This window comes from Macadamia integrifolia, chromosome 4 (genome assembly GCF_013358625.1).
Source record: "Macadamia integrifolia cultivar HAES 741 chromosome 4, SCU_Mint_v3, whole genome shotgun sequence".
NCBI classification, from domain to species: domain Eukaryota; kingdom Viridiplantae; phylum Streptophyta; class Magnoliopsida; order Proteales; family Proteaceae; genus Macadamia; species Macadamia integrifolia.
Genome location: NC_056560.1, coordinates 21274836 through 21346924, shown reverse-complemented (window position 1 = coordinate 21346924; position 72089 = coordinate 21274836). Strand labels below are relative to the sequence as shown.

General features: G+C 38.8%; 1 protein-coding gene and 1 pseudogene across 1 annotated transcript; one reads left to right on the top strand and one right to left on the bottom strand.

The window, feature by feature from the left end:
* The first annotated feature begins 7298 nt into the window (after positions 1-7298).
* On the top strand, positions 7299-9133 carry LOC122076320 (annotated as a pseudogene).
* A 26429-nt stretch (positions 9134-35562) lies between these two features.
* LOC122076319 (protein RGF1 INDUCIBLE TRANSCRIPTION FACTOR 1-like) lies at positions 35563-49063 on the bottom strand. Its single transcript, XM_042641633.1, has 5 exons — positions 48787-49063; positions 37068-37288; positions 36777-36974; positions 36450-36665; positions 35563-36342 (listed from the first exon to the last, which is right to left on the bottom strand). The coding sequence occupies exons 1-5, from the start codon at positions 49061-49063 to the stop codon at positions 36115-36117; spliced, it is 1140 nt and encodes a 379-aa protein (XP_042497567.1). The 3' UTR covers positions 35563-36114.
* Between the last annotated feature and the right edge of the window lie 23026 nt (positions 49064-72089).

The following is a 72089-nucleotide window of genomic DNA, read 5'->3' as shown; positions in this document are numbered from 1 at the left end:
AGGAAACATCTAAACTCTAAAGCGTGCAAGAGAAGGCCTTTTGATTTAGATGGACAGCTGGATGCTGCTGACACAAGTTTTCGATCTCTGAAGAGATTAGCAAGATCTTAGAGGGGTCATGCTTCATTAGACCTGCTGATGGCCTGATGTTATTATTTCAATTCTGATAGTATAATTTCAAATGAAGACTTCCAAAAGGTTAAAAAACTGTTGGTATGCTACTTCTACTTATCTCTATTAATTCAGTCAGTTCGTTAATAAAAAGTAGGTAGGTTTTCAATTGATGTTTATTATATGATTAATCTTGAAAATAAAATATGCTAGGTCAGAAAAATCATTAGGTCTTAAATGCATCTGGAAGAAGCTCAAGGAAGTTCAAAAAAAGCCCGTCTTAAATGGGTTAAAAAAAAAAAAAAATTTTGAGTAAGCCCTGCTGCAATGGAAAGCACTCTATGTGAAGGTTTTTTGCTACTTTTTATTTTCATGATTTCCATTAACCGTCTCTTATTCACTTTTTTTAGGCAAAAGAATAAGTGAAGATTATTTCAGTGATACATGGGCTGAAGAGAAAGGGTTCCAATGCAAAATCAGCAAGTCATATATTCATTGGAATGACCAATTAAGTATCAAACTAATGGATCCCTCTACATTTGAGGTGAGTATTCTCCCACCCAAACCTGTCTCTCTCTCCCCCTCTCTCTCTTAGATAGGAACATGCATAATAAGTAGCAGATGCAAGTCAGTCTATGTGACAGAGGATTTCATACCCATTTCATGGTTTAGTTTCAGCCCAAATAAATATACATTGTAGCTCATAGTTAGTTCAAAAGTATGAAAGGACTAGAGATGTACCCCAAATGGTAGTGGATGCTTATGTAATTTAGTCACTTAAACTTTGGACACACTGCATGACTTTCTCATCTTGGGATGAAATTTACCCATTGAAATTTTGGGCTGCTTGGTGAATTTGACCAAGTTGACCAGCCCTTATGATCCAGATCATTTTGGATAGCTGATCCGAGGAGCAAACCCATATTCAGTGGATTGGCCAATTCTATTGTGTATATTAGTTTGGGTTGACCCATGCTGATGTTGATCCAGATTCTATCACGTGATCCAATTCCAGTCCCAAAAACAAAACCCCTAAAGCCCTTGGGGGGATAGATTTGATGGGTTATTTGAAGAATCATGTTCCTTCAAAGTGGGAAATCTAAAGTCCCATGTAATAATTCAATTTTTTTTTTGTTCAACTTAGGTCTGAGTAGGGTGAGTGGCCCTCTCAAAGCCAATAAGTTGATAAAGTCCAATATGATATCAATTATCAACTGGCTAGATCTGGTAGAATCTGCCAACTTGAAGTAATACCGTATCAGGTTTGAGTCTACCTTTTAGGGCAACATGTATTAATTCACAATTTTTGGTAACGTTGGTCTCTACATGGGGCAAGTAGAAAAGCATATCAGAACTACTTAATAAAATTTGAGGTTCAGAATATCTTATTTGCAATGCCATAGGTTGGTAAGTTCTCATGGTAAGTTCCAGGAAGAGTTGGAAATTAGACAATTGGCATGGGTAGACCTAATTTCCAACTCTTCCTGGTAATGACCATCTCTATCGGCAGATTGATGAGAAGAACAACGGCTTAGTTGACTTCAGGTTTAGTTGAGTTGAGTTGTCTTCTTTTTCTCTTTATAGTTATTGGTTTCATTGATTATAGTTATTGTAGTGATTTTCATTTACCCTATAGTTTGTTATATATGACACGATGGGTTCCTTGCTCTACTAGTACTGGTAGTGTTGTAAATAACAGCTATAGGAATTTGCTTCTCCCCTTTTATGTCCTCTAATATCTATATGGATTTTGTAGAAATGTGGGTATGTGCATGCATGATGAGGCTACACCATAGTATATTGACATTATTAATCAGACGACTTTGGTGCATCAATTTATCAAACAGGATTTTGGTCAGACTGCAAGAATTGAATGGCAGATTGATCCTTTTGGGCATTCTGCAGTGCAGGTTTACCTGTTCAGCTTGTGTTCACCTGTTCATTTCACCTATTTTGTTGTTTCAGGTGAAGATGATGACATTGAAAGTAATTATTCGTATTGTTGGTTTCACTGTTTGATTTTGTTAAATTTCTATCCCTTTCTTCAAAAATACATTCAGGTATAATACTTTTTTTTTTCTTATGTTTTGAGATATTTATTCTTATACATACTCAAGTATTAGCTGTGTTTTTACTGATTTCAGCCTCATCAATGTGATGCCACAGAGTTACTTACGGAAGCAACTGACGCCTTCAATGATATGGTTGTACTTTCTGTTGCTTTTCCGCCATGCTTAAAATTTATAGGTTTCATCCTTTTTATTTACCTCATCAGATCAATTTTCATGAACTTGGGGGTTTTTTTTTCTTTTAGTAGGTGCCTCCTGATGTAGTTAAACTGTTATTCCGATTTCTTTCAAGTTCCAAGAATAAACCCACAGATTTTTAGACCAGGCTTATCTTATTTAATTTATGGCAGGAGAGAAAGGGGAGTGGAGAGAGAGAGAGAAAGAGAGAGAGAGAGAGAGAGAGGAAATCAACAGGGCTTGAAAGTCCGTTTCCTGCGTGGAGGAAGCGCCAACTATGAACAACATATTTGGACCTCAAAATTGGGCAAGTGTTCTGCTCCACCATCTCCCTTTGTTTTCATGAAAAATCTCAAATCCGAAACTCTCTTTTTTGTATTTTACTTCCCCTACTCTTCATATGCAGTCACAAGTTCCAGAGCAGGCTTCATCCCACCGTGGGAGTGATGGCTGTCACAGAATTCAACTGAACCAGAGACACCCTTATATATGGATGTTCCAACTTTCAAAATCAGGGAATTGCTTTGAAATCTTTGTTTGCCTAATGTCTGCCCTAATGCATTTCTGCCTTTTGAATTGTAATTTTACGGTGTACCATAAGATAAGCCACCTTATATCTATCAATAGGTGTTGAATCTGGATCCATTTGATAGACATATAACTGTGTATATACCTTCATTTGACGATGCTATGGGGTCTGGCTTAGTGCAGCAATTGTCGCAAAATTCTGGAGCTTCTTTGCCTCGATGATAGAGAAGATCGGTATCTACTGTTAAGGATGAGAACAGAGTTTCTGATATTATATAGCATTCTTATGGTTGTGGCATATCCTTTTACCCAAAGCCAAAGCTTGTTGGGTACTACATCCACTATATGAATAATGTTATTAACCAGACTGGTTTGGTAAGTTACTACGTGATTTTTTGTTGGATGGGCATGTGTTTTACAGTAATAGTTACGAATAGTCATTGATTCCAAGAAAGGGCAGACGAGAGGTGCAAGGTGACAATGCTTTTTTTTTTTTATCACAATTTCAGTTAGTACTCCTAGAAGTTAATCAAGAGAGAGAACGATGCCTGTTTGTTTTTGTAGCTGGTGTTGTTGGAACTATAGGAACAGGTGAGTAGGAGGGAATGGGAGAAAGTTGTAATTTGAGAAAGGGCCGGATAAGGAAGGAAAAGGGTGGGGAGGGACAGAAAATGTATACTTTGTATCACTTCTTGACTCTTCCCTCTTGTTCTTCCATTAGCATTGGAGATAGAAATAGACTGTGAAGGTAAGCTAGCAATCGGGAAGAAGGTACAAATAAAAGTTTTTTTTTTTCCTGGTTTTGCAATTAGGAAGAAGGTACAAATTAGGTGTCGTTTTCCTCTTAATGTGTACATGTGGCCAAGGTTTTGTTCTTTCTTCTGTAATTGTTTTCTCTCTTTTGTAGGTATCTCATAGGGGGTAGTGTGTTATATTATCCTCAGCTATCATCAATAATTTCCTATCAATTGTTTGTGGAGGTTGGCATGCCTAATTACTGTTTTTCATGTAGGTAAACCAATTCAACTCAACTCACTTAAGCATTTCCCATCTAAATGGGGTGGCTAGACAAATCTTGTTTGGCCGTTTAAGTCTACTTAAATATTTATTTTATTGGTTTCATGTTTCAATTATGATCTGGTTTTATTGAGTTGGTTCCGCAGGTAGTATGTGAAGAGATGGAATGGCTTCCTTTCTCTCCAAGCAATGTAGATGTGAAGCAATCATATGACCATAAAAGTAAAAGAGAAGAGCCACCCAATGAGGAAGCCATTCCCAAGGTATTGAATGTGTGCTCTCATTGGATGCTAGACGTTATTAAGTATATTAACTGGCTTGAGAACCCTTCTAACAGTAAGGCAACAAGATTCCTTTCCAGATGGTAACTAAACCATACTTCATATTGATGAAAGTCCTATAAAAAATAAAAATTATTTAGTTTTTTTAATTTTTTCGAAATGCAGTTTTATGTTGAATAGATGTTTTCTGTCATGTATAATTTAGGTGCAACAAGTTAAAGGAATGCATGGAAGAGTTGGGGGTACTAAAGTAAGTTGATTCAGGTCAATGTCTCTTTCTTTGTGTTGTGTGTTTTAGTTACAATAAAAGGAGCCAAAATTGCTCATGTTTTTCATACAGATCCATTGGTTGTGTGTTCCCCCATTATGAAAGAATATCTATAATTAGAAACTCGTGTTACCCTTTTTCTGATGCATGTCGAACGAAAGTAACCATTTTAATATGCTTTTGTGTTGTTTATACAATTATTCTTCATATAAATTGAAAACTTCCTTTTTGTTTTTGTTTTAACTTTACATTATTTTGTGTCCAATAATATGTAACCAAAGAGAATCCCAATTCTTCAAGAAGTTTTTGCTTGATGCTTACTGCTTATTAGGATTGATTATTATATAGTTTATAATTTTTAGCCTTTGATGCCTGAAATTATATTACCTTCCACTTCAATATTGCTTTGTAGGTTGAGGAGTTTGTTGCATCTTCACTTGCTTGCTTGGCTGGGTCAAGATCAAAGCCTGGATGTGGGAGTATAGTGACCAAATTTCAATAGGAAAAGTATTATAAGCCTTTGTGTTTCTACTCTGTTTGTACTTATGGTTTGAACATCCTTTTCACTTCAGGTTTAACTTAACTAATATCATTATTTCATTTTTAGAAAATAGTTGCATTCTAAATCCGGAGACAGTTGCCTTCGAAAGCTTTGCAATTCCCTTAAAACCAAACACTTAATACCCCATCCACATTTTGTGAGGCCTGTCAAGTTTTTATGCATGCACTATTTGATTTGGAACCTTTAAGAAAAAATAAAAGAAATTTAGAAAGATGTTTAGTGCAAGTTTTGTGTGATTCTGATTTGTGAAAGAGAAGGAAAGACAAGCCATGGATGGTTCTCAATGATAAAAACTACTAAATCATTTTGGAGAACTCAATATGAGAAAACATAAAAAAGTAATAGAATTACATGTTGAGTTGTATTATGTGGAAAATTTAAAGTTAAGGCTCCCATTACAATATGAATACCAAGCCAAAGGCTCCCATTACAATATGAAACTGAAAGTATTACAATTACAATTATTGCTACTCAAATCAGACCCTTCAAGAGTAAGAAAACATTGAATACCATTTAGGCCACACTATTCCCCCCTTGCTTACTCATAGGATTGGCAAGGTCGCTTGTAGAATTTTTTCCATTAGAATGAGCAGTTCAGTTCACACTCGGTTGGGAGCTCAGGCCAAGGCCAAGCAGACCTGACCAAAAGGTCTTCCCTCGGTTGGGAGCTCAGGCCAAGGCCGAGCAGACTTGGTCAAAGGGTCCTCCCTCGGTTGGGAGTTTAGGCCAAGGCCGACCAGACCTGGCGGAAGGGTCCTCCCATGGTTGGGAGCTCAGGCCAAGGTCGAGCAGGCCTGACCGAAGGGTCTTCCCTTTGTTGGGGGCTCAGGCCAAGGCCGAGCAGACCTGATCAAAGGATCCTCCCTCGACCGGGGGCTCAGGTCAAGGCCAGACAGACCTGATTGAAGGGTCATCCCTTAATTGGGGTCTCAGGCTAAGGACCTGACTGAAGGGTCCTCCCTCGGTAGGGGGCTTGTAGAAATGCAACCCTAAAATGATGCAAAAGATGATGGAAAAATAAGAATAAGCAATGCACATCGATTTACGAGGTTAGACAAGATTGCCTATGTCCCAAGTGAAATGAAATCTTGCTTCACTATCAATGGAGAATAGGGTTACAAAGCTCATCCCTCACACCTCTCAGTATTGCTTACATTACAGAGAAAGAAACCCTCGCTACAAAAATATAGCGAAAAACCCTAATTCGGAAAGTACACAATTGCCCTCAAATAAAAAATTCGAGCCAGACCACCATCTTACTTGTCGAGGTGCTGCACCGGTACTCCCTGGATTAAACTGTGATGGAATACAAGACATCGTACACCAACAATGGGGCTTAGGCCAAGGCCAAGCAGACCTGATCGAAGGGTCCTCCCTTGGTTGGGAGCTTAGGCTAAGGCCCAGCAAACCTAACCAAGGGTCCTCCCTTAGTTGGGGGCTCAGGACAAGGTCAAGCAAACCTGATCGAAAGGTCCTCCCTCAGTTGGGGGCTCAGGCCAAGGCTGGGCAGACCTGACCAAAGGGTCCTCCCTCGGTTGGGAGCTCAGACTAAGGCCGCGGACCTGACCAAAGGGTCCTCCCTCAATTGGGGGCTCAAGCTGAGGCCAAGAGACCTAACCGAAGGGTCCTCCGTCGGTCAGGAGCTCAGGCCAAGGCATACCTGACCGAAGGGCCCTCCCTAGGTCGGGAGATCAGGCCAAGGTCGAGCAGACCTGACCGAAGGGCTCTCCCTCGGTTGGGGGCTCAGGCCAAAGGCCGAGTGGTCCTGACCGAAGGGTCCTTCCTTGGTTGAGAGCTCAGGATAAGGCCGAGCAGACCTGATCAAAGGGTCCTCCCTCAGTTGGGAGCTAAGGCCAAGGCTGCGCATACCTGATCAAAGGGTCCTCCCTCGGTTGGGAGCAGACCAAGGCTGAGCAGACCTGATCGAAGGTCCCTCCCTCGGTTGGGCGCTCAGGACAAGGCCGAGTGGACCTGAATGAATGGTCCTCCCTCAGTTGGGAGCTCAAGCCAAGGCCAAACACCTTTGACCGAAGGGTCCTCCCTCGGCCAGGTGTCTAGGCGAAGGCCGAACACCCTTGACCAAAGGGTCCTCCCTCTGTTGGATGTCCAAACCGAAACCGAATAAATAGGACCAAAAGGACTAGGCCAAAGCTAAAAAAAGGGGACTAAAGGAGAAGTCCCGAGCCACCTCAAGGACACTGTTACTCCCTCTGGAAGGATTTCTCAGAGGAAGTAAGGGGGCTTCTGATACACCCAAGATTAATCGCCCATCGTGATATTAACACATGGCATCCAACCGCAAGTCCAAATATGAGGGAAGGTCCACTATGGAAAGCCAGCGACCTCGAATACCAAACTCGTGAGGAGACTTAGACCCTCCTTCCATAGTAGAGTCACAGCAGGACTCTACCCACTTGAAGGAGAGAGGCAAGATAATCCCTAAGAAAAGGGAATATTCCCCAAAGAAAGAGGAGACTTACGAGAGAAGGTCCTCCAAAACCGCCCCAGTCTAACCAAGAAGAAGGTCGTCTCCTAGTAGGACTCTACAGGATTCAATTCTATAAAAGAGAAGTAAGAAACCCGTCAAAGGTAAGTTCACTAACTCGCTCACCATTGCTCTCTGAATACTGTTGGATGGGTTTCTAACTTGGGCGTCGGAGGACTAATCCCGGAGCCATATCCCGGCCTCTGCCTTTTGTGCTATTGCAGGACAGACGTTCAACCTTCTACATATTCTTGGCAGCAACAATAATTGTGATGTTTGGTGGTGGTTGACTAATGGAAGTTGTGCGGCTTCGTTCTTGTGCATTGCCATTGTTGGTGCGGGTGGGGGTTTCCTTCCATCCCTATTCAGGTGCTGGAGATCCGCCCAAGTATGGTGACTATGAGGCGCAGAGGCATTGGATGGAGATCACCCTTAACGCTGCTACCAGGGAATGGTACCACAACAGCACAACCAATGATCTCCTCTACTGGGGCCTTGACTACCCTCCCCTTACTGCCTACCAGAGCTATGTGCATGCTCTCTTCCTTAACTACTTCCATCCTGATTTTGTTGCCCTTTTCACCTCCAGGGGTCATGAGTCCCCTCTTGGGTGAGTTCCAATCACTTGCTAAATTCTTTTGTGCATAATTACGTCCAATATTTTTGGTAAGCTTTTAAAGTTATTACTTATTGCAGAAAACTTCTTATGAGGTGGACAGTGTTGTCAGCTGATGCCCTCATCTTTTTCCCTGCAGTTTTATGCTTGATCTGGGGATATTACACTGGTCGCTGCAGTGGCCACGGAGAAGGAATTTCATGTCATCTTGCTATGATTTTAGTTAGCCCCTATCTTATTCTAATTGATCATGGCCATTTTCAGGTATGAAACGATTGTGCATCAAAATTCCAGTTTTTACTTCTCTCTTTTTTCAACTTTATATACTATGCATCAAGAGAAGAGAGTATACTTATATTATATCGGTCCCTTGCCAGTACAACTGCATTAGTTTGGGCTTTACAGTTGGAGATGTTGCTGCCATCTTCTCTGAAAACGATTTGGTAGCTTGTTTCTTGTTCAGTCTTGCACTCAACCATAAACAAGTTTGTTTCTTTATCTAGTGTTGCGGTTACCACTTTCCTGGATTTTATTTGTTTCTCTCCCCTTTAATAATTCTCTAGTTCAGGGTATATTTGAGTTCACAAGGTTTATGAAACTAGTTTGTTGAAATGTTTTGTTTGGTTTTGAATTTTAAGTTCAAGTGCTTGAAACACTTGCTTACTTGCCTTGAGTCAATCATTAACTAGGTCAAAGGTCCCTTTGTTGGATCTATCTGACAACAGTATGATTTATGTACATCAAATTCTCAATTTCATGGAATTATGACCTTATATGCCTTGTGTAAATAGGCAAGTAATTATTTTCTGCAGGGATTTATATTTGGCTGCATTGTTTTTTGGTTTCCTGCAGATGAGTTTATGTTTTGCGCCTGCATTTTTCAGCCATCTCTTAGGAAATGCTTCAAGCGTCGGCATCCACTTCTTGATGTTTCGAAACTGGGCTTGACAGTTATGGGAACATCTATTCTTATCTGATGGCCTTTTATCATTATTCAACAAAAGCATTTATGGAGGTAAGCACCAGAATGGAATCCAACCCCTCTTGTTTGTACTCTCTTTCTCTAGTTTATCTATCATCTTTGGTTGCTGATCCTTCTATGTTCTTCCTGTGATATATTATCTGTGGTGATATACAGTACTAATCTGATGGATGACATAGGTTATCTTCCACTTGGCTTCTTCCAAGAGAGGGCTATCCCTCTTGTATGGAAAATTTTTTTTTTTGGGCAAATTGTATTGAAAGTTCAATTGGCAGGAAAAAAGATCAAAATGCCATTTCACAGGGAAAATGGTTTTTGTGGGGGAGTGTACAACCTACACCCAGACACATGAGAGGCGAAATGACCAGCCCCCTCCCCCCATGAAAAAGAAAATGACTCTTCTATGAATGCTTTCTCGTGCGCTCCCATTGGCCCTAGTGCACACACATGAACCACACTTACCCACAAGAAATACTTCCCCTTAATCTATATATATGGGACCTGAAATAATGTGGAGTCGACACATGTATACCTTGTTGCTTTTTCTCTCATTTTATATGTGGCAACCCATGAAATGCACATCGTCGTAGTGATCTAAATTTGAACATATTTTTTTGGATTGAGTTTTCCTTCAACCATGGTGATGCACATCATGGTGGGTTTAGACACACACGGGGGTATCAGAAGACTATTTTGAGGAACATTGAGCCCTAGGATGGAGTGGTGAATGTTCCAATCTTGTGGAGAAAAACTTTCTCCTATTTTTTTTCTTTTAGTCATCGTGGTGGGTCTGACCATTGGGAGTGTAATGTCTATGAATGCATAAAAATACACGAAGATGTAATTATTATCACTCCCCTAATTCAAACTTTTTTCCCTCCCTAAAAGTACACTTCCACATCTCTTACTCTAATTTTTTAAAATATCCAAATTACCCCTCAATTTCACCTGGTAACCTATTACTCTTTTTCAAATTGACTAGCTCAATCGTTTAAATATAATGGTTTGAAACAAGCCAATTGCTTTGACTGAATTAGAAAGTCGCTCAAAGCCAATTGCTTTGACTAATAATATTTTTTTTATTAGTCAATTCATGCAACAAATGTTGATAGTTCTGTTGCTAGTGCAAAGGTTCACCTTATAATTGCTCATTTGTTAGTTTTTTTGGGACTCAAACTTGAGGCATAAGTAGGTGTAGGTATATTAAGCCTTGTTTTCCTCTCCCACCTGTGAAATTTTGATCTGAAAAGGAGTGTCTTCTACCAAATGAAATGTAATGTTGAAAATGGTGAGGAGGTACGATATGAACTAAAAGTTGAATACTAGGCAAGCCATTTCGGTTGGAGGTACACCATTGAATTTGACATGTGACTAACTTTGAGAGCCTCCTAATCATCCAATGGTTGAAATTTGCCTTAATGCTGTAATTGGTCACATCAAAATTTTTTTTTGTATGTTTCCCTTCTTTGGTAAGCTTGATCGTCCAATGATCCAATCCATGAAGTAGTGGAACCTTTTAGAGAGAATCTTTTTCTGAAAAAAAAAAATCCACTCCAAATAGAGCCAAATCTTCGCCGAAGGAATCATCCACCTAAGTTTATGGATTGTTGAATGATGTTAGGCTATGTTTAGTAGTCAACAAAAGAAAAAATTCAAAAAATGTTGAATTTGAGGAGAGATTTAGATACATAAAAAATCATTATGTAATCATATTTTTTTGTCATATTATGTTTTTTTTTTACTATTTTATTTTCTTAGTTACCAAACATAGCCTTAGTTATGGGTTAAGTTTTCTTTTACCCATGGAGAAAAGAAATCTCTTCTTCAGTGATGATGTGATCATGTTGAACTCTTTAAGTCATCATTCCATTCACGCTTCTTAAAGATTTTGAAACTATCCCTTTCTAAGGAAATCCGAGGCATTGCTGAAGTGACTGTGGAGATTCCCTCTATACCGATGGTACAAAAAAATTTGATCCGTTAAATATTAACAGTAAGGACCAAGGAGGTTTTGTTCATTGCTCCCCTGATCTTTTTTGAATTCGTATGCATGGATAATGAAACCAGTGTTTGTTTCTACAAAAGCATCATATCATGACAAAGAAGGCAGGCTTGGAGGCAGGTTCTATAATTGAACCTTTGGCATCCAGGGGAGCTGTTTCACATATAATTGGCACAATGATGTGTAAGCCGGCCATGCTCCATGCCTTTGGCCTACCCTTATTGGCAGTTTGGCATTCAGGCCTGTCCGATGAATGAGGGCCCACCGTTGTCTTTCCTGACTCTTGCCCAACAAACATTTCAAATGATTTAGACGGTATGAGATTGGTCTCCATCATTTCTAATTCAATTATGAATTAAAACGATACAAAATGAAAGAAAATCAGTTGGAATTAACTGAAGATTGGTCTTCATCCATTTCAATTTAATTCTGATTTGAATTGTCACGAAATCGGAAAAAAATCAGTTGGAATTGACTGTTTCAGTCTTGTACATAAAAAGGATTAGGGCGGAAAATGTTCTGTCTAAACCTTTTAAAACATAGAGAAGAATGTGTCTCTACCAGTAACTGTTGGTATTTAAGATCCGTTTTTCTTTCTCTTACTTGACTAATAGTTGGCAATACCCACTCCTAAGGGATTAGGCTTCTCTCCAAGCATCCCAACACTTGTGACATAACGTGTTTATGGCGGAAAATGTTGTCAGAACCTTTTAAAACATAGAGAAGAATGTGTCTCCACCAGCAACTGCTGGTATTTAAGATCGGTTTTTCTTTCTCTTACTTGACTAATAGTTGGCAATACCTTCTCCTAAAGGATTAGGCTTCTCTCCGAGTATCCCAATATTTATGGCATAACGTGCATATATCTGGTTGGAGACATCATTTATTGGAGAGGATCCGAGTCCTTTACTAATGGCAGCTTAACTTTACTCTGACTTGGCTTAACTGGGTTTGACTCAAAGCAATTCGGAATCAGAATTAATGCCTGGATCGAATTAAATCAGACACCTTTTTCTACCTTTCTTGGGAGACCGTAGAAACAAACATTCATTTTATTTATTTTTTTAATTCCCTCCAATAATTTGATAGGACATAAGAAAATCAGAGGCGCAACTTATGCATGACATTCTGACCATGAGAGTTCACTGATATGTGTTCTCTAATGTTTTTAAGAGGGTCATTATCAAAAAAAAAAAAAAATGTTTTAAGAGTGGGGTGGGGGGAGAGGATTGGGAACAGATAATGACAATAAAAATTTTTGGTAGCCACATAAACTAGTTGGGGTGTTTAATCATTAGGTTTGTCCAAAAAAAAAAAAGAATAGGTTAAATTTTTTGTTTATCCTCCATTAACCCAATACCCTTATAGTTAAAAGCTGTTGGACTACATCTACTCTTATATTTTTGATAAAATATAATTAAATAATATATTTATTCCTCAAAAATAATTTTCTTGTAAATTGGATATTAAAATATTTTATACATGTTAAATATAGGTTTATATAATCTTTTCTACTTTGGAATCGGACGTGAGAGTTTCTTCTCATCCAATTCCTTGCGAGTGAATTTTTTTTTTTCCTTTAATCAACTAGATTATTTCCTATATAGTGTTTGCGCATTTATTCTTCAAGAGTGTGGTGTTCAGGAATTTGATAAAAAAAGTATCTACTCTCGGTACTAGCCATTCAATTCCTTAATTATCTTTATAATCAAGTGTCAATTGCGTGTCAAGTACAAGATTGACGTGAAGTTGTTTCAATTTTTTTTTTTTTTTTTCTCAAAAATTTTGACCCTACAATACATTAAGTCATGTACGAGCTGAGATCAAATTTTGATGTATCATTTATTTATGGCTACCAACTGTTTTATCCACAAACGAAATTATATTAGGACATTGATTTGAAAGCTAATGAGGTAGAGATGTTAGAACTATATAAAGAATCTAATTAAAAGCTTGTGTAACAATTTGATTCGGTTGAGAAGGTAATATAACCACCTTTGATGTGACAAGAGGTTCAATAATTTAATACACAGAATGAATCTTATGCGATTGATTGATAAGACCCAGCATTGTCTTACCTCCCTAGTCCCCACTCTTCATCTATCAAACATAGCCAATGGTTTCTTCAGAACTAAACTAAGGGTAGAAAATTATTATTATTATTTATCTCTGTTGATGATTTGGTAGGACTTAAAAAATAGAGGATTGTATTTATTTCATAGGAGAGGGATCACAACGATGCTAGAGTGTGGTTTCCCACCAATGAGAGAAAATGTGCATGAAGCATCCATTAGGAAAAGGGTTTAATGAGGAGAGAATGTGTGTGAATTTCATCTGTGAGATGTGAGAAAATGTGCTTAAGAATATGCACACTGATGTCGTGATAATCGTTTTCCGTTAATGTATTTGCCGATGATGCTTCACTGTATTTCCTCACTGTTAGGGGCTGATAACACTAATGGAAACAAAGTTGGTAGCCCATAGAAACTAGTTGGAGTTTGTGATCATCTAGTTTAAGATTGGTTTTAAAAAATGATGGTTGGATTTGGCATTTAAATGACCTAGTTCTTGAATAAAAAAATGGGGAAAAGGTTCAATATTCTGTTTTTAACCATCATTGGCCAAGAAAAAAGTGAAACCTTTTAATTGAGTCCAATCCCTCCATCTTTTTACAAGTTAAAAGAGGAAAGGGAAGGAAAATTATTTCAGTAATTTTTTTTATAATCATAAATGTGAAATGTACTTAGAATTATTACATTATTTGATCATAGAGAATGTTTTTGCTACAAATGGTGTGAAGAGAGAATCTCTTCTTCATCTAAGTTGATGTGTCTCTATGATTGGACTTCTGGACTATGAGTTTCATCATTAAATTCTTGACCTATTGTATGAATTTTAAAATATCCTTTCTCAATTCAATCATAAGGGTCAAATGTGATGGCTTAAGAGGTTGGTTGTCGGTGAAGGGAAATGATATGAATAATATGTTATTCGGACGTACTCTTTAGGAGAAAAATTAGACTCCTACTGTCACACCCCGTTCACACTGAACCGGAGCGGTGACCGAGTTAACACCGGTTAACCCAAACCTGCCAGGATCATCAGATACTGTATTCCACCACAGCATACACACTCTAACATCAATTCATCAGATCAGCGGAAGACTAAAATTTACCTGTAAATAATTCCCTTATACTTGATACCCAAATGATGATACCATAATTATATACATTTGGGCCCGAAGGCATGATATATACACAAAAAGAATCAAGTTTGAATATCAAATATATACAGGAAATCATCAAAAACATTAGAGTACACAGCCCGGCATCGGTATCAAGGCTGGAGCTCAGCTCGGCCTCAGAACCGCTGCCCCGCAACACAGCTCTCATACGCGCAGTCTACGCCGTGCTCAAACTCCTCAAGGGTCCACCAGTCCTCCTCAGGAAACTCGACTGTGGGACCCACCCCCTGCTCCTCAGATGCATGATCTGCAAAATCATCTAAAAAGGGGTGTACACGTGGAATGAGCTCACTAGCTCAGTAAGTAGAGAGGTGGACCACACACAACAGTCCACACAATCACAACACATCATATGCTCTACATGCCATGCAAGTCATTTTAAATCACATACACCTAATCAACATTACTAAATCTTTGGTTTTAGTGCTACTACAACCACAGTGCGCGTATACTCCGGGTACGAGCCGCGAACTCCCTCCCGCGATACGCCCATAGGGCTGTTGGAGAAGGCCCACCGTGAGTACTCGGGAAAAATAAAGACAATGCCGTCCACCGGCTCTCAACAGAAATGTAAATAAATTAAATGACAGTGCTGACTCCAGCAATTTAAAAGCAGTACGATTGGCCCTCTTGAAATACCACCGGGGTTGCCGACTGTCCTACATGACTCACCGGGCGTAATGCCTAACCGCCACAGTGTCCGACAACCGCGACCCCTGCTTCCCCCCAAATGGCAACCCAACACCTTAACCCCTGTTGGGAAGGGTCGTAGCACGGGATGGTGAGAATCCTAATACCGCATGCTCCTATATGCAGTACGACTGCATAGTGCCACCGTGTCCCATACCACGGGCCACCAATGCATTCGTTTCCAAGCCGACCACGGCATCTAGTCTATCAATGCATTATGCAACATGATGTACACATTCAACATATAACATCTCATTCAATTTGCATTTGAAAAGTAAACATAGCATATATGCACATCAATGAGTGGAATGACTAATCTATATAGCACATTCATGATGACATGACTAGATTATATATGGTTAAATGAATGCCAAACAAATGCCTTGAAATAGGCCAAACGTCCTCTCTCCACTTACTTGTAGCGTACAAGGAGTCCCGCTCGGTACGGGTGAGATCCGGAGCGAATCGGGAAGGCTTTGGTGAACCTAACAAAATTGAGCGGGGTTAGTACTTCACCATTTTAGAATCAAAATTAATGAAATCCGACGTCAAAATCGTGTTTAGAACGTCGAAAGAAGGTCCCACGTCCGATTTGGGCTCGATCGGACCTAAAAATCACATTCTGGCCACTCAGGTGGGTTGTCTACCCACCGGTCCTACCCGCCGGTTTGGCCAGAATCCCCCTGGTTCTCTCAGGTGGGTGACTCAGGCGGGTAGGGACCCGCCGGTTGCACCCGCCGGTTTTGGCGGAAAAACCCCAGTTTCTTCTCAACTTCCTCCATTCCTTGGGGACCCAAATAGGGCTTTTCTCAACCCATTCTTCACACCTTTAAAGTCCTATAGGATGGTTCTAGCTTAGATCTAAGTTAGATTCAAGTGAGGGGAACCATCTTACCTTCTTTGCCCAAGAATGACTTCAAACCCTCCAAATCACTTCCAACTCACAATGCTCCTTCTACCTTGTCAATATCTCTTCAAATCCTTCAAGATCAACACATAAATCATCTATTAAACCTTAGATTCATCATTTCAAAGGGTGTCTACAAGATCTTAAGAAACCATACCCGAATCAAGGGTTTAAAGCGTGGGTATGGTGAATGTTCATAAAACCCAACTTTTCTTACCTCCAACTGTAGATCTCGAGTTGAAGATTACTCTTCCGGCACCGGAATGGCAAGATCGAGCTTCGGCGCCGCTGAAATCCTTCCTTTCTTCCTCTTCCTTTCTTCTTCCCTTTCTTTTTCTCTCTCCTCTTTACTTTTCTCACCAAACGTACGGGGGTAATAAATGGAAAGAAAAGAAGTCATAAAGCTTTATATACTATTCCTAATTAAGTGAATAGTGTTGGGTGGGTCACTCAGGTGGGTGGGTGTACCCACCCGACATACCCATCCGAGAGTCAAAACTTGGGATTTTGACCGGGCTCTGACCTCGGCTCGGACCCTACCCCAAGCATACAATGTAGCATACGTATATAACCTTAAAATACGGATATAATACCTGTTCTATCCGTACATAGCCTTATGGTAGGTGCACGTACACGGTTTGGGCACTCCCGTCTCTTCTGGCACTGGCTCGGACTTGTCGGGCCAGCCGGTGTTTAAGGTCACCCGTGCCATCATAGCCCATAAGGAACCCGCTCTAACATCCTCTGGCTCGGTTCCTGCATGGTTAAACCGGTTCAACCACGAAATCAGACCGGGTTTAAGAAGCGGGATATTACATTACCCCCCCCTTCTGAAAAATTTCGTCCTCGAAATTGCGTACCTGGTTGATCAAAAAGATGAGGGTACTTGGCTCGCATTTCTTCTTCTACCTCCCAAGATGCTTCTTCAAGTGAATGATCAGCCCATCGCACCTTTACATAGGAAATGGAGCGGTTACGAAGGGTTTTCACCTTACGGTCCAAAATTTCAGCTGGCTGCTCTGTATAGGTCATATCAGCTTCTAGGTACCCTGGTTCCACGGGTAGTACATGAGATGGATCATGCACGTACTTCTTCAGCATGGATATATGGAATACATTGTGAACATTTCCAAGCGAAGGTGGCAGAGCAAGCATGTAGGCTACTGAGCCAACCCGGGACAAGATCTCAAATGGTCCCATGTATCTTGGGCTCAACTTCCCCTTTCTGTGAAACCTTTGCAAACCTTTAGTAGGAGAGATCTTGAGAAATACCTTTTCTCCTGGCTGAAATTCAATCTCCTTCCTGCGGGTGTCCGCATAGCTCTTTTGACGGGACTGAGCTGCTTTAATCCGTTCTCTAATAACGTCGACTTTGTCACAAGTCATCTGGATCATCTCAGGTCCTAACATTCGACGTTCACCTACCTCATCCCAATACAAAGGAGTTCTGCACTTTCTGCCATATAACGCCTCATATGGAGCCATCCCAATTGTAGCTTGGTAACTATTATTATATGCAAACTCCATAAGAGGTATATATTCTTCCCAGCTGCCACTCATCTCCATTGCACACGCCCTGAGCATGTCTTCTAATATCTGTATGGTTCGCTCCGACTGACCGTCCGTCTGTGGGTGAAAAGCTGTACTCAAGTTCAGTTGCGATCCCAAGGCACGCTGTAAGCTTTTCCAAAATCTGGAAGTGAACCTTGGGTCCCTATCTGAAACAATGCTCACTGGCACTCCATGTAAACGCACTATGTTGTCCATGTAAAGTTGTGCTAGTTTGGCCATGGAGAACTTGGTCTTGATAGGAATGAAATGAGCAGTCTTGGTAAGCCGATCCACAATCACCCATATCGCATCCATTCCCTTAGGTGTACCTGGTAGTCCGGTGACGAAGTCCATTGTAATCCTTTCCCACTTCCATTCTGGTACTGGGAGTGGCTGAAGGGTACCATAAGGTCGATGCCTCTCAGCTTTCACCTTCTGACAGGTAAGACAAGTCGCCACATACAAAGCTATGGTGACTTTCATGCTTGGCCACCAGTAACTCTGTTTGAGGTCTTTGTACATTTTGGTACTTCCTGGATGAAGTGAGTACTCGGAGCTGTGTGCTTCTCTCACGATTTTATCCTGTATATCCAAATCATCGGGTACACACAATCTGTCTCGAAACATCAATGCCCCATCACTGGCTAAAGTAAAATCTGGGTCGTTCATTGTTTGGTCTTGAACCTTAACTCTGATCCGCTGTAATTCAGGATCCAAAGGTTGCTTCACAATCACCTCTTGCCTAATTGCCGGATGCACCTGTAGAGCCGATAAGGATGCCGTCAACCATTTAAGGTTTTCTGGTTGAGGTTCAAGCTCTAGGGTTGCCCCTTCATACAAGAGGGTCTCTTCCATTAGCATCGCCTCTTGCACAAGTGGTGAGCTTACTGCTAAGCATGAAAGCGACACAGTCTGTGTCTTCCGACTCAATGCATCTGCCACTACATTAGCCTTGCCGGGATGATACTGAATATCGCAGTCATAATCCTTCATGAGTTCAAGCCATCTTCTCTGTCTCATATTCAAATCTTTCTGGGTGAAGAAGTATTTCAGACTCTTGTGGTCACTGTATATCTCACACTTCTCCCCATACAAATAATGTCGCCAGATCTTAAGGGCAAAAATGACTGCGGCTAGTTCCAAGTCATGAGTGGGGTAATTCTTCTCATATTCCTTTAGTTGTCGGGATGCATATGCTATTACCTTTCCGCGTTGCATGAGAACACAACCCAAACCAACTTTGGAAGCATCGGTATAAACTGTCATTCCACCTGTGCCTTCAGGAATAGTCAGCACAGGGGCAGTCACCAACTTCTCTTTCAATTCTTGGAAGCTCTTCTCACATTCCTCTGCCCAGTCGAATTTCACACCCTTTTTCGTCAACTTGGTCATTGGTGCTGAGATCCGAGCAAAATTCTCGATGAAACGCCGGTAATATCCAGCCAAACCCAAGAAGCTTCTAATTTCAGTAACATTCTTGGGGCTTTCCCATTCCACTACTGCTTTTACCTTAGCAGGATCTACTTCGATTCCGGCTTTAGACACTACGTGCCCCAGGAATCCAACTTGTTCAAGCCAGAATTCACACTTGCTGTACTTGGCAAACAACTGTTGATCTCTCAACCTCTGTAACACCATTCTCAAGTGTTGAGTGTGCTCCTCCTCGGTCTTGGAGTAGATCAAGATATCGTCAATAAAAACAATTACCCATTTGTCGAGCACATCCTGAAATACTCGATTCATTAGATCCATAAATGCTGCCGGCGCATTGGTTAACCCGAAGGACAACACTAGGAACTCATAATGGCCGTATCGAGTCCTAAATGCTGTTTTGGGTATATCACTACTCTTTATCTTGAGCTGATAATAGCCGGACCGAAGGTCTATCTTCGAAAATACTCTGGCTCCCTGCAACTGATCAAATAAATCATCAATGCGTGGCAATGGATACCGGTTCTTAATGGTTAGCTTATTCAACTCCCGGTAATCTATGCACATACGCAGACTACCATCCTTCTTCTTGACAAACAACACCGGGGCACCCCAAGGTGAAACACTTGGGCGAATAAACCCCTTTTCCAATAGTTCCTGTAACTGCATCTGCAACTCCTTCAATTCAGCTGGTGCCATCCTATATGGAGCCTTTGATACTGGAGCTGCTCCAGGAATCAAGTCTATGGCAAACTCCAACTCTCTGTCAGGTGGTAAATGCATCAGATCATCTGGGAAAACATCGGGAAACTCTTTAACCACCTTTACTTCTTCTAGAGGTGTAACTCTTGCATCAACATCGAGTACCGAGGCTATGTAACCCTGACATCCACTTTCTAGTAACTTTACCGCTTGGAGAGCGGAGACCAGAACCTTCCTCACCCTTTTCATGGTATCTGCTCGGTACACCCACTCTTTCCCTTCGTCATCTGTTACCTTAATCAGCCTTTCCGCACAGATCACATTAGCTCGATGAGCCGACAACCAATCCATACCCAATATAGCATCAAAATTCTGCATATTGAATTTAATAAGTTGTGCATCAAAGTTCTTCCCACTAATCTCCACTGGGCACGGTCCATACACTTCCTTCAACTGTGCAATTTTACCAGTAGGCATACTAACAATCATCCCCTGGTCTAGGATCCTGGGTGACATCCCAAGCTTCTCTGCAAATCTCTTAGATGCGAATGAATGAGTAGCTCCTGAATCGAATAAAACATAGGCTGGTATGCCCGATATGGGTAGGATACCTAATATAACAATGTATATAATTTCAGCAGGTCATCAATATTAATCATAATGAACTTCTTAATTTAAAATGTACCTGCTACAACTTCTGTACTAGCCTCAGCTTCCTCGGCTGATAGGGCATACATCCTTCCCTGCGGTTGACTGCCTCGAGGTAAGGGAGGTCGGTAAGCAGAGGGCTGACTGGAGGGCAAGGCTGGTCGGGACCGACAGTCTTTCGCATAATGCCCATAGGAATGGCAGTTGAAGCAACGAATCTGAGACGTCGGAACTGGAGCGGGGCCCCTCTGCACTTGACCCGATGCAGATGAAGGTCGAGGTGGCCTTGGAGCTGTAGGAGCCACACTAGTGTTCGGGCGAACAGAGGTTGAACCCGAACCACCGACTGGCCTAGGAGGATAGCCAGATGGCCTATAGGGCTGCCTATACATAGGCCCAGAACTGTATGATCCACGGTATGCCTTGGAGGAATTTCCCACATCTGGGAATGGATTTGATCTCTTCCACAGTCCAGGAGTGAGGGACTGTTCACCCTTTTGCTTATCTTCCATCGTTTTGGCCTTCTGTACAATCTGGCCATATTCGGTTAAATCCAAGACTTCCAGCACAGACCCAATAGACGCTTTTAGGCCCTTTAGGAACCTTGCTGCCTTCTCTTCAGCTGTTCGCATATGCCTTGGGGCAAAATGGAATAAACTTTCGAACTGTTGCTGATACTTAAGGACAGTCTTACCTCCTTGAGTTAAGGCCATGAACTCAGTCTCTTTTCGGTCCCTGAAACTGCGCGGATAATGGTTATCCAAGAACAATTCCTTAAACTGCTCCCAAGTGGGTTCTGGATGAGCAGCCATCAATATAGGCTTGGAAGCTTGCCACCACGAATTTGCCTCTTTCTTGAGTTGTAACCCAGCACAAATGAGCTTCTGGGCATCCGTGCACTCAAGCACCTCAAATATCTTCTCCAATTCTTGGATCCATTGATCCGGTTCTAGAGGATCACTCCCCACCTTAGAGAATACCGGTGGTAAGTTCCTCTTGAACGACTCCACTACCCTTGACGTATTACTCGTCGCCGGGAAGTTAGGAGCATAGGCAGGATAGTAGGAGTACGGATGGGGCATCCCATGCTGAGGAATACCGAATGGTGGGATTGGAGGTGTACCCACTTGTGGTCCCGTTCCCGACCCTACAGGTGGGTCCCGTGGGGTGAGTACCCGGGGAGGTTGACCCTGTTGAGAAAAATCCAACTGTTGCTGGATGGCAGTCATAAATGCTTGCTGTTGCTGAAGCATTTGTTGCTGGAAAGCTTGTTGGGACTGCTGAATTATTGTAGCAACATCTCCCGGTGTAATGACCGGTGGAGGGTCCGGGAGTGCAGTCATAGGTGGGTCCCCATGTGCCCCACCCTGACCATGGGTCTCTGCAGGTAGCGGAGGTGAGGTATGCCCCACAGAACGGGCCCCTCTGGGATTTTGTGGTCGACCGACCCGACGAGGACCCCGCGAGGTACCTCGGGCATTACTACCGGATCTAGTACGTACCATCGTATCCTTGTACCTGGAACATATCACACACCATATTGGTTAAACACCATAGACTGATTTAGGCACACAACCATATGCCATTATGTGAGGTGTTGTAGTGTATGATAGCCTGTAATTAATCATAGCTCAATTCCAAGATACAGGCAAAGTTTACAACATACATGCTAATGGTCCCACTTGACCGTAGCATATTGACCATAGGATTAATATTCACCATAAAACCAATGCATTCATAATAGGAGAAAAGAAGGGAAAAGACAAAGAAGGAAAATTTTTAAAATTTTAAAATTTTTTCCTTCTGTCCAAACCGGTGGGATGAACCGGCGGGTAGGGACCCGCCGGTCTGACCCGCCGGTCCCAGCACCCCAAACCGGCGGGTGTCACCGGCGGGTAGGGACCCGCCGGTCTGACCCGCCGGTCATGCCCGAGATAAAACACGAACAGGGCCAAAATGGCCCTGTTTTGTCTGTCACTCTCCTTCTCTCCCTTCTTTTACTTCCTTTTTCCTCTTGGACGATTTTGGGAGTTTACTCGGCGCTTCCACTCATGAGTCTACTCACCCAATCGACGCTTTAGAGAAGATTCAACTCACCTTCATTCAAGTAAGTTCTTCTTCTTCCTCTTTCTCAGAATTTCTATTTGGGTGAAATGCATGTATAGAGTTTACTGTCTAAGCTTCTTTTCCATAATTTCCACCATAGAATAGTATTACTAAGTGTTTGTGATGATTCCACTGTGCTCATTTGTAGTTTATAGGAATTTCTCACTTCATTTGGAGAAAAAACCCAAATTGATGCCCTAGGTTCCCAAATTTGGGGTTTCTTCAATCCTTACTGTTTTGCTCAAATTGACGACTCCTTTGCAATACATTTCGCTTGTTTTACGCTAGATATGAGTTAGATTTCATTGAATCATCCATTATGTTTGAAATCCCCATGTAGTTCCATAGAAATCCCTCTTTTTGTCATTGATTTCCTTGATTTTCATTCATACTTGTATTTATAGAACTCTATAGTCTATTTGGGGCAGGTTCTTGCATTTCCATCATCCCACTGCTACGTCATCTCATCTTAGTCCTATGGTCTCCGGTTGTTCTCCATTTTATTCGAATTTGCACCATGGACTTGAATTTTCCTCATTTTAATTATACTCTTTGCTTTTGCTGTCCTTTGCTGTTTTGACACATTTCCATGCGTCGTCATTTACCATGTTTCATGTTATAAGTTTGCTATCATTTCTATATCGTTGCCATTCCCGTCTTTGCATGAATTGGATTTTGGCTTTCCTTCTTTAATGCTGCTGTCTTTTCTTGCTGTACTAACCCATCTTTCTTTCCTTATTGCCAGAATGTCTTCTCGCACCGGCAAAGGGCCATCTTCCTCTGGCGTTCGACGCAAGACCACCGCCTCTAAGCGGAAAAGTGCGGAGACCAGCACTTCAGCTCATCGCACAGGGAGACCTGCACCTGTTCAGTCTGACCCTTCAGACTATGATGAGGAGCACTTCACCAGTGCAGAGGCCGCAGCCAACTGGCCTAATTTCCTGAAGGGGCCAGTGTTGATGGAAAAGACCGTGGTAGTCGAGGACTTCCACAAGGCCCAGCTTCAGGAGAGGTTCTTAGCATTGGGCTGGGACACTATTCTTCAGGTGGACCGACCGTGCTACGAGCAGCTTGTCCGTCGGTTTTATTGCAACCTCGCGGTGTCGTATCAGTACGGGGAATTCACTATCAGCAGCCTGGTGAAGGGAGTGGATATCCAGCTGACGGTAGGCACCTTGGCCAGCATATTGGGTATATCGGCGGCGGGACACCGATACTACAGTCCCCCCAGGAGTAGGCCTCAGGGACCGTTCATGAGCATGGAGACACCGGACTTCATATACGAGACCATATGCGGCAGCAGCAGTCGCCCGGAGTCCGAGACATCTTTCTTCCCTGAGGTCCGTCTCTTCGCCCGGTTGATCCAGTTCAACCTGCTCCCCAGAGGAGGTCATCGGAACCAGGTAGGTTTCATGACAGCTTTTATAGCATTCTGTATTTTTACGGCCGCAGAGGGAGGCGGGGAGCACTTGTGCCTTCCCTATATCATCCTCAGAGCGATGGAGCACCATGCTTCCCACCCAGAGGACGGAGGATTCCCTTACGGCAGGATCCTCACTAGGATCTTCGAGTTCTTCGGGGTGGACCTGAGCGGAGAGGAGGGGAAAACTCCGGCTGATAGGTTCGATCGGAGCAACCTCTTGAAGATGGGTCTCCACACCCTCATGGATTCACCTCCTAGAGCGGGAGCCCGGAGAGGTAGGGGTAGGAGGGCTGCCCCTGTAGAGGATGTCCTCATGGAGGAGGAGTCCAGTGAGGAGGACGAGGACTACGTTCCTCAGGACGAGGAGGCAGATCTGATGGGCGGCAGCATCCCTGAGGAGGTGCCTCAGGAGTCGAGAGGTCCGGGTCCTAGTTCTTCCGGAGCTGCAGCCCCACCATATGGAGCCCCACCACCTGGGAGTGGTGACTACGACTATGAGGACAGGACAGCCTCCATGCGGGCATTGCAGGATGGCCAGGTCCAGATACTGAGGCGGCTGGACGAGATTGCCTCCAGGCAGATCACTTTAGAGGATTCTTTCCGTAGGCTGGGTCAGGACTTGGACACTAGGGCCAATGCTATTTCGGCAGACTATGGCCGGCTTCGGAGGGAGGTACAGGTGGTGAACGCGAGGTTCGATTATTACGATCACCGCCTCAACGTCAACTCCAGGCCTCCGGCGAACGTGGTGATCATCGACGACGATGACGACGACCAGTGAGGGGTTGGCTTGCCCACACTAGCTGTTTATCCATTTTCTCTCTTTTTGTAGACATTGTGTATTTATTTATCTCATTCCTTGTAATTGCAATGTAACTTGATTTTTATTTATGGAATAAAATATCTTTGGATAATGGACTGTTATGGTGATTTCCTATGTGGAGTGCTTATGTGATTTTGTGGTGATGTAATTTTTTTTTCTATTTGTGCTCTTTGTTATATTATTATCTGTTGTTTATCAGGTTTTGTGTAAAATTTTTGGAAATTCCACTTTACGCCGTTATGCTGCCGAAATTTCGTCGAAATAGTACTTTATAGGTTATAGCACCAACCTAATTACCTTTTATCTACACTCACGCATGCCATGAATGCAACTTATAATATAACTCCATTTTTATACTTCCTTTCTTTGACTTTTAATCTTTAAAGCTTTTATATTTGCCCAACCCCATTTTCCTATTATAGAATCTACGGGATTCTAATGGTATGCTGTGAGTGGAGCAGAGCATCACGCTCTGATACCACCGTTTGTCACACCCCGTTCACACTGAACCGGAGCGGTGACCGAGTTAACACCGGTTAACCCAAACCTGCCAGGATCATCAGATACTGTATTCCACCACAGCATACACACTCTAACATCAATTCATCAGATCAGCGGAAGACTAAAATTTACCTGTAAATAATTCCCATATACTTGATACCCAAATGATGATACCATAATTATATACATTTGGGCCCGAAGGCATGATATATATACACAAAAAGAATAAAGTTCAAATATCAAGTATATACAGGAATTTATCAAAATCATCAGAGTACACAGCTCGGCTCGGTAGTGGGGCTCAACACGGCCTCAAAACTGCTGTCCCGCAGCACAGCTCTCACACGCGCAGTCTACGCCGTGCTCAAACTCCTCAGGGGTCCACCAGTCCTCCTCTGAAAACTCGACTGTGGGACCCACCCCATGCTCCTCAGATGCATGACCTGCAAAAGCATCTAAAAAGGGGTGCACACGTGGAATGAGCTCACTAGCTCAGTAAGTAGAGAGGTGGACCACACACCACAGTCCACACAACACAACACATCATATGCACTACATGTCATGCAATTCATTTTAAATTCACATACACCTAATCAACATTACTAAGTCTTTGGTTTTAGTGCTACTACAACCACAGTGCGCGTATACTCCGGGTACGAGCCGTGAACTCCCTCCCGCGATACGCCCATAGGGCTGTTGGAGAAGGCCCACCGTGAGTACTCGGAAAAATAAAGACAATGCCGTCCACCGGCTCTCAACTGAAATGTAAATAAATTAAATGACAGTGCTGACTCCAGCAATTTAAAAGCAGTACGATTGGCCCTCTTGAAATACCACCGGGGTTGCCGACTGTCCTACATGACTCGCCGGGCGTAATGCCTAACCGCCACAGTGTCTGACAACCGTGACCCCTGCTTCCCCCCAAATGGCAACCCAACACCTTAACCCCTGTTGGGAAGGGTCGTAGCACGGGATTGTGAGAATCCTAATACCGCATGCTCCTATATGCAGTACGACTGCATAGTGCCACCGTGTCCCATACCACGGGCCACCAATGCATTCGTTTCCAAGCCGACCACGGCATCTAATCTATCAATGCATTATGCAACATGATGTCCACATTCAATATATAACATCTCATTCAATTGGCATTTAGAAAGTAAACATAGCACATATGCATAACAATGTGAGGAATGACTAATCTACATAGCATATTCATGATGGCATGACTAGACTAGATATGGTTATATGAATTCCAAACAAATGCCTTGAAACAAGGCCAAACGTCCTCTCTCCACTTACTTGTAGCGTACAAGGAGTCCCGCTCGGTACGGGGAGATCCGGAGCGAATCGGGAAGGCTTTGGTGAACCTAACAAAATTGAGCGGGGTTAGTACTTCACCATTTTAGAATCAAAATTAATGAAATCCGACGTCAAAATCGTGTTTAGAACGTCGAAAGAAGGTCCCACGTCCGATTTGGGCTCGATCGGACCCAAAAATCACATTCTGGCCACTCAGGTGGGTCACTCAGGTGGGTTGTCTACCCACCGGTCCTACCCGCCGGTTTTGGCGGAAAAACCCCAGTTTCTTCTCAACTTCCTCCATTCCTTGGGGACCCAAATAGGGCTTTTCTCAACCCATTCCTCACACCTTTAAAGTCCTATAGGATGGTTCTAGCTTAGATCTAAGTTAGATTCGAGTGAGGGGAACCATCTTACCTTCTTTGCTCAAGAATGACTTCAAACCCTCCAAATCACTTCCAACTCACAATGCTCCTTCTACCTTGTCAATATCTCTTCAAATCCTTCAAGATCAACACATAAATCATCTATTAAACCTTAGATCCATCATTTCAAGAGGTGTTTACAAGATCTTAAGAAATCATACTCGAATCAAGGGTTTAAAGCGTGGGTTTGGCGAATGTTTATAAAACCCAGCTTTTCTTACCTCCAACTGTAGATCTCGAGTTGAAGATTACTCTCCCGGCACCGGAATGGCAAGATCGAGCTTCGGCGCCGCTGAAATCCTTCCTTTCTTCTTCTTCCTTTCTTCTTCCCTTTCTTTTTCTCTCTCCTCTTTACTTTTCTCACCAAACGTACGAGGGTAATAAATGGAAAGAAAAGAAGTCATAAAGCTTTATATACTATTCCTACTTAAGTGAATAGTGATGGATGGGTCACTCAGGTGGGTGGGTGTACCCACCTGACATACCCATCCGAGAGTAAAAACTTGGGATTTTGACCGGGCTCGGACCTCGGCTCGGACCCTACCCCAAGCATACAATGTAGCATACGTATATAACCTTAAAATACGGATATAATACCTGTTCTATCCGTACATAGCCTTATGGTAGGTGCACGTACACGGTTTGGGCACTCCCGTCTCTTCTGGCACTGGCTCGGACTTGTCGGGCCAGCCGGTGTTTAAGGTCACCCGTGCCATCATAGCCCATAAGGAACTCGCTCTAACATCCTCTGGCTCGGTTCCTGCATGGTTAAACCGGTTCAACCACGAAATCAGACCGGGTTTAAGAAGCGGGATATTACAAGCTAACTGCTCTAACATTTGATCAATGAAAGGCAAAGGAAAGTGATCTTTCCGAGTTGTCGCATTTAACTTCCTATAGTCAATGCACACACGTCATCTTGTTTGGACATGGGTAGGGATCAACTCATTTTCAGTATTTTGGACTACTGTAACCCCTGACTTCTTTGGCACCACGTGCACTAGACTTATCCACTAGCTATCAGAAATAGGGTAGATGATACCATGATCCAAGTACTTTAGGATCTCTTTCTTGATAGCTTTTTACATCATAGGATTAGCCCTTCTTTGTGGTTCCCTAGAAGGTTTTGAATCCTCCATGAGGTGAATATGATGTTGAACGATTAAGGGGCAAATTCCTATAATGTCTGCCATGGTCCAACCTAAGGCTTCCTTGTTTTCTTTTAAAACTTTGATCACCTCTTCCTCTTGACTTGAAGTTAAATCTTAAGCGATAATAACTGGTAGAGTTTGATCTTCTCCTAAGAAGGCATACCTTAAGTTAGAGGGCAACTCTTTCAAATCAAGCTTAGGGGGCTCAACAATTGAGGGTAGCTTTAAAATCTCCTAATCCAAATTGTTGATAAACATGATAAGGTAGAAGGTTCACACTTGCACCAAGGTCAAGTAAGGCATGATCAATACGAGTATTGCCAATGACATTAGAGATGGTGGGACACCCGGGATCCTTATACTTAGCTGTTATAGGTTGTGTGATCATTGAACTGACATTAACTGCCAAGAACACCTTTTTGGGAACACTTGTGGTACACTTGTGAGTGCATAAGTCTTTGAGGACTTTGGCATAGGCTGAGATTTGAGTTATGACATCCAAAAGAGGAATGTTTACCTCTACCTTCTTGAAGACTTCTAAATTTTTTTTCATTGAAGTTGTCTTCTTCTTATTCATCAAATGGTTAGGATAGGGGATAGGAGGAACATAAATACTGTCAGAAGTTCTCTCATTAATAGAATCATTTTTTATGGCTTCTACCGAATCATCCTTAATCTCTTCAGGTCCATTTGGCGAACCTGGAATGGGAGGCACAGTAGTAGCCTCGATAGTTGGAGGGTCAACAGAAAGGTCAGATGGTGAAGAATGAGTGGTATCATTCCGTAGATACTCTCGACCATTCCGTAGGGCATATACCGCATTACACTGGTTGGAGGGCCCTTGGTATTGTTGACTCTGTACTATATTTAGCTGAGGAACAAGTAGCCCTTGTGGAGTCAGCACCTGATGTCTAGGATTCAGCTCTGGCTGAATAGGCAATTTTCTTTTCTCCTTCTCATGCATGATTGTGACAAGTTGGGTGAGTTGCATCTCCACATTATTGTGGCTTGTCATGAGAAGGGTCATGCTTTTCTCGCTCACTAATTATTGCCGCCTCTCCAGTGGATGTAAACCCCAGGGGTTATTGATAAGGTGTTTGGAGAGGGGGCTTAGAAAAATTTGACTGAAAACCTAGAATAGGTTGAGGGAAACAATTAGGTAGTGGTGCAAAATTAGGCCTCTAGGGACTAGGCTACCCTTAGTTGTGAAAGTTGGATGGACCTCCTTGATTCCCTTGGCTCCATAAAAAATTAGGGTGATTTCTCCACCCTGGATTGTAAGTGTTGCTAAACGGGTTGTTCGGATAAAGAGCATTAACTCTTTCATTATTCCCAGAACTATTGGGGCATTCTTCCATTACATGTCCAGGGGAGTGACACCAATTGTTCATAGAGACCTGATTTTTGACTTGGTGGACTGAGGCATGTGCTTTAGGGACAAGGGCTTCTATTCTCTTAATGAGGCTATCTAAATGGGCCTCCTTGGCTACTATCCCATCGACATAGTACCCTTTACCTCCTATAGTTCTCTCACTTTCCTGAGTAGACTCCCATTCTCTTGTCTTTTCAGCTAGGTCAACCAAAACCTGCCAAGCTTCGTTTTCGTTCGCATAAGCTGTGAAGCCTGTAGGACACATAGGCTCTAACATTTGCTTGGTATGGTAGTCTATCCCTTCATAAATTATTTGGCAAAGATGCCATTTGTCAATCCCATGATGGGGACACTTGGAGAAGGTCTTGGAACCTTTCCATGAGTCTAGAAAATGACTTTTGAGGTTTTTGTCAGAACTGCATGATCTCGCTCTTAAGTTTGTTTGTTTTATGCAAGGGAAAATTTTTTCTTAAGAACGCTACTGTAAACTGATCCCATGTGGTAATGGAATTAGTTGGCAGCCCATATAACCATCTTTTTGCTCCATCCTTGAGCGAAAAGGTAATGCATCTAAGTTTAACAGCATCATCACTGAGCTGTTGTATTTTAATGAGGACACAAACCTTCTCAAATTCTCTCAGGAACAAATAAGCATCTTCGGAGGATAGCCCATGGAAGTGGGGTAACATAGTGATAAATTGAGTTTTAAGCTCATAATTGTTCCCTGTGGCAGCTGGTAATCTAATGCAAGAAGGTTGGGCTGCCCAGGCTGGATAGAATCTATCCTTTAAAGTAGGCTTAGGTTATTATTCCATTCTTAAAATAGGTACTCTTACTAAACGATTGGTAGAATCACGGGTCTACACACTCATGCAACAGAAAACTATCCACATCTAGAGTAAGACAAACACAAAAGAATGGAAAGAAAAACTCTCCTTTTTTTCTTATTTAATTTTTTGATTTTTTATTTTGATTTTTTTTTTATCTTTTTAGGAGCTTACCGACAGGGATCCGGAGTTGCTCAGGTCAATTCTTGAGGTACTGCTACATGGCAAAACATGTCTTTATCATACTGTGAGGCATAGCGACCTCCACTGATACAACTATTATTGCAAGTTGATCTTCTTAGGAATTCAATAAAAGAAAAGAAAAAACAAAACAAAGCAAATAAAGCACTCCGATTTACCAAAACAAAGCAAAAAATAACATGGAACTGTCTCCCCGACAATGGCGCCAAAAACTTGTTTGAGATTTTAAATATAACCGCAAGCGTATGGATCAGTGTAGCTACGGGTCGAACACAAGGAGAGTAACCATTTTATTTATTTTTCTTCTAATAATGTGAAAGTGAACTGATTAATGGTTGTAATCTAATTATAATTACCGTCCTAAACATATATATCTAAAATAACGTCTTAATCATTCGTCATCTAAGAATTTAAAGATGCAAGCCACGCAATTATAAATAAATAAATAACTGAAAATAAACAATTCACGCAATTAAAATTAAAAATAATAAAGGAAAAAAAATACTGAAATAAAAATAAAGTAAAAGAAATGGGATAAAGCTAGAGAGAGACTCACAAGTAGGTTTCTCTACTTAGCCCGAGGGATGCATCATAATATGAGCTTCCCTACTTGACCAGAGAGTCACTCTTACAAGGGTTACTCTACTTGGCTTTAGGGAAAGTGAGACAATTAAAATAAAAATAATAAATTGATAGTTCTATGGTTAGGAGGGGCAAAGCCAACACATACACTAGTCATGAACATTGAGGGAAATGGATAGCAATAATGTAATGACTAAAATTAAAATCCTAAATTAAAAAAGAAAGGGTAGTCAGAAGAGGGAATGAGAGGGGGGAGAGAAGATTGCTGAAGAAGCCTACTTACTTGAATCAATACTTGAACTTGAAAGCTTGGGTGATTTGAGATAGTACCAGTACTAAAAATCAGATCTGGAATAAACCAAATCTGAAATTTCTAGTACTAGAGAAAACAAATCTTAAAAAAAAAAAAAAAAAAAAAAACTTGAAAAAAAAAAATTGCTCCACAGCTCGTGATCTTGTCACCTAGATCTAAGCCTAGAACTATAACTTTAAAAATTACAACTCAATTGCATAAATCATAAACATAAAAGGTTGAATAAGAATAAGAGAGTGCTTGCATTAATTGACATAAAAAACTATTATAAAAGTGATTAAAGCAAAAATAAAGAAGAACTAAAACTAAAGAGAGGGAGAGAGAGAAGAAAACTAAGCATAAACTAGAAAATAAACTAAGAGGAATAATAATCAATAGGAGGGGGGAGGAAGGGGCTTTTATAGGCCTTTTGTCTTGCCTCCTTCCTTCTACAATTCTTCTTTAAGAAAAGAAAGAAAATTAAATTAAATTAAATCTTGGTAAAAATCCTCATTCTCTGAGATATTGTGTGAGGAAAGAGATAATTTGTTTCCAAAATTAACAAATTCTATTCCTTCCTTGCAATATTAACCAATATCTTGCAATATTGATTAAATCAGAAATGAATCTCTGCATAGCATCTTCAAGATCTTGTGAGGTGGCAAGGAGAGAGAATAATCTTCAGGATTTTGTAGGAGAGAGGATGTGGTACCAATGAGTGGATCCCACTTTTGGACTGGTTCTTGATTCACTTTAAGCACTTTCTCTTGTAGACTTGGAAACTAAAAAAAAAAACAAGAAAAAGAAAAGTAGTACTATCCAAAGTGGGGCAAAATGTACACTTATATCCCTAAGATTTCACACATTATTGTGCTCATCAGAATGCCTTCCCAAATCCCAACCAACTGTTTCTTAACACACTATCAAAATTAAGAAAAACTGAGAAACGGAGACCCTTCTTGTAAATGGGAGTGTGCAAACGGAAAACACTTCACTTTGCGGTCTTTCCCCACAAGATAGCAATTAGATCCTCTCCAAACAATTCATCTAGGATGCATCACGGTTGAAATCTCTTAGAAGGTATGTGCATGTGTGTTGAGATGAATGTCTAGATATTCCCAACCGAATGCTCAGCATGGCTAAAAATGATCTGGGTCCAACTAGTCATCGGTGACAAAACCACTCCCTTAACCCTTCTTCCTTTCTCGATGCCCAAATTCTATTACTCCCTACTTATGGTTCAAGAAAAGTGATTCCCTAACTACTACTCCATTTTATTAACCACATCAAAGAAACTGCTCTGAAGTTTCCTAATCTCTTCATTAAACATTAGGATTTGACCTAAATGATGCTATCTGATTTCTTAATTAAGCTTGAAACCCCTAGATTTGCCCTTTTGAACTGTTCTCCATGTGAAAAGATGCCTAGATCTACGTTCAAGTAAACAAGATACATATCACACGTTTTTCGAAACCGATTAAACATCATTGATAATTGTTTTGTTAGCCCTGACTTGTGAGGATAAGGCTTTGTTGGGTTGAAGCAAAAGGGTAAAAGATGTGACCAATGTTTACACGTTTTTTAATTAAACCATACTAAGATGAGTCGTCATCATGAAAAATACATTTTGACTACCATCGACCAAAGCCGGAAGAGACGGGCAAATGTTCTTGGCTCTTGACCATTAGAAAAAAAAAAAGGGTGGTTCGATCCTTGTTCAATAAATATTCAATCAAGTCAGATTGGGGCTTGGACCGAAAGATAACGAGGAAATATAGTACAACAGAGTTAGCCATATATAAGATGTGATTGTGTTAGGGTAAAAAGAATAGAAAAAAATGTACAATACAAGTCAAATCATTCTTGGGTGAATTTTGGTGCAATGTAAGGTCGCTTCATTATAATCAAATGGTCACGATTCTGGTCAAGAAATAACTTCTCCATGAAATGGTTAAGGCAACTAATAACAACCTCCCTTGGACAGATCTTGACATAAGCAACCACTAAGAATCTCCCTTATATTGATTCTAAGGGAGAGAATAGTTCCCTAAGACGAATGGGATAGGCCTCTGCAAAATGAGAAGAACCCAATATGGCACCCCAACAAACATCATAAACAAAGCCACACTTGATTACAACTGATAGTACATTTCATGATCAGCAACCCCTTTAACAAGCCCAAGAAAATCAGCAGAGAAGTTTGACCAGAAAGAGTACTCTCCATCGTATTAGACGATAAAAAGACCATATAATCTGCTGATTTATTCTACTCCCTCCAAACATGCTTAAAAGTCATTCTTAAGAAGACTAGATGAGTAGTTGAGGATTCAATTTTTTAAAACTTTAAAATGCTTAAACATTTCTCAGAACAAAATATTGGTAACAAATACAATAGAAGTATAGATAGGGTGAGATGGAATGACATAGGACTAACCAATCAGTGTTGACGAATGGGGTATGATGGGCCCAATGGTGGGATAGACAAGGAAGTTGTGTATAGTGTGTCATCAGTCATCACTCATCAGCAAGGTAGGCATGGAAGAGGCATGCTTTTATAAGATAAGTGTTAGGAACTAAATGTCTCATCCTGACTTTGGCAACTCATTAAAGGTCCTTGAGGCCCCACCTCATTTCGTCATGTCCCAACTCATTTAAATGACCCCCTGTGGTAAGAAAGGGTTGGCTTTAAAATGAAACTTGAAAGGGAACAAAAGAAAGAGATTAATAAAAGCTTCGAAATGATAGAGAAAACATATATAAAAATACAAAAGCCAATCCTAAAGCGAAAAACATTAGAAAATAAGAAGAGGAGAATGGAGCTTGCACCCAGCAGCAGTAGGTAGCAAATTAACAAGATGAGTGAATTCCACCTCCACCCACTTCTGGTCCTCTCTTATGTGCTTCTACCACCAACAAACCCTACATGTGACATCTTGAAAGAGACCCGGCTGGCATCATATAGTCATTGGATTCGAATCTTTCATCATTTATAAACGTGCAAGATTTCAATCCCTCTCCAAATAGCTGGAAGAGAATTCAAAAACAAAAAAAAAAAAAAGAGGGAGGGAAAAAGGTTTCTTAAATGACAATATGAGAAGGAATCTATACACTACATCAATGTAAGGTTAAAAAATAATATTATTCCTATAAATTCACATAGGTCATACACGGTCTGAATAAGAGAGATGGCAGTACAGATTCCATTATTTATCAAATGATAATGTTTAGAAGAATCTATACAATGGCAATGAGGTAACATTTTAAAAAAAAAATGATTGTGGCATAAATTGGGTGGTGATGCCTTGGACGCAAGCAAAAGAGTGAGTAACTAGGTGGGGGAATAATTGAAGCCATGGGTGGACACGTGGCAGAATCTCGTACCTTAGTCCCATTAAACAAAAAGGGTGCGACTGTCCACGGATAACGACGGCATTTCTCAGGCGACGACTTATTAGGTCGACCGTGTCCCCGGTCTATATCACCTATTAAAAAAGGTCCGCTTCACCGGGAGAAAGGGTAAAGCTATCTTAACATCACACGTGTCGAACTTGGAGCCTCCACAGCCCCACATTTTTACCTTTTAAGATACAATAATAAAATCTCACTTGAAGAAAAAATGAATCACGTACGTAAACAGCAGTATACTCTTCCAGAAAATCCTTGGATTAGAATCTACTGTTCTGGTCAAACCAAATACATTGACCAAGTCATTGAGAAGAAAACCCTTCACACCGTCCAAGAAGGATCGTGCGGCCCACGCGGAAATTTACCACGAGGAAAACGCCGATGATCGTCAAACGAGGAAGGCTATGGCTACCAAAGTAGGGTAGTGGAAGAATTCAAACATATCTATTTTTTAATGTTTTGTTTTTGCAACTGGGCTTTGGTGGACCCACACGTGGCATAGAGTTGGTGTAGTGGGCTGGGGGGCTCTAAAAAAGAAACCCAAGATCCGTTTGATAACGTTTCTGTCGTTGCTGTTTCAAGAAACGGCAAAAACATAAATTTCCGTTTCTAAAAACAGAAACAGAATTGAAGGTATTTGATAAATCATGTTTTTAGAAGTTGATGATAACCAGTGAAATAATTACCACAAGTCGTTTCCAGAAACGACGAACTTGTTTCGCCTGGATCGTTTCTTGAATCATAAATAAGTAAAAATTTCTATTTCTATTTCTAAAAATAAGTGAAACAAAACAGTTTTATCAAACGTTTTTTGCTCCGTTTCTGCTGTTTCTGAAAACAGAAACACGTTTCTTGAAACATTATCAAACGGGCCCCAAGAGTCGATCGAAAACTTTCAAAATTTATTAGGCAGTAGGCACAAAGCAATAGAATAGACATGGATGGTACATCTTTTATTTCACTGCATTTCCTGTTTATATAATTAGAGACACATTGCTATATCCAGTACTACATTTTACTCCCTACTCACAAATTATATTTACATTTTCCCACCCCAATTATGACTTCAACAAAACTTAAGTATATTCCTTACCAAAAAGGCAAAAAAAACTCAAGTATATTACCCTTATCTAAGCTTATACCAATCTATTTTCACTTACAACTCCTCCTACAGATCTTATTCACCTCCTCGCCTCTTCACGTCTTATTCTTTGAGCCCTTTTAACCTTTCACATTTCTTTGCTATGTACATCAGATATTTTGTAGTCTCCTTCTCTTGTCTCCCACAGCACCGGCCTCCTGTCTAACTCGGTAAAAGCTCGCGTGTTGCACGGGGAAAAACATGAAAAGCTGATTGAAAACAAGGGGGCATTGTGATATTTACTTCGTATATGAGGATATCAGGGGTAATTAAACAAAAAGAGTAAAGACTTCTAATATTGTATAATGAGTCCTCCCATTGGTGCTCTGTGAGGAATTCCCTTCCTCCGCTTGGCAGTTCTGTAATTTACCGCAGTTGGTGGCGGCGTCGAAGGGGTGAAGCTCTGAACTTTTTTCTTCTCATTTCCATGGCTACTGCTGCTACTGTAAGATTCTTCTTCATCTGAAGCCAAACCCTGATGACGTTTCTTCTTCCTGAAGTTCTTGGAAGAACCCACAATCTGAAATCATCAATGAATAAAAGATTAGAGAGAATGTTGCAGAAGAATTCTGAGAAGACAAACGAGATTATAAAAAGAAACAGCGTTTTGGGTGTTCTAGTGTTTACCTTGCAACCCAGAGAACAGAATCGGAAGGAATCGAGAAGGCTTCGTTCGCAGACCTCACAAATGTTGGTTACACCTTTGCCTGGCCTAGGCTGAGGGCGTTCATTAAGGAAGACGACTCTGGCACTGTTGATAATGTAAGTCTGGACTCCGCCAATGTCCAATACCTTCTGAATCTCATTAACCCTAATCACATCATGGTATGAAGATCTCCTTATCTGTAATGGTAAAAACAGAGCAAACCCTTTAGTGCCCTTTTGAGATTCATGATTGAAATTAAATCTTCTCCTAATCGAAAACAGAAGATAAAAAGGTGAAGAGTATAAAACCTGAATGGCTCTATGGTCTTTGTGATAGGCGAGGCAGAGAGAGCAGAGGCTGCCATTCATACAATCCAAGCAGTACATATTACATTCCGACTTATGGGAGTCGGCATGTAACTTGCATTGAACGAAGAAGGTAGTCTGAAGAAGAGGGCGCAACCATGGAGGCCACCTGCTGTCATCGTCGTCTGGTCCTCCAGCTCCCTTTTTCACATTTGAAAAAACCAATCAATCCTCTGTTCATTTACAAAATTGACAGACAGAAGCAGAGAAGAAGAAGAAGGTTAATGGGCTTACCATGATTCTTCTGTTCTTAGGTTTGATCTCCTTCATAGTGGGTTCTTGGTTGTCGATCGCCAGTTTGAGAGATTGTGGGTATTGCTCTTTTTCTCTTTCTTTCTTTGTTTTGAGAGAGTTGTGAGTTGTGAATTGTGGAGTCGAAGGGTTAGAAGTATAGAAAGGGCGTGGGGAGGGTTCTTGTAGTTGTGGTAGATGGAGTTCTGATGGGTTGGGTCGTTCTTATCCGCTCAAAGTCTATCCGAACCTAATTCCGAACCCAAACCAACGCACTTGCGTTGATCGCAAGGAATCAACCGCCTTCTTTCCTTTTATTTTCCCTCTTCTTTCCTCTGTTTCGCCTCTTTTTATATATATATATATATATATATATCTATATTTTCTTGGGAAAACTTTATTTAATAATATATATATATATATATATATTTTTTTTTTTTAATTTCACCCAAACTCAAGAGACAAATTGGTTAGTAGTGTTTATCTCATCTAAGTTCTAACTGTAAAATGACGAAATTAACCTACATTACTAGTCTAATGACAAATTAGGTTCTCAACTTTCTCTTTCACTTCCCTACGTACCCCTACCATGCCATCGTGATTTATCTGCTAGGAACCGGGTTCAACCCATCTTGAGAACCCTATTTGTGGAATATACCTTATTCCCATTCATCCCCTCTTTTAGCATGGTAACAACACTATCCCTCAATTAATTTGGATAGATTCTCACTTTTGCAAGAATTAAAAAAAAAAAAAAAAAAATGCATATCTGCTTTCAAGTAAGGGTAAAGAGATAAATTGATGCAAGCCAAGTCAGGACACATGGACACTGTAGTATTTTTTTTTTTTGGGTGACTAGGACATGGTGGTTTTGATTAAACACTTTATTTCCATAATAATCATTAAAGTGTTAATTTAGATTTGATTCCACATAGGAGATAACTTAGAATTCTAAATCCATTTATGCATTCTCCAATTCGATCTTAAATGTTTTGCCGACATGCTATAATTTTTCGTCTTTTTCACCCAGTAATCATTATCAATGGATAAGATAAGGTAAATAAAATTGTTAGATTCACACCCCCCCCCCTACACACACACACTTTTAGTAACTAAAAGTAGGGGATACTAAAAGTGGGGGAACTCCTTCTCCATGTAACTTCTCTTATATATAGGAGCATATTAGTTACTAGGGATGTTTGTGGGCAGGCAAGGACAAACTAACAATAAAGTAAATGGTAATTTAAGCAAATGGGCCATATTGTCCAAAAGCTATGTTTGCTCCATTACATAGCACCATTTAGGTAATTTTAAATGCCATACCTAAATGAATATGTTGATTAGACTTTTAACTATTTCTATCTTACTTTTTAAAAACCCCAAAGGAAAGGAAAAATACTCTTCTTGGAAAGAACCATAGATTTCATAATACATGTGAGATTTCTAACTTATAATGAATCCAAGGAGTTTAAGAAGACATCAAATAATAGAAAGCCTTCAGAATTGATGGTATGGCTTTCCCAAAAGAGGGTATGTTAGGTTAGGCAAACCATGTGGCCCATGCCTTAGTTTTCTTATTTAAAATGAAAAATAGGGTCACTTATTACCTAAAATGACCAATCCGGTTTTATTGAGGGCATCAAAAGACCCAAACCAATTGAATCGAATTGGATTTGATCAGCTGGTTCATTGTCTCTCCAAGCTTCAATGGCTTTAACTCGGGTTTAATATTTCCGAACCAGACCGACCATATTTGCATAATTATTAAAAATGTCGCCTGGGGTGGGGGGCATGCTGGCCATTTTCAGTGCCTCGGGACCTAAGCTGAGAAAGTTGAGTGGTTCAACTTACTTGGACCAACTGGTGTTGACATTAAAACAAAAAAATTCAATATAGGTTTTTTACTTTTTGAAGAAGGAAACCGATGATTATGGGAATAAATATAAAGAAAATTATTAATTAAATATTTAAAATGAAATTAAAATATATCTTGGCAAGGCTCAAGGAATCCTGAAATTCGGGTAAAATGACCTCTGAATAATTGGATTTTACTAACCAAGCCAAAACATGCCGGATAATTTCTTATTTTCTAAAATTGGAGGGAGGGGTGTAATTAGTTGTGCGATGAAGGAATTTGGATTATTAAAATAGGGCAAGAGGATCCTGTCCATTTACATGGTCACTGTGCTAGCATGCAAGCATTGAAGGCTACGCAAAGGCATCTGATAGGGGGCAGCACAATCTTTTTATACCCATCGATATCTAGACATAAAGCCATGCAAACAAGTAGGGTTCTTTTCTTCTAAAAATAGTTATCATTATATATTTTTCAAGAAAATAATATTTGTGGAATTTGGCCCATGTGGATTTGGATCCTCTCAGACACTAAGGGATTGCTGAAGAGGCCTAGTAAGAGCTCTCTCTCTCTCTCTCTCTCTCTCTCTCTCTCTCTCTCTCTCTCTCTCTCTTGTTTTTCTTTATACTGCTCTCTCTCTCTATCTCTCCCCTCATTGGGACCTCTCTAGCACCCCCGGCTGGAGAGAATCCTAATCCAACCCTTGTGCCCAGTCACATGGGGGATGCAATGATTGATCGCCTCTATGAAATGGAAAATGATGCATTTGTTGATATTGCCTCGTGCACTCCCATATGCAGAAGCCACACTCCCACATAAGAAACAGTTCCCCATTTTATATTAGACAACAACACAACTCAGCCTTATCCCAATTAAATGGGGTTGGCTACATGGATCCAAGTATATATATATATATATATATATAATTTGGGACATCCTACTCACGAACAATCGGCAACCCGGATCTTAGCCCTCCAAACAGCTCTATTATATGTCATACTAGGGTGAAGACTTAACTTTTGTATGTCTCTTCTAACTAACTCATCAATGGTTATTTTGGCCTGCCTCTAGCCCTTTTAACTTTATCCACCTGCATCTGGTCACTCCTCCTTACTGGGGCATCCAAAGGCATCCTTTGGACATGTCAAAACAATCATAACCGACATTCTCTGAGCTTATCCTGAAATGGAGCAACTCCTAATTCAGTTCTAACATGGTCATTTCTTATTCTATCTCTCAGAGTTTTACTGTAGATCCATCTCAACATCTTCATCTCAGTCACACTCAACTTATCTATGTTACGCTTCTTGACTGCCTAACATTCGCATCATACATCATAGCTAGTCTTATGACTGTCCTGGAGAATTTTCCCTTAAGCTTTAGAGGAATACATCGATCACATAATGCTCTAGACGCCCCTCTTTTCATCCATCATTCTTTAATTTTGTGGGAAACATTCTCATCAATCTCACCTTCCTTGTCTAAGATAGAGTCCAGATATCTGAAATAGTCACTTTACGGGATCTCTCTCCCCTTAATTTTCACTCTCTCGCTATCAATCCTCAATTGACTAAAGTTACACATCATATATTTCATCTTCGTTCTACTTATCTTAAGACCTCTCAATTCCAAAGTATATCTTCATAGCTCCAACTTATCATTAATCTCTACCACTATTTCACCGACCAGAACAATATCATCTACAAAAAGCATACATCAGGGGATCTCTCCTTGAATATGCCTATTTAAATCATCCATGATAAGTGTAAACAGGTAGGGGCTCAATGCAGATCCTTGATGTAATCCAATAGTAATTGAAAACTCAACACCTTGACCTCCCATAAATCTCACCCTAGTAACCACATCTCCATACATATCTTTTATACTGGAGTAAGTGATAAATTGAAGAGCCAATCAATCTCCTTACCTAATACCTAATAGGCTACTGCTGCTGGGAGAATTCAATCTGTTATATAACTACAAAAGGTAATTATGGTTAAAATGTCACAATGAGTCAAATGACCATTGTTGTCATGGTTGAAATTAACTTATCGTAGTGAAATGGTGACCGATTGACATGTGTCAATGTTTTTTCCTTAGGAATAATCTTGTGTCAATGTTAACCAACTTAAAACCCATTATTATTCTTAAGGCAGAGTGAACCTCATTTAGCTTTTCTTTAAAAAAAAAAAAAAAAGGAAAAAAGAAACCCTCATTTAACTTGATTTTGTATAATAATAATAGAGTTATTGAATAATTTGGTGGTTTAATATATATATATATATATATATATATTTGTGTGTGTGTGTGATACTTTCATACTATTATATAAGTGCATGAACTCATTCTTCGTGTCTAATTTTTCACTTAAATATTTTATGCTCTATTTTTTATTTAAATATCATATTTTTCTTATTACTTTTCATCTTATTCTTTCTAATTTTTTTCTATTTCCTGGTACCATTTTTCTGTAATTTAATTTTTTTAATTTAAACTACAACCTCTTTTTGAAAACCCACTTCCTCCTTCGTGCTCCTAAACCCTCTCCCACGATCTCTTTCATCCTATCCTCTTTCCCTCTCTCTCCACCGGCAGACCTAGCACACTTCCTCTCCGTTTGCATCACAAGAGGAAAAAAGGGTCTGTATGCGAACCAAACACTCTTGAAGAGAAAAAGAGATTTTTTGATGAGAAATTGATGCCCTTTAATCGAGATTCAAACAAAATCAATTTTCAATCACTGTCTCTAGAGCTCATTTTAGATTATTTATCTACTGATATGTATCTGTTTGTTCGCTCTTTAATTTATGATTAGATTTTTCTTGAGGCTTTAATTTCCAAGTCGAATGCTTATTACAATAAATCTTTCGAAATAGTTGTTTGTGGTGAACCCATTTTCTTTGATTCCACCGTTTTCGCCATGGAAGACCTAAAATCTGCAATGAATGAATGAATGGATCAAATGCATGTACCTCGCCTCAACTTTTTCTCGCAATGTCTACGTCTTCTATCGTTGAACATCTTCAAACCCTAATCTCTCTTGTATGCGATTCCTAGGCTTTGCAGACCTCAAACTACCCATGTTCATGTAAAAGATTATAACATTCAAACCCACTTCCTCCTTCATGCTCATAAATCCTCTCTCCCACGGTCTCTTTCATCCTATATCATCTTCCCTCTCTCGCCACCGAAAGACCTAGCACACTTCTTCTATATCTTAATCATAAAGAAAAAAAATAAAAGGTTGTGATGAGAACTAAACGACCTTTAAAGGAAAAAAAAAAAAGAAGAGATTTTGCAATGAAAACCCGATGCCCTTTAATTGAGATTCGAACAAAATCAATTTCCAATCGTTGTTCATCTACTAGTATGTATTTGTTTGTTCGCTCTTTAATTTCTGATTAAATTTTTCTTGAGGCTTTAATTTCCAAGTCGTATGCTTATTATAATAAATCTTTCGAAATAGTTGTTTGTTGAAAACCTGTTTTCTTTGATTCCATTGTCTTCGACAGGAAGGCTTGAAATCTCCAATGAACGACTGTATAGATCAGATGCAGGTACCCCGCCTCAACTTCTCCTCTCAATGTCTACGTCTTTTATCCGTGAACCTCTCCAAACCCTAATCTCTCTTGTATGCGATTCTTAGGGTCTGCAAACCTCAAACTACCGCTGTTCTTGTAAAATATTATATCATTCAAGTTTGTAAGAGTGTTTGGACATATGGAAAATAATTTAGATTAACACCTACATAAAATAAATGAAAATACGATGAATGTGCAATTTTTCACATAAATACATTAAAAAAATGTTTTATGGCATGTGCACCTGCAGTTGTCCACCTTTCCCATCCATCACTGATTTCCATAGTTATTTGTGCTTATTGCAATTTTCTTTTTTAATGGATTTAAAGCACTTTGGTCCTAGCATGAAGGAGTGATTCTATTGACATAGAAGGCCTTCAATGAGGAGGTTTGTGTTTTTCTTCATTTATTCTGAAACATTTTGGTTTTTAGATTTTTTTTTTCTTGTATTCTACTATATGTATATGGTGAATACTGGTTCACTCTCTCATCTGTTATTTTATATTCTATTTTCTATTTATATTGTTTCATATCAGAGAACTCTAGACAAGTCACCCCCTCATACCTCACCACAACATCCAATCTAGGTTCAGTTGAGAGATTTGAACCCTTGGAAAACTAAGCTAGATTATTAAGGGAGTTTGGAAAAGTAGTTTGAAGAGATTCAGTTTCTTCTATTTATTCTTAATTCTGATCTTTTGTTATTGAACTTCTGCTACTTCAAATTCGATTCTTTGAGCACTTTTTTCTTTTTTTTCCTGATCATATGACCATACATAAACAAAGGGCTAATGGTCCATATTCATTCTATAATGTCATGTATACCTTGTGTAGGAGGGATGGAATTTCTCTTATAGGGTCTTCATCAGAAGGTGTTCAAAGAGTGTCATCTTAGATGGTGTTGGGAGGATGGTCTTGAAGCACATTGAATTTGTGCTTACAGTTTCTATTCCACAAGGCTTCTACATTGTTGCTTCGTCATCATATCCTGCAGTGTTTGCACAAGTAGCTATTGTAGCACATATTCAAGAAGTTCGGCTTCTGAAATGTCGGTTTTTCTTCACATTTTTATGTCACGTGTATACATGCAAATGTTGTTGTTGCTTTACTATACTTGTATGCTCCTCATTATTGTTGGACATCGTTGCCAATATGAGAAGTAAACATGTAGTGCTCGATTGACCTAAAAATTTCTAACTGGTTTGTCTATACAATTAATTTTTGCAATTAGATGAGTTTTGTACCAATCTTAAGTCATGTGATCATCCTATACATATTATATATTGAAGCTAAAAACAATGTTTAGTTATTTTCCAAGAAATTCATATTTTGTCTTCTTTGATAGATGCTTACTATTTTTCGTAATGATTTCATTTTAGACTGATTTATTGTTCATCATTTCTTATCATATGAACCAATGTCTCTAACATCCTTTTTTGAAGCAATAAAAGGAATCATTGCGTAAGAAGCAGCTCTATGGGTGATGATAGTTATGAACCTGGAAAATTTCTCTCTCTCTCTCTCTCTCTCTCCCTCTCTCTCTTTTTGCTGCTATGTTTTTTTTATCATTGTTGATCTTAGGAATTGAGTATCTGAGATTCCAACATAGGTTTTTAGGTCAGTGATTGGATCTGATCTTGTCCTGTGAAAGGAAGACCATGATTGAGATTTTTACATGTCTATAAGTGAATGTTAGGTTTCAGCTAGTCCAACGATCCGATCCTTGCTAAAGTAAATCCTTATATTCTTTCTTCACTAATAAGCAAATTTGCATGCAAATGGGGATTTTAATGATATTGTTCCGATTTGCAAATTTTTTTCTTAGCCGATCGTATTGGACTAATTGTATCTCTTCATTGTATGTATTTTCCCCTCATTTTCTTTTTTAATATTCTAGGTAGGGGTATTTTCTACGGTTTTCAAACCGGAAATTCATTTAACAATTGTAGTTGTTTTCATTAACTGTGTCTCTAGAATCATAGAGCATATATACATACAAGCAACGAACCATCTATTGGTTTTGTTTCATCAGAAGAAAGAAATAATTAAGCTTTCCAAATTCATGGGGTTTTTTTTTTCTTTTTCTTTCTAATAAAGGAATTGTAATGTGATTGGTTCTGTTCTTTTACATTATTGCATGAAATTATACTGAACTCTAGAGGATTCAAGCTTCACACATGCAGATGGCTCCCTGCAAATACAGAACCAGAAGCCTTAATCTTTCTTTGCCATGGTATATCCACCAAAACGAATTGTTTTTTCTCTGCTTTCTCTTGCAAATAAGTTTTATCTTTGAAAAAAAAAAAAAAAAAAAAAAGGAAAAACAATAGAGTAACGAATTGTTCTGTTTTTAATAGGGTTAGTCTTATTAATTCATTGCTGTCATTGTTTAACTTCATGCTTATAGGTTATGCCATGGAGTGCAACATCTCTAAGAAAGTTAAATGGAATAGACTTAACCCTCTTCTTCATGACTTGATTCCTATTTAAATTAGGAATCGAAAAAAAAAAAAAAAAAAACTAAAAGGGTTTTTATATCTCTAATGCAGGAACATGAATTCATCTTGCAAAGGAAGGTTTTGCAGTGTATGGGATTGATTATGAGGGCCATAGGAAATATATTGGATTAGAGGCCTATATGTAAACGAAACTGAAAGGGGTGGAGAATTCTGAGCTTACCTCCACCGTTTGGATTGGCATTAGCCATCTCAAACCAATTATGTGTGATGCTTTCAAGTTCTCCTTTTTGAAGTGTTGTTAACGGCAACGAGCAATTAAAGATGGCAACAATGGAAGCAACAATCGTTTAGTGGTCTTCTAATTTCCACCTATTGTCTCTTAGTTACTCTTTCTAATGTGAAGATGTAATGTGCATGTAAATGGAACTAGGATCCCAATCCCCTTATATTTCTCCACTCAATAACAGCCTCCCATCAAGGTGGTTATTGGAGAGAGTGCTTGTTCATATCTCCACTATCTTAAGTGGGGAGTGAGAGTTTGTTATGTGCATAACTCTTTTCCCCACATGCTGACATAGCATAGGCCACATCGGTTAAAATTCTCCCACTTGGCCTATTTTGCCACATGCCAAGGATATGGTTTAAGTTCAATTGATGCATGGCCATGCCGAACTTTAACCCAAGGAGTATCACCATGTCCAAAATGAGATTTTCAATCCACGAATCATGGCAGTGCATATCCATACAAAGAATACTTCCTTCCATGTATCCTGATGAATTATCCTTCTCAAGTCAAACCTTGATGTGGTAGATGTGCCTATATAAATTAACCCAGTGGTCAACTCTAGGTCCGACAAAATTTTCCTATTTATTAATAGGCCAACTCATTACTTACTGAAAGTGTACACTAATACATGAGTAATGACAATATATAAAATGGCAGAGTTTTTCTTCCTTAGAATCATAGCAATTAATTACTAAGTCAAAAGAATGATCTCGAGAATCATAATGTATATAATGTAATAGTTCGAACTTGATCGATTGCACTTATTGATTTAAACAATCCCGTATGACCCACAGGATCTGTAAAAACTCTGGGAACAAGTCCTTTGGTGAAGGGATCTGCAATCATTTCTTTAGTGCCAATGTGATCAATCGCTACTCAACGATCCCAAATGTCTTACTTAACAACGAAGTACTTAATCTTAATGTGTCTACAATGACTTATCGAACAAATGTTGTTGGAAAACCTCACTGCTGCAGTGTTATTACAGTATACTCGAATAGACCTTTCAATTGAGGGTATCACTATAAAATTTGTTATGGCCTTAACCAAGATTCATGAGAGACAACCTCATAGCATGCTACTACTGCTTTCATAGTTGAAGAAGCAGCCTTCAGTGGCTTGATGCTTCTCCAAGATACTACTCCAGCAGCAAGCAGGAAGATGTAACCTGCTGTAGATTCTCTAGTATCAACACATGCAGAGTAATATGAGTCTGATTAGCTAACTAGTTCCAATTCATTGTCATGCTTGTAAGTAAGCATGTGATCTTTGGTTCCTTTTAGGTATCGAAGAACCTTTTTAGCCGTTGTCGAATGTCGCATTCTTGGATTCTACTGAAATCTTCCCAATACTCTCACTACATAGGCAATGTCTGGTCAGTACAAACTTGAACATATATTAAACTTCCTAATGCAGATGCATACGGAATGGATTGCATTTTTTTCTTCTCTAAGTCACTCATCGGGCATTGTTCCAGACTTAGTATGCCACCTTTAACAAGGTGTGCTACACGCAATTTAGAGTCCTTCATTTTGAATCGTTCCATAATTTTATCGAAACCTTTTTAAGACAATCCTAAGATCTTATTTGACCTGTCTCTGTGTATTTCTATGCCTAAGAAATAGAATGCTTCACCCATATCCTTTATATCGAAATCTCGAGTCAAAAACTCTTTTGTTTCATGTAGCATTCGCAGATCACTGCTTGCTAACAGGATGTTATCCACATATAAGACCAAAATAATGAAACAACTTCCTCTAGTCTTCAGATAGATACATTGATCAGCACAATTTTCTACAAATCCAAAAGTAGTAATTATGTGGTCAAACTTTAAGTACCATTGTCTGGAAGCTTGTTTCAATCCATATATGGATCTATTTAACTTATATATAAAGTGATCTCCCTTGTCTGATAAGAATCCTTTAGGTTGTTTCATGCATACTTCTAACAATTCTCCATTCAAGAACGTTGTTTTGACATCTATTTCATGTAACTCTAAATCATAATAAGCCACCAATGCCATCATAATGAGCAATGAATCCTTCCTTGATACAGGAGAAAGTTTTTTTATAATCAATATCTTCTTTATGATAAAACCCCTTCGCCATAAGGTGGGCTTTATATCGTTCTATGTTACCTTTGGAATCCCTTTCGATTTTAAAAACCCATTTGGAACTAACGGCTATAGATCCCGATGGCAACTAAACAAGTTTCCAAACATGATTCTTTGCCATTGATTCATTCTCATTCTTCATGGCGTTATGCCACAAGATTGAATCTTGACTGTTTATGGCTTGTGTTCATTAGTTCCAAAATCAGATTCAGTATGTTAGAGATATACCTGATAATCTGAAGAGATAACAGATTTCCACAATTTAGTGGATCTTCTCAAACTAGATTGTTCATCAACATTTTACTCATGATGTACAACTGGTTCACCAACTATATGTTCTTCCTAGGGTAAAACTTCATAAGGAGTATGTTCCTCAGGGGTTTCCTCCTCAACCATAGGTATAGAATGATTTGGAAAGGATAAAGATAAGAACTGTAAACCTTCACCTCCTAAGTGGAAGCTTCTAATGAAATGTCAAGTTCTTTGAACTTTACAGTTTTTCTTGCCTCAATGCTCCTACTGTTGGTGTCATCCTCTAGAAACTTAGCATTTCGTGACTCAACAATCATAGGGGTGTGTGTAGGGTAATAAAACTTAAAACCCTTAGACCTTTTTTAATAGCCTATGAAATATCCACTAACTCTTTTGAGGACCAACATCCTTTCATGTGGGTTATACACTTTTACTTCAATATGACAACCCCTGGCAGGTATATGATACAAATTGGGTTTCCATCATTTCCAAAGCTCAAAAGGTGTTTTAGGTATGACTTTAGATGGACCTCTGTTCAAAATATGGATAGATATCTATAGTACTTCACCCCATAAGGATAAAGAAAGATTGGAGTAACTAATCATAGTCTTTACCATATCCATAAGTGTTTTATTTCTTCTTTCTACAAAGCCATTCTGATCAAGTGATCCTAGTATGGTATATTGTGGAATCAATCCACCAATTTTCATAATGAGAACTTATAAAATTGGACTCATAACAGACAAAGGTCTAAAAGTTACCTTTTCTCTAGCTATTGTTTGAACTTGGAGCAATCCTTCTTCACGTGCATTTTCTTCTTGCAGAAGAAGCACTTGGAAGCTTACTTGATGCCTTCTTTCGTGATAGGCTTCTTCCATTGTTTCTTCTTTTGGTTAGAGTTGCTGGATTGCCCTTTCTCATAGGTGGTTGTTAGGTGTATGCTTTTTTTTGTCTCCCTCTTGAGTCTTTCCTCCTCTTGAACACACATAGTCAACATTTCATTGAAATACCATTCATCTTTATGTATGTTGAAGAAAATCTTAAATGGATTAAATTTCTTAGGGAGAGTGTTTAGGATGTAGTACACTAGAAAAGGTTCAGAAATGACCAATTCCAGAGACTATAGGCGGGTTGCAATATCCTTAATATGCATTATGTGAGCCTTCACACCCTTACTTGGATTGTACTTAATAGAGTTGAACTGACAAATGAGTGTCATGGCAACTGCTTTATCAGAACTGAAAAACTGGGATTCTATGACCTTAAAATATTCCATGATGGTATCACATTTAGGAATAAACACCTTAATGCTCTGACTAATGTGAGCCTTAACGAGAGACTTACAAAAATTGTTAGAGAGTTCCCAGTCCTTTTGATAAGCCATCTCATCTGTAGCACTAGTTGCAGTGAGAGCAACAAACTTATCCTCTCTAATTGTCAGATCCCAATTCATGCACATGAGAGTAAGTTCAGCCTTTTCTCTCCATTCAGCATAATTGTACTAGCCAACATTGGGAGACGGAATTGGTTATCTAACATAAATGTAAAATAAAATCTACTATAAATAAGCATACTCAATTAAAATGACATTAATAATAAAATTAGCCCACGTTATTTTAGTGATAAAAAAATCAAGTTCACTATAGCTTACCTATGGGCTAGGACTGCAAGTTATAATGATTTCTTTTCTTTATACTAAAAATAACAATTATTTTAATTTTTAGTGTTAGACTTATGTCGATTACAACTTACATGCGGGTATTAGTTGCAATTAACTGTAGTCTAAATTTAAATAATAAGACTAGAATGCATCTTATTAGACAAGCCTACCTTTGGGCATCAGCTGTCTTAATGTTCAATATTACTATCCCATCCCAACTTACTTGCACTAAAACAAACACTACCTGTGGGCATCTTGTTTATTTTGTACAGAAGTTGTAAAATTTAGATGCCTTTTTTATTTTAGAAGATTGCCTCAAGTCATTATTATGGGATTTTAAAATGATGGAATATATGGTATACCAATCCCCTTAATGACAATCTTGTGAATACAAGACAACACTTTAATGTTATGAGTTTGTATGATTTATGTGATTCTTAATTAGATTATGTTTTCACATAATAAAATAGATTACTAGCATACTGCAGACATCCAATTTTGTCACCCACCCAGGCAGTTATGACATACAGGGAACGATCAAGGTTTGTACTTCACATCAAAAGGGAATGGCCTTTGGTGACGATCTAGATGGTACCAGTAACTTGAGAGTCAACCCGAAACTCTAATCTAATTTGAAACTCGGAAGTGGCCCGAATCAGCTCAAAACCCTAATACAGCTGAAACCCTAATCTGACCCCAGTTCAATTCCAGATCCGATCTTTTGGCACTCGATTCAAGCATTTTATATGTTGAAAAATTGGTTCTACGTACTCTCCAATGGTGCGGGAATGGCCTAAACAAGGATTGCCGAAAAAACCCACAACTAGTAAAAGGGTAAAGTCCCCTCTTTGATATTCTTGATCTTTTCAAACGAAAAAAGAACTCAAAACCCACACCATTAGATAATTCTTGGAAAGACAATTTTGACGATATATCACATGCTAAAATCGGACCACCGGATCTCCTGGAATTAGTCCCAAAAGTAGAAATAGGGATCGATAAACCCCGTTTTGACTTGGTTTTACCCAAACCCACACAAGCACTATATGGACCTATACAGGCCCAAAGGGCACTGGGCACTGTATGGGTCCCAAACGGCTCTGTATGAATCTCAAATGGCCCTGTATGGGTCCCAAATAGCCCCGTAGGGTCTTTACCCAAAAAGGGAGGGAGAATAAAAAAGAGAAAAAAAAATGTAAAAACTCTATTTTTTTTCTTTTTTTTTAAATAAAAAGGTCTTTTTTTGGAACTTTTTTGAAACCTTAACGGACTTGCTGAGTGCAAAAAATAAAGAAGTTTTTGTGCATTTAAGACATGAGAAATTTCTTTTTTTGGAAGTTTAAAACCTACAGATCCGTGAGGCCCTCCATACAAACCCATGGATTTATTTTGGAGAATCATAAGGGGGGTTGACACTTGTAAATAGGGTCTTCCTCTCCCACATTAAACACGGAAAAAAATATGGAGAAAGACTTGAGAGGGGGAGAGTAGAAAAGAAAAGAGAAGGAAAAGGGAGAAAAGAGAGGAGTGGGGTGAAGAAATTCCTCCACCTCCAACCCTCGAGAAGCATGCGAAAGCTTGGAGAGCTACTGAAGGCTTACACTCCCTGAAGGAGAGGAGCAAGAAGCCGAGGTCAGTCCCATCTAAGCCAAGGGTCCTCACCAGAGCCACTGAAGCATCAGTCAGGGTCCATCCCCTCTTGACCCGGAACAGGGGTCAAGGTCAGGTATATCTTCTAACAGAGTAGGAATAATGCAGGTTCTTTATTAAAATAGCCTGTATAGTATTGTACATTAATATTTTAGTCATGTATATGGGCTAGGATATAGGACAGGGGAATATTCAAAAACCAGCATCTAATAGGAAGAACAGTTCAACCAGGTGAAATGGGTGCCTAACACCTTTCCAACTTCCCAACCTAGCACTTACCCTAATCTCTGGATCAGATAGAGTCAATCTCAAATCCGTCCTAACGGATTGGGCCCACATCCCAAGTCCTAGGCCCTTACCTTAGGTGGCGACTCCAAAAGTTTATTTATTTATTAGAAGATACCCGAGGCGGATACCCCCGCGAAATAGGCCCCCCACGTGTCTTTGGACGAGGACGCGGTGGCCTGCAGGCCCATGGGAGAGTATAGGCTCTCGACCACCCCCTCCACACATGCTCATAACATTAATTTGAATCAAAATAAAACATTAAAATTGCATACTTTATAGTCAAATGTAGGCAAACATACCCTAATGTCCCTAATTTACGGTTTATTTTAATACTTTCTTTATCCCCTTATGAAGCATTAAAATACCCATTGATAGGACCAAAATATGTACTCCCATTGTTCTTAAGTATTTTAGGGTAAATATGGTTTAAAAGACCTAAAAAATTAGCTTTTAATGAAGTCAGAAAAATTATTTTTATGAAATGTTTCTATCAGATTTACTTTATAGAAACATTTAAGGTTTTAAATTAATCCAGTTATTCAAACCAAATGAAAATTAGATCATAAAATAGGTTTTTAGACTAGGTTGTGTCAGATCTGGTGCATGTTAGCACCATATGCTTGCATGTTATCACACATTAGCACATCCTTAATAGATTCAAAAATTTGAAATTCAAAATTATAATTTTTTAATATGGAAAATCATCCAACTTTATGAGATAATTAATAAACAATTATTGATTAGGTAAGAGAGTGATTTTAACCCCATATTACGTGGAAACATGTTTACCCATTATTTAGACCCATATGATTTAACAAATAAAAACACGATTTTTCTTAATCTATAAACTGTAACGTATGATTTTCAGAAGCATTTAGCTTGAGAGAAGTGGGGAAGTAAAAAACACTTAAGCCTTTGTATTTGACTTTTAAATTTGCATTCTCCCACCCAATATTCTATTGACATGTATTAGGTAGTTATATCTAATATTAAGAAAAGAATAAAAGTGCCCTCACTGGTTTAAAAAATTAAACCCATGTGTAATTCCATGTTTACATTCCCCAATGAGAAGATGACACATGACAAGAATATTATTAACCACTTGCGACAAGACAAAATGTCCCAAACTAATTCTTAATTATTCACTATGTGAAAATTAACTTGGATGTGCGGCAAAACCCTAAGGATAGAATAAGAAATGACCAGGTTATAACAGATTTATGAGTTGCCCCAATTCAGGATAAGCTCAGAGAATGTCGGTTACGATGGTTTGGGCATGTCCAAATGAGGCCCTTAGATGCCTCAGTATGGAGGAGTGACCAGATGCAGATGAATGGAGCTAAAAGGGATAAAGGTAGGCAAAAAGAGACATGCAAAAGTTAAGTCTTCACCCAAGTATGGCATCTAATAGAGCTGTGTGGAGGGCAAAGATCTAAATTACCGATTGTTTGTGAGTGGGATGTCCTAAAGTGTTTTTTTTTTCAAATACTCGTAGATTCATGTAGCCGACCCCATTTATTTGGGATAAGGCTAAGCTTTGTTGTTATGAAAATTAACTTTTATATCAGACCAATTAGGGAGAGACACATGTCAAGAGATTAATCAAACCTAAGTAAAAGACAAAATAAGGCTTTAACAGTATGAAAATGACAAGGAATATCCTTATCATCTTCCAAATAATGTTAAACATTAAGGAATCGACCATGGCTGCTGCCCTCATTGGTCATTGGCCTATGGCGGCCCCATGGTGCTGACTCTTGTTCAGAATCCGGTTACTGGCCAATACTAGTGACCTTCTTGCGACTAAATAACACGGGCTATGTTTTTTGTTTCGGACCAAAATAGTGGCCATCAATGGCTACTGCCACCAGTAGTCAGGTCACTGGTCAATGCTGATCCAAGATATTACGTAGGGAGAAAAAAATTAATAATAGTATGCATAGGCTACGGCTCAAGTAAGTGTGTTTTGATTCATGGCCATTAATGGCCGAAAAATACAGACAATATAAACACCAAAATGATGGTCAGGAGGCTTGATTCCTTGGCTCTGATACCACCCATTAACAAAACTGAAAGGGATGGAGAATGCAGAAGGTACCTCCACCGTCTAGACCAACATTAGCCATCTTTAACCAATCACGTGTGATGCTTTCAAGTTCTCCTTTTTGAAGTGTTGTTAACGGCAACGAGCAATTGAAAATGGCAACAATGAGAGCAACAGTCGTTTGGTGCTCTTCTAGTTTCCACCCGTGGTCTCTTAGTTACTCTCTCTAATGGTAAGAGGTAATGCTCACATAATTAGAACTAGAGACCACAATCCCCTTATATTTTTCCACCCAATAATAGCCTCCCATCAAGGTGGTTAGTGGAAAGAGTGTTTGTGCATATCTCCACTACCTTAATGGGGAGTGAGATTTTGTTACGTTCATAACTCTTTTCCCCCATATGCTGATGTGGCATAGGCCACATTGGCTAACACTTACATGTTTTAATATAAGCATCAAAACATATTTAATATATGCAAAAAATTCTTCAACCCTCAAAGGTGTGTATTTCACTGATTATGAAAAAAATGAAGGATCATATGAATTTACTGTACTGAATTTGCAGCTTATGGTCTACTGTAGCGTCTCTTTCCTTGATTATATGTACAGTTATAATATGGCAAACCTTGACTCTAAATGGTAAAAGTCAGCTCTTTAGCCTAATTATGTATTCTATTATTTAGTTACATTTAAGGACATGAATAAATTGCACTACATTCGAGAAAAAATATAATATTAATGAACCTCAAATATACATGTTATCGAAAGGATTAACATATAGTATTATTGCTGGTTTATCCAACGTTCTTTCCTACTTTTGGGCGAAAGGACTAACATATAGTATTATTGCTGGTTTATCCACGTTGTTTTCTACTTTTGGGTCTTTTCTTCATAGTAATGACTCTGGTTTAAGATGAACTTACCTCAGGAATTTCTGGTTATATGCACAACTCCAATCTGGATGGTTTTGGAAGGGAACTATGAGCTATGCCATTAGAAAATTGACGAAGGAAAGGACAAAAATACATTAACATATTGGCAATTATCGGGTGGACATATTAGTAGCTTGAGAAGTTTACTGTGCTGGGGAGAAAGGTTTATGGTGACCTCTTGCATCTTGAGAATGTTTACTGGATTAGTAAAATGAACAAGTCAATATATCTATTGATTCTGCTCTCATTATAATGGATTTATTTTATTTGTCTTGGTATTATAAAGTGTGTAATTTTATGAAAAAAAAAAAAAAAAAAGAAGATTTTGATGACACAAACAATGCTGTTTCAAATGAACTCTTTCTACTTTTCCAACTAGAAGCACTCCTTTGAGGTCCGTAATGACAACACCAAGTCATATTCTGCTGCACTTTAATTTCTATGTTTTTTTGTTGAGGATATTGAATGTCAACGACTGGGTTCTCAAAAAACTGCTAATATGTAAGAATATTGTTCAACTGCGTAGCATGGAAATTGTGGATGCTTGAGTATTTCTCCGGCAAAACTGTAGCTTTTTAAATAACAGAAGTATTAATTTTTACGTGATGTCAAAAGGTTCACCGTATTATAACTCTCTTTCTATTAAAAACTTTAAAGATAGAAAAGGTTGTGACCATGCAAAACAGGAACTTGAGGAAGTAGTAGACTACCTGAAAAATCCTACAGTTTTTGCTCAATTGGAAGAAATTTGCATAAATTTTTCAACATATTCAATCTTTTTCAATAATGTTTTTGTTTGGGAAATGAGTTCAGATAATTCCTGTTATCTCCATCATGGATTAAGAGTAGAAATATCAGCTGATTGATCCCTCATTTCTTCCTTCATATTGATGGTTACATTTATGTGACTGTTGAAATTGAAATTGAATCACATAAATAGTTTTGTGCTTTGTTTCCTTGTTCTTTATCCACTAAAATTTTCACTTATTGGATATTTATCCTTCGATGTCCTCTGTTATGAAGTCATTCCTTTTAGAGTTCTTGAACAGTCAAATAAGTATTGACATCAGCAATTATGCATTCCTATGGTTTCTGCTTCTACTAATTATTTTTTATCCATATTATATGACCACTCAATATGTTTTTATTTTGTAAGGAATATTTTGAATGGAGCATCCCAAATTTGGAAGTAAGTTTATTAAAGGATGAAATGTTATTAATTTGAAAATAACACCTCCAATGAGGAGATCAGAAGGGCGATTTGGGATCTTGATCCTGAGAGCTCGCGGGGCCCAGACGGATTTCCAGGTACGTTTTACAGAACTTGTTGGGAGATAATATCTATTGACGTTTGTAACGCTATTAGAGGATTTTTTAGTAGAGGTAGAATGCCCTATGGGTTAAATAGCAATTTTTTGGTGCTTATTCCCAAGGTTGAGGGGGCGAACTCCTTAGAAAAATTTAGATCATTATGTATGGGAAACTTTTTCTGTAAAATTGTTTCTAAAATCATGGCCATAAGACTATCAGTTGTGATGCCCAGACTAATTTCGGAGGAACAGGGGGCATTCCAGAAGGGCAAAATAATTCACTCCAATATAACTCTGGCTTCAGAGTTAGCTAATATGATGTTCTCGGCGACTAGAGGGGGTGCCATGGGGTGAAGATTGACATTCAGAAGGCCTATGATACTGTTGCATGGGACTTCATCTTCCAGGTGTTGAGAAAGTTTGGGTTCTCAGAGAATTGGATTTCTTGGGTGTTCTAGTTGCTGGTCTCTGCGAAGATTTCCATTCTTCTTAATTGGGGCATGATAGGGTACTTCAGCGTGGAGAGGGGTCTGAGACAAGGGGACCTTTCTCCCCTATGCTATTTATATTGGCTGAAGAGGTCCTATGTAGGGGTTTAAACAAGTTGGTGGAAGAGAAGAAATTAAAGCCAATCCAGGGTCCTCGAGGAGTGATCACTTCAGCTTATAGCATTTTTGCTGATGACATCTTCATTTTTTCCGATGCGTCAATCAGGTATGTGAGGAATCTCAAAAATTTCCTTTACACCAGGAATTCTCTGGGCAGTGTATCAATTTTGAGAAGAGTAAACTATTTGTGGGTTCGGTCTCTTCCCAAAGAAAAATGGCTATTGCGGATGAGCTGGGGATTCCTCTCTGTACTTTTCCTACAAGGTATTTGGGGGTGAAAATTTTCAGAGGTAGAGTGAAAAAGATGCAGTAATGCCTATTATGGACAGACTGAAAGATCGGCTAGTAGGGTGGAAGGGTAAAATGCTTTCCTTGGCTGGTAGAGTGGAATTGGTGAGATCAGTAATTATGAGTATGCCAACTCATAGTTTCGCGGTGTACTGGTGGCCTCTGACATTAATTTCGACCCTGGAAAGGTGGATGCAAAATTTTGTTTGGTCGAGAGAGACTGATACTAGGAAAAAAATTGTCGTTAATTGAGATCAATGCTGCAAACCCAAGGAGGAAGGGGGTTTAGGTCTGAGAAGATTGAGGGACATTAATAAAGCTATGCTTTGTAAGACAGCATGGAGAATTAAGCATGAAAATTCTCTAGCTAGTAGATTCTTAAGAGCTAGATTTCTTAACAAGCAAGGGCAGCCCAAGAAGGGATATAGAAAGTCTTCCATATGGCCTGGTGTTAGGAAGATGTGGAATTTTATTTCCTCAAAAGAAAGATGCGTGGTAGGTGATGGCCGATACATAAATTTTTGGAAGGATATTTGGGTGGGATCTGCTACGCTGGAAGAGGATGTGGATGGCGTAGATTTTTCTTTACTTGATGGGAAAGTGGGCAGGTTCATTATAAATCACAAATGGAGGATCCCAATGGTGAATTCTAATTTCTTGAAAAATATTTTTAATGTTGTCTTGCAGATTAAAATCCCAACTTATATCTGCAAGGATCGGTGTGTCTAGAGCCTTTCTTATGATGGGAATTTTAATCTGAGATCGGCATGGGAGGAAATTAGAGAAAAGAAGCCAACAGCCCCCTGGGCATCTTTAATCTGGTGTAAAAAGCAGCAACCTAGGGTCTCGTCTCTGGCGTGGAGGGTGATCCATGGAAAGCTCCCTATAGATGACTTAGTCAAGAAGAAGGCAGTGCCCCTTGCGTCTAAATGTGCCCTATGTATGGTGGATGAAGAAATGATTCATCATGTATTTTTGACATGCTTTTTCTCCAGGGAAATATGGAGTTCTTTATGTGCTTGCTTTAACGTCACTTGGTGCCCTCAAGGCTCGTTGTTGGAGCTCGCTCAATGGTGGAAAAGAAAGACTAAAACTGCAAGCTGTAAGGAGGCTTGGTGCATGAGTTATGGCATCGTTATTGATCATCTCTGGAGGGAAAGAAATTCCAGAATTTATGAGGGTGTCAAGCGGATGGCCAAATACTTATCTCCCATGGTGATGGAAGATATTAGAAGAAATGATCCTAGAACGAAGGGAGAGGTAAACACTTGGGCAGATCTGATGTGTTGCAGACGTCTAGGCCTATCTATTCAGCCTGCTAGTCGCAAAGGTAGCCTGGAGGTTTGTTGGTGCAAGCCCCCTATAAATTGGGTAAAATTGAATTTTGATGGGAGTTCTCTAGGAAATCCTGGTCGGGCTGGAGTGGGAGGAGTTTTTCGGAACCATCTTGGTACTGTCATGGGGTCATATAAAAAATTCATGGGTGTGACAGGCGTATTTGAAGCAGAGGTAGAGGGCCTGGTAGAGGGGTTGATGCGAGCAATGGCTATGGACATCCAGCTCTTATGGGTGGAATCTGATTCGAGTGCAATGGTTACTCTAATTCAGCAATAGAAGGTCCCATGGTTTGCTCTGCAAAGATGGATGTATCTTCAACCATACCTTAGAAGTATATCTTGGAAAATCACTCATATATATAGAGAAGGAAATGCTGTGGCCGAATTCTTGGCTAGAGATGCGGCAAAGACTGGAGTCTCGGCTAATAATGTAATTTTCCCAATCAACATTGGGGATATTCTCTCTAGAGATGCTGAGGGAAGACCAAGCTTTAGATTTTTTTAATGCCTTCCTTTCCTTCCTGCTGATGGCAATGCCGAAGGTGGGAAGTAAGGGAAGGGGTGTGATTTTGTGTTTCTTTGCTGTTGTATGGATGTTTCTTTTTCTTCTATTTCGTTTAATGAAATAATTTTAGCGAAAAAAAAATATAGATTGAAATGAATCATAAGACATGATTTATAACAATCCTACAAGTTATTGTTTCTTAAAGAATCATGTTTGGCCCTTGATCATATATTTTATAATTTAAATATGGGTCTTTAACTCAATAGGTAGAGTACTTGTGGTTTGGGAAATGGTTTCATACCTCAAGAGAATGGTACTTTGGATCCATCAAGTCCCTTATCTATATTTTTATTTCAACCCCACTAGTAGTTTTACAGGAATATCTTAGTTTTTAAACAAGAAAAACATAACAATATTTAAAAGGAATATGGTAGGAGGGAAATGATTGACATTTTTCAATTTTTCATGACATTAATTGATGAGTTAAACCAAGTTAGCTCAACACTTGGACAAATTAGAAACTTGATAAAGGTGACAAAAATCACTTGAAATGATCTTGAGTTTAGTCGAGTCTCCCATGTAAATAGTAACTAAATCGCTTAGATCTCTCTCTCTCTCTCTCTCTCTCTCTCTCTCTCTCTCTCTCTCTCTCTCTCATATATATATATAAATATATATGTCCAAAATTGGCCTTTTCCTTGACCATATCTCATATATGGGCTGAGAGAAATTCTAAAAAAATTTGAAACAAAACTAGGACTTACCCTATCATTGTTCAAGATATCAAGGTGGATGTTCTTAATCGTAGTAAGGATGTGTTTTCAAAGGGGAAGAATGTATCTCTAATGTATTCCTTCTTCAAAACTGGGGCCTCCATGTGCTTTGGAATAGAAATTGAGTGTCATCTTTTATAGTCAGTTATTTTTTTTTTCTTTTCGGGCATGCTGAATTCTTTGTTTACTTAGTGTACCCCTTGGTCTTTGCTTTTATGGGGCTTCTTGATCTCTTGGGGTTGTCCTTTAAATCTATAGTGTAGGATCCAATCTTCTTGTATATTCTTCTTCCTTTCTTTTCTTAATATGCAATAAATTTATATCTATCAAGAAAAAGAAAAAAACTAAATCACTTAGCTCTCTCTCTCTCTCTCACACACACAGAGATACATGTGCATTTGCACCTGTATTTTTACTAGTATATATATATATATATATATATTATTTCAGAACAGTAATTTAGAATTGCCACAAAATATTCACTTAAACTACTTATTTTTAATAATATATGGGAAAAAAGATCTCTGCCTAATCGTGCCCCCATGCCCTCTCACAGGGCACCGTGAGACGAGTCAGAAATGACCCCTTGTCACCCCTGAGTGAATACTTATGCATGCTCCACTCTTCCCCCGCGATTGGCCCAAGCAATGGAGTGAAGGCCACACGTCCTGGTAGTAATCCCCAACCCTTAAAAAAAAAAAGAAAAAAGCAACAACGGACATCATTGCAAATCATGTACTTCAAGCCTATTTAGTGTTGATATATGTAACTGATGCTAAACCCCTACTTTTCGCTATGGTAATTAATTACTACCACTAAAAGTCTCGCAAAAGGACTGTAAAATGTGCTTTTCTTATAATGAGAAGAGAATAATGCAACAGTATTAAAACAATTTTTAGGAGCATCAATGATTGGTACGCTTTACAAAAAAGGAAAAGTTCAGTATGCTTATGTTGTGCATTATGTCTCGACTCCTGCCAGATGCCCTAAATTAAAAGCTCATGACTAAAGAAAATGCATCATTATTACCTCATGGAACAAGAACTTTTAATTACTAGGGCTACTACATTCATATGGTTGGCACTGTCCCATTTGTTCCCTGGCCTTGAAGTTCTAATATCAAATCCACCTTTAAAAACTAATAAATAAATAAGGGATAAGAGATAAATAAAGGACAAGAGATCATTGTCTGATCGTTTATGATTTCGATACCAGCACAAGGGCCAATAAGAATGTGTATAAAAGCATTAATACAGATGAAACTTTTGATTTCATGGGGTGAGGCAGTAATTTTAAGAATTCCTATGTTTGACTACAGAAACCATATGATATGACAGCATTCATTTTCCTATAAATAAATAAAGAAAAACCTATGTATATCACATTTTGAATTGATCTTATCATCCCCCTCTTTCTCTCACTCTTTCTCTCTCTACAAAATATCATCCCTCCCGTATGGTTCTTACATTGCTTCTAGCTAAGTTTAGTATGATAGTGTTCTAGAGGGGGGGTTTACTTTGAAGAAAACATTATTCATTACAACTCAAGCTTCTTGTGATGTGTAGCTACGCACTTACCTGGTATGAAAATGTCCACCACATTTTTATCCGGATTATTATTATTATTATTTATTTTTTTAAGAGAACCCCAACCCATGTGAAAGAAGGTTATGACAATTTTGACAATATAGGTATAAAGGAAGTACTCTAGATTGGAAATTCTGCAAATTTCAAACACATAAAATCCATTGAGAGATAGACCAAAGTGTCTGGCAGATATTCAGATTGAACCCTTTGTGATAGTCGTGAATAATATTTTTTTTCTTGGGTAAATATATTACTAAAAGAAAGAAAAATAGAAAAATTATTGGTAGAACAATTCAACGGCACAGTTAAGAGACTTTGGCATCCTAAAATTAATTTTCCTTCTATTATTTCAGAATCTCAAAAAAGAAAAAAAATGTTTTTTGATTGAATACATAGGTGTTAAAATGATAAAACTGAAAGCATTACATGAATTGGCTCAAATCCAAAATGTGAGAAACTATTTATTAAGGGAAAAAGAACCCAGTCTGTCTGGCATAGGAAACACTCATATCGTACAGGGTGCAAAATGAACATGTTGACCTTGGACGCCATGCGTTGAAGATGCTTTTGCAAGCTGAAGTTGCTTATGCTAGAGTCTTATGCCTGACAGGTAAGGTTCTACCATCGTCCATTTATTAAATATAAGACCTAAGTCAATTGAGACAAGAGTACTAATTTTCAAAAATAAAAGAAAAAATAATAAAAAATGATTTTTATGGGAGAGTGTGACCTTACACCCAAACACCTAGGTCGTAATGACTACCCATACCCATGAAAAGAAAATTAATGCCTCTATTGATGCTTCCTTGTTCATCCCTATTGACATATAAAGCCTCAATTGATACTTCCTTGTGCATTCCTATTGACCCTCGCATAAGCAAGAGCCACACTTTCCCACTGGAAATGCTTTGCCATAAAATTTATTGTACCATATCCTGTTTATTCCTATCCTACATTGAACATGTCACACTGTGTAACGAAGAAGTAGATAAGGCTTACATAGATTATATAAACGGAAATTTACAGCACCACCCCTTACAGAATGCCATTATTAGAGAAACACCCCTTGCATAATTCTAAATTACACTGACATCCCCTACCATTGGTCTCTATCAAGTGAGGCTTTGAAATGATGATTTTACCCTTTTGATTAAAACACATAACCCCATCTCATTTTACACTAACCCCTCAACACCCCTCACCTTCACCATGGGTTCGAGAGGAGCAAAACTCTTCTCCCATTCTCCACCCCTATGCAATTGCCACCATTCTTCATCCTTGCGCAACTGTCAGCTTTCTCCATCCCTACACAATAGCCAACACAACCTCTACCATATGTTGAAAAGGAAATATATATATATATATATATATCCAATAAATAGAAACGAGATCAGAGTAAAGTAGAATCGGGGTTAGATAGACTAAGGATATCCAGAACAAATAAAAATCTGAACAATTGGTACTCATCTTCTGATAACTTATAACTCATCTTATTAATCAATTTCACCTCTTCCATTGGTAACTCGGTGAATCAGATGTTCAGTTATAGGCTATCAAGAAAAAGAGGACAAATTGAGAGGTTCTTGAATCTAGAAATCTATAGTAGACGAAACATGTTCCAACTAGCAGGGTCTCTGGTGTGGCAATCGTCCAGCTTTTGATAGACCCAAAAACTAGGCCTGGTATTGCAACTCTAAGTTTGGGTGGTATTTATTGGGAAAAAAGGGAATGAGAACTGAGTTGAAGAGTTGCTAGCATATAGTGTGAGCATCAACTTCATTGTTTTGTGAACATGAAGTTTCTGTTATATCAGGATGTAAAGTCTCATACATTTGAGTTACATCAAATATTGAGACTATCGATGTAGGGTTGGAATCGTTTGTTGCTCCAGAGATGAGTTTACCCCTTGAAATACTCGCACTTATAGTGTCCTTAGGGATAATTCTTGTTTATCTAGATCACCACTCTGGGGATGCTTCAAGGTGTCACACCCTGCCTCCACTAGGCTAAAGTATATAGCCTGAATATCCTTATCCATTCAGCCTAAACTCACCACAATCACAGATGCTGTAACTTAATCCACAGATGCCACCAAAATTGCAACTAAACTCAGAGTATGCATATAAAATTTGTACACCTACTCTACTATTGGTGATTCACTAAATGATAATTACAATATACCCAAATTCATTTGAAATAATACCACAGGTATTACAAGATTATAAATAATTGAAAAAAAAATAAGTGATGTCCATCAACATCCCCATGCCTCACAGACACAAGTCTCACAAATGTCGTTAAAAATCTATTCTTGTCTTAGCACCAGTTCCACGATCTAAAATGGGTGCAACAAATGGGATGAGCTTCCACAAAGCCCAATGAGGGTGAGCATGCAAGCAGACACAAAGAAATATAGATACAATAATAAATATTAACAAAATTAAATGAATTAAAAATACAACAAAACATAATATATCAACAGATATTGAATGAATATAAATATGATCCATATTATTTTATACAAGCCTATCAACAAAACTAATTCAAATTAAGGTTTGAGTGCTACTACAATATAGGGGATATCCCTGGTCCTGAAAATCCCATTAGACACCTAACAATATATGCTAGTTATGAGTCAGGAGCCTACAAGTCCCAAAAACTCAACGGTCACCCCGCAAACCCCTAATGAATAATCCCCCTCCAATCACGATTTCAGAAAACCCATCGGTCTCCCATGCTATAGGACAATAATAGTCCCAAAATTCCCATCGGTCTCCTGTGCTGGGGGATAGCCAGTACCTTACCCTCTACTGGCAAGGGGTGTAGCACCCGAGTTATTTTCCTAGTCCGATGCAAACTAAAAAGCCTAGTCAGTAGTCCTAAGTCCATATTGGGTTTTAGTGCTACTTCAACATAGGTGGTATCCCCAGTCACGAATATACGTTACTGGTCTCTGAGGATACAAGCTAGTTGCAAGACAAAAGCATGCTGGTTTCGATAACAAACATCGTTATCTGGCAAACCCTATTAATAATACCCCATAATATCACTACATCGAATCACACATCCCCTGTATGATATACCACTACCCTAGAACCAAACCTTCAGAGTAGGGTTTTGTCACGACTCAACATCCACTCACCTCGGTCAGCAAAAATTTCTCTAACTTCGGTCTATTGGATGGTAGGATTAGCCAATAAGTAAACCCCTATTGGCAAGGGTTGTAGCACTAGGGTTGTTCTCCTAGCCTAATGCAAATCTAACATGAGTCATATCACATCACATCATACGCACGCACCCTGTGGGCGTACAATGCCAGAACCAAACCTTCGACTACCCTGTACCCCATACTCACACACCATGGGCATGCAGTGTCAGAATCTAACCTTCGGCTACCCTCCATCACAATCACCAACACCAACACACACACACATGCAAATACATATATACTAACCTTCAATTATGCACACATACAAACTCCAATACATATAGTTTTTTCTTAAGGTCAACAAAGTATATATTAAAATGAGTAATAATATATAGAAGCTCATCCAACTCCACCTTCGGCATTGTCATTAGCAAAAAAGGAAGCTAAGACTACTTATAAAAAACACATATTGAAAAACAACCTAGACATCATACAAAGCGAAATCTAGGCCTCTCCATTGTATCCCATTCCATACCGTTAGCCAAGAACCTTGAAGGGGTGTAAATATGCGACGATCAAGTTGCCACTAGACCATCCACTACCATATTCACTTCACGAAAACAATGGTGAATATCCATTGAATCCCATTCAGGTACTTCAGGTAAAACAACAATTTTTTTCTGAACGCCCAAGGAATAGCCCTCTTCATGATGCACCACACAACAACTTTAAAGTCACATTCTATATCAATCCACTTTAGGTTTAGCTGCATAGAGATTTTTATAGCTTCAAATACTCCTCTAGACCCTGCATATCGTGGGTTGCCTGAAGAGCATCCATCTATATTAATTAACTCAAATACGCACACATACCGACACCATTCTCAATATCAACCTCAATTTCTACAATTCAATATTCAATTAGAAACAAGTTTAACATACAAATATCAAAAACGCATGCATGGATAACATGTTATAAACACTCCATAAAATAGTTCATAACACCCACTCATCTTTAAAACCCTAAATCAACTGTTCACTAAATTCCCGTAATCGCGTACCTCGTCGAGTAGATTAGGTCCCTAACCAATTAAAGGGATTTAAGTTAATATTTCTATACTTATATCCTCATTATATTCTAGTTGTGATCCTAAACCAACACTAGAACATAGGTTCAGTAAGGTCATTGGTTGATGGCACCGGTTGGTGGTGTACTCGTGTCGCATAGCCTTATCGCATGATGATTCTATTTATTGGAAACAAAGGGGTTTTTGATCAATGATCAAGCATGAGGAAGGTTTCATATAATTCAAATAGACAATCAAAAAGAGTGTCAAAGTAGTGTGCTTGGTGGTTCACGAATGGATGCTCATCGGCTGGTGGTGACCCACCGGTGAGTTCTCCGGCCGATGGATCTGAGAGTTCACAAAATCACAAAAATGTCTATAGACTTTCACTAATGGATGTTCACCGGCTGATGCATCAGCCGATGACAATCAGTCAGTGAAGCAAAAATTGGGGTTTTGTAACGCTTCACCTTCCATAAAGGAAATATGGAGGTTAACGGTCCAAGAATCATGTTTCTTAGTGTTGAACCATGACTCAATAGAGTGATAAATCATAAGAAAAGTTTAAATCTATATTAAATACAAACCTTAGAATAATAACAGCGAAATTTTTCAAATTAATAATTAAAAGTCATAAAGGTCTCCAAAATTATCCACAACCAATTAAATCATTTAAGAGAAATATTACATCCTTAATTTAAATATATAACATAATTAATAAAATCTACCATCAACTGAAATAGTAAATGTTCTGCACGTCCCCATCAATCTCTTAGTTCTCGCCACTAACCAGCATGTCAGAATGCTCTCCATCCGGAGAATGACTTGGGTAAGTTTCTGGGAAGAAACTCAATAAGTAAAACCACATACAATATCCACAAGTTTAAAAACATTGGCACAATGCAATAACACATGTGATAATATAAAAATACAGCATTTATGGCAGTTTATAAGGTCTAGTTATTCTCATTGATTGTCTATTTTATTAATTCATTTACTTTGTCCACCAGATGCCCCACACGCTCTGTGGCTTTTACATATGTCATCTCACATGCTCTGTGGCCAATGCCTATCTTGACACCTAAGTGGAAATTAAAAATCAAGGTCCCTTAGATGTCCCACATGCTCTGTGGCTTGTTCATACATCATCCCACACGTTCTATGGCCAATGCGTATCTTGACATCCAAGTACTCGAACATCACACATAATCCCCTTAGATGCCCCACACGCTCTGTGGCTTGTACATAAGTCATCCTACATGCTCTGTGGCCAATGCATATCTTGACATCCAAGTAGACTATTAAACAAAAAGGGGTGACTCCAAGGGTAGGAGATGTAACTTGCACCACACGCTCTGTGGGCTAAATCCATGGAATGTCTCACACATTTTGTGACCAACACTTGAACCCATGGTCCATACATTCTACATCCCTCCTTGGCCCCAAAATCTCAAGTGTCAAATGTTATAGATCTCATTCCTTATTCTATCATTTAAATGCACATGTGATGGAGCATATAACTAAGTGCACATTTAACCACATACAATAACACATAATTTTAAAAACTAAGCAATTCATTTCCCATTCAAAAAAAAAAAAAAAAAAAAAACTTCATCTCATACACATACATCATATATTAGAGTATTTAAAGTGCATTATACTAACATATAAAGTAATAAAAAAATTACGAAATTAGGCCTTACGCATCCAATACTACACATGATTATGTAAACAATCCCTAATTTAGATACTCACAAAAGAATGAACCAAAGTAATAAAAAAAATGCTAAATCATCCTCTAAATAGCTAATTTATGACAGGATAGATTTAATCAAGTCAAGAACCTAATTTAACCCCTAAAATCATGAAATTAAAATAATGCCTAATTAAATTGACAAAGAAAAATAAATCGGCCCCTATCATAATAAAGCTGAAATGTGATCAATTTACTCAAGTGAATGTACCAAAATAGCCCTTACGAATCATAAACTAGAGTAGGATAAAATTTATTAAGTAAAATACTAAACAGTCCCTAATCATCAAAATCAGGTTATATATATATTTAATTTAAATAGGAACGTTAATAGCCCTTAAACCATTAATAGAACAATACATAATATGGAGCATGAAATGGATATAATTAACTCATAGTGCCAACAGCCCCTAACATCATTACTAAAACAGTACCTAACATGGATCAAGTAGAATGGAATGAAAATCATTGAGTACTAGTACCAACATCCTCTAAAATCTTCATTAAAACTGTATCTTATATGGAATATTTATATATATCATAGAATCCATCCATAATAATATTCAACAACCCCTTAAAATTAATATATATATATATATATAATGTAGCATGCAATATCAATATATATATATATATATCAATAGAGTTTTAAAAGAAAATATTAGTATACATAAGTACATTTAAAAAATATTATCACGAAAACATACAAGAGATATAAAGAGTAGGAAAAATATAAGTACACTAAAAAGATATTATCATGTAAATATACAAGAGATATAAAGAATAGAAAAATACATACGATATGGCAACTATTAGGCTACAAAATACTAAGCATTTATTTAAGATTTAAAAGGGTAAGAAAACAAAGAAAACACATGTGGAGAGAGTATGATGGTTGTACTCACCAGATGACAACGCAGCTAGATTCACTCCTTAGATAAGGGTCTTCGAGCTCTTCCTAAGAGGATAAATCGATGGTGGATGTAGCCTCGGTTATAGGATTTTCTTCTCTTTCTACTATTCCTCTTCTTTTTCAATGGATACAGGTTGTAAGAAAATGTAGTTAGTCCATGTTCTCCTTCTCTTTTCTTCTCTCTTTTTTCTCTTCCTATCTTTTCAAAATAATCAAAATAATGATTGTCAATGGCTAGCTAAGCTTTGGAGAAAGAATACTAATCAACCTATAACCTTCTTTAATTGGAGGTGTAAATTAAGGGATAGGATTGATGAGAGTTTTGGGTGATCAAATCATCACCCTTCAAAATATCCTAAATCCATCATATGAGTCATTTTCTTATCCTCTTTTCAATCACTCATCTACTTACCTAAGTAACTCATCAATTTGTCCCCAATCTAATATCTCCTTCACAATCACTCACATAATTATCTAAACAACACATCAATTTATCTCCAATCAAATTATCTTATTTCTAATCACTCATATACTTATCTAAGGAAGTTATCAATTTATCTCCAATCAAATATCTCCTTCTCAATCACTCATATACTTACTCAATTAAATTATCTCATTTTCAATCACATACATACTTACCTAAACAAATTATTAATTTGTCTTCAATCAAATTATTTTATTTTCAATCACTCATATACTTATCTAAGGAAGTCATCAATTTGTCTCCAATCAAATATCGCATTCTCAATCACTCATATACTTACCCAATCAAATTATCTCATTTTCAATCACTTACATACTTACCTAAACAAACTATTAATTTGTCTCCAATCAAATTATCTCATTTCCAATCACTCATATACTTACCTAAACCAAGTCTCCAACCAAATATCTCCTTCCCAATCACTCACATACATACCTAAATAAGTCATAAATTTGTTTCCAATCAAATTATCTCATTTCCAATCACTCACATACTTACCTAAACAAGTCATCAATTTATCTCCAATTAAATATCCCCTTCCCAATCACTCACATATTTACCTTAATAATTCATCAATTTATTTCTAATTAAATTATATGGGTAATCTTACTACTAGGATGAGGATAATATCTAAGGATAAGAATCAAATGATTGATTGTCTAACTATCAAATCAATAATCAAAATAATATATATATATATATATAGATAATCATACCTTACATACATACATATATATATAGTAAAGATACAATTTGATACCTTTAGCGAAAGAAAAGAAAAAAAAATTACATACATAATTACATTCATATATATATATATATATAGTAAAGACAATATATACATGAATACTATATGATATAAATACAGGATAAAGTAACATTCAAGAGATAAATAAAATAAATTTAAAAGAAATTCGAAAGGCATTGCAGGTTTCTCTGCCCATATTTGCTCCATAGGCCATGTGGGTTTTTTTGAGTGCTGGATGTGTGTGTGATTCCATATGTGGTTCTAATCCCAACTCAATTTCTCATTTTCCCTTCTTTCGCATTGCTTACAAGCTAGTGTTTATTTTTCTATGATTAGTTTACATGTAGGGATCACTCACATGCCCTATTTTATTTAGGAATAACATAGTTAGTTGCTTAGATTACTTAGATTCTAGGGACTTGATCATTTTCCCTAATTTTAGGTCTAAGTTACTATAATTTTGGGAAATCAGTTTGGGTTTCTTGTGTAAGGTCCCCAGACTCAATTGTGACCATTCCAACCTTATTTTAGGTGTATGACATCCTTTTTCCAACCTAGGGTTAGGTTAGGATGTTAGGTTATAGAGGATTTAGGAAAATTCTCAAATCCTAGGGTTTGAGGTTGCCAAATTTGGGATTTTCATATAGGAGGTTTCCCACACTCAATTTGAATAGTTGAATAACTAGGTTAGGTCGCCTACATAAAAAATCCCCCCTTAATGAGTAGATTAGGTAGATGGGTAGAGAGATTTCGGTTAGGGTTTCCCCAACCTAGACTAGTTTAAGAATGGGGTGGGAGAGAGAGAGAGAGAGAGAGAGAGAGAGAGAGAGGTAGCTACGCATTATAACTAAAGAGAGAGAGAACTCACCTTAGTTTGGTAAGTAATCCCTTTGCTTCCCTCTCCTTCCTCCTCCCTAGCTATTCTCCTTCTTCTTCTCCTTTCTTGTTGTCCTTGCTCTTGAGTTGGTATGAGTGAAATGAATGGGGCAAGAGGTTCTATTTATGGCTACTTAAATCACATAAGGGCTATTTGGGAAATAATAAGTTTTCACTCATTACCGGATTAATTTGTTATTTGGCACTAATAGGCACACCTCGGGGTGTCCTGATACATTAATTTATTCCCCAATGGACTGTCCGAACTATTGGGAGCGGTTTGAGGTGCACGGGTGCGAAGGCTCAGGTCCCACAGAAAAATAACCAGATTCTAGCTAGTACACTCATGAGAGGATGCTCACCGGTTGGTGTAGGCCAGCCAGTTTCTGTCAATCGGTGTGGGTTATTTAGGTCCACTTTGGTGGAACATGACATATTGGTTGTGTGGAGTGTTCCCTAGGTGTCTGCAAGTGTGTGAGCCCTTTCTTGGTGCATCTCACTTCTAGAGTTTGGGTAATTCTCCTCAAGGACATAAGAGTCACACTGAATTTCTTTGGTGGTTTGTAGCCCTTCTATGCAGTGAGCCGGGCAACCCACAAGGTACCAGTGGTTATCACCTTGGGTGCATTACCTATGTCCAAAACTTGAAATTAGCTCGGGGTTTGGGGCATGGGTGTAACACAAGGTTTTCCATGATTTTAGGGGGAATAGTGTCGAATTCGGTCCGATTCTCGTTCTCTGGGATTAGATGTCTGAAATTGAAGGGATAGGATAAGGAGCATCCTCACGTTTCCTACGTGGTGTCTATGGCATTTCCATCATATCAATTGCAGAGAAGAATTACTACCCTCTACTAATTTCTTATCTCTAGATACCAGAATCTCTATTTTATGAAAAACCTAGATCAACTGATATTCTGCTACATTCAATATAACTTTTCTATATCCACCAGGAACCAATAATTTAGAACATTTCAAAAACCGAGAACATGTTAAACCTGGTTCTGATCCTGTAATTCTTATAATCATTTTCCAGTTTGTAGCCACTGCTCTTCACAGAGAGAAATCGTCCTTCTCCATTCTCCAATGTTCTTCATGGAGAGAAATCGATTTGGAATTGAAGGAGCTCAATATCGATTTAGGGATGAAGGTGCTCAGTATTGGTTTGGGGATGAAGGAGTTTAGATTCGATTTAGGGTTAGGGAATTAAGAGAGGGTATATTAGATCTTTACATTTTAGAAGGGTATTTTGGTATTTATAAAAAAATATACTAGTTGATGTTGGAATTTAAGGTATATTCCGTAATAAAGACTGACGGTAGGGGTTGTGTGTAATTTGGAATTATATAGGGGGTGTTTCTCTAATAGTGGCATTCTCTTGGGGGTGGCACCGTAAATATCTCTTCTATAAATGCTGCGTTGAAATATTCAACATTATTAAGTAGCAGAGTTATACTTTTAGTACATGGGATGGATCAACCGCGAAGATCTGACCCTACAAAGTGCCCTCTTGTCATTCACATCCCGAGAAAAGGTTGTCCCTTGTTCCCCCTTTGTGTTGCACATTTTATTAATCTCGTTATCAATTAAAACATGGAATCTCATCTTATCTATTGTTCGCTACTATATATGCACTTAATCCAAATAAATAAATAAATAAAAATTTAAGGAACACTCTCTATAATTGAAGTTCTTGCTTTTCTTATGAGAGGGATCTTAAACAGGCATCTTTGCTTGAGGTCTATAAAAGGCTGTTCTTTTCAAGTGTTTTGTCTTTTTTTTTTTTTGGGGGTAAATAATGTTTTTATCATTCATGTTATATAATTATAAAGAGAAAGAATGTTAATTGGTCACATGGCCTACAACAATGCAAAGACCAATAGATGTATGCAGCCAAACATGCAGGCATCCCAATTGCTAGAGAGGATTTAAATCTCTTTTTTTTTTTTCATAATTATAAAAACACACCTAATGAAAAAAAAATATCTATTAAACATTCTCACCCAGAAAAGAAAAATATTAAGCAAACAAAACGCTATATATAATTGTTTATTTTTAAGTATCTTAAAGCCTCCACATTTTGCTGAGTATTAGTCATTACTCGAGAGAAGAAAGAATAACAACGTACAAGAACCATTGGATTGGAATCTTTTACTTTTTGTTGCATCGTAATCACTCGTAGTGCTGTAACGTTCACGTAATTGAGAGAGAGAGAGAGAGAGAGAGAGTGAGAGCGAGCAAAGTGACCAACTTGCTTGACCCGCGTGGGAGGACCAAGACTTCCCACTTGCACGGTCGTGTCGTGTCGTGCAGTGGATCCCTTTTCCTTAGGACAAATAGTCCCACGTCGCAGTAAATGAAGTACGGATGACGCAAGAATCGTCCTACGTGTAACAGACGCGGTCTTTACGCAGTCAACAGACTCACCACACCGCATGCTTCCTTGATCCTTCCTCAGTTTTTCCTGGTGGTGTTTCAAGGTTCACGGCTTCCACCGTTTCTTTGACTTC

Bases quoted from the DNA above. Each gene is read 5' to 3' on its own strand.
- LOC122076319 (XM_042641633.1), bottom strand. From the start codon at position 49,063: ATGAATTGGGATCTGACAATTAGAGAGGATAAGTTTGTTGCTCTCACT. The intron at 37,289-48,786 runs GTAAGGGTGTGA...TGAGCGGATAAG, and splicing joins CTCTATTAAGTACAATCCAA to AACGACCCAACCCATCAGAA. The intron at 36,975-37,067 runs GTAAGCCCATTA...AATGTGAAAAAG, and splicing joins CTAAGAACAGAAGAATCATG to GGAGCTGGAGGACCAGACGA.